This window comes from Castanea sativa, chromosome 1 (genome assembly GCF_040712315.1).
Source record: "Castanea sativa cultivar Marrone di Chiusa Pesio chromosome 1, ASM4071231v1".
Taxonomy (NCBI): Eukaryota; Viridiplantae; Streptophyta; class Magnoliopsida; order Fagales; family Fagaceae; genus Castanea; species Castanea sativa.
The window spans coordinates 89,078,800-89,150,888 of record NC_134013.1 but is presented as its reverse complement, the minus strand read 5'-3'; the positions used below and the strand labels follow the sequence as shown (position 1 = coordinate 89,150,888).

The 72,089-nt window shown below is 33.0% G+C and overlaps 4 protein-coding genes and 3 pseudogenes across 4 annotated transcripts; 3 read left to right on the top strand and 4 right to left on the bottom strand.

Moving 5' to 3' along the window:
• Window positions 1–382, bottom strand: part of LOC142622760 (receptor-like protein 7) — a 3,136-nt pseudogene extending 2,754 nt beyond the window's left edge.
• Window positions 383–5,995: 5,613 nt separating this feature from the next.
• LOC142613753 (uncharacterized) lies at window positions 5,996–8,683 on the bottom strand (annotated as a pseudogene).
• A 9,730-nt stretch (window positions 8,684–18,413) lies between these two features.
• LOC142641029 (uncharacterized) lies at window positions 18,414–21,953 on the top strand. The gene is made up of 8 exons (XM_075815385.1): window positions 18,414–19,360; window positions 19,500–19,551; window positions 20,154–20,225; window positions 20,333–20,570; window positions 20,656–20,862; window positions 20,990–21,080; window positions 21,157–21,259; window positions 21,377–21,953. Exons 4-6 carry the CDS (start codon window positions 20,550–20,552, stop codon window positions 21,074–21,076), a joined length of 315 nt encoding a protein of 104 aa, XP_075671500.1. The 5' UTR covers window positions 18,414–19,360; window positions 19,500–19,551; window positions 20,154–20,225; window positions 20,333–20,549; the 3' UTR covers window positions 21,077–21,080; window positions 21,157–21,259; window positions 21,377–21,953.
• A 3,096-nt stretch (window positions 21,954–25,049) lies between these two features.
• LOC142636760 (uncharacterized) lies at window positions 25,050–31,633 on the top strand. Its single transcript, XM_075811056.1, has 8 exons — window positions 25,050–25,166; window positions 25,291–25,340; window positions 26,243–28,816; window positions 28,997–29,428; window positions 29,504–29,932; window positions 30,095–30,136; window positions 30,680–30,887; window positions 31,189–31,633. The coding sequence occupies exons 3-5, from the start codon at window positions 26,253–26,255 to the stop codon at window positions 29,913–29,915; spliced, it is 3,408 nt and encodes a 1,135-aa protein (XP_075667171.1). The 5' UTR covers window positions 25,050–25,166; window positions 25,291–25,340; window positions 26,243–26,252; the 3' UTR covers window positions 29,916–29,932; window positions 30,095–30,136; window positions 30,680–30,887; window positions 31,189–31,633.
• Window positions 31,634–33,797: 2,164 nt separating this feature from the next.
• Window positions 33,798–39,488, top strand: LOC142636754 (zinc finger BED domain-containing protein RICESLEEPER 2-like; annotated as a pseudogene).
• A 466-nt stretch (window positions 39,489–39,954) lies between these two features.
• On the bottom strand, window positions 39,955–41,907 carry LOC142636744 (UPF0481 protein At3g47200-like). Its single transcript, XM_075811033.1, has one exon. The coding sequence runs from the start codon at window positions 41,209–41,211 to the stop codon at window positions 39,955–39,957; it is 1,257 nt and encodes a 418-aa protein (XP_075667148.1). The 5' UTR covers window positions 41,212–41,907.
• A 22,729-nt stretch (window positions 41,908–64,636) lies between these two features.
• Window positions 64,637–67,536, bottom strand: LOC142624020 (uncharacterized). Its single transcript, XM_075797550.1, has 3 exons — window positions 66,311–67,536; window positions 65,776–65,863; window positions 64,637–65,715 (listed from the first exon to the last, which is right to left on the bottom strand). Exons 1-3 carry the CDS (start codon window positions 67,124–67,126, stop codon window positions 64,670–64,672), a joined length of 1,950 nt encoding a protein of 649 aa, XP_075653665.1. The 5' UTR covers window positions 67,127–67,536; the 3' UTR covers window positions 64,637–64,669.
• Between the last annotated feature and the right edge of the window lie 4,553 nt (window positions 67,537–72,089).

Genomic DNA, 72,089 nt, shown 5'->3' with positions numbered 1-72,089 from the left:
TTAAAATGATTGTCAGCAAGATTAAGCCTTTGGAGATGAACAAGATTGAAAAGGCTGTTGCTAGAGTTAATAGAACCGTAGAGAGCTGCTATTGAGGTCAAGACCAATGACATGGCCCGTGAACTCATCACACTCTACCCCATCCCATGAGCAGCAGTCACTGTTGTTTCCTTCTGATGTCCAGGAAGCAACCTTGGGATAAGCTGATGGATCGAAGGAAATAGATTTCTTGTTGATGATGACAAAGGTTTCCTTAAATTGCAACAAGTAAGACCTTTCGTGACCGTGGCAAAGAGGCTGCATGGAGGAAAATGAGTGAGTGGCTATGTGATGAAACATTGAGAGGAAAGAAAGAAAGTACACAAATTTCAAACGATACAAAGAGGACGCCATGGCTTTTGTCTAAATTAACCATGTTTTTTCGCCCTTATATAAGCAAGGAATGCAAAAAAGTATAAAACCCATTAATCGTAAAAAAAAAAAAAAAAAAAAAAAGTACCAAACCCGTTATCTCAATAAAAAAAAAGGAAAAAAAGGAAAAAAAGAGAGAAACTTTAATACAATCCGTTTGGTTGCCTTCCCACTTCTTTAACTTAGTGGGCGTAATATTTTTTGATTTTTTATTGATAGAAATCGTGGATATACTAATTGCATTGTCAATTTCTGTGTTCGTCGGTAAGTTTCCATTGCTTCTTCTTGTTCCCCGGTTTTATACTTTAAAGTTTAAACCACGTTTTTCAATGCTATACCCCATGGTCAATGTGCGTTAGGAAGCAAGCACAACCGGAAATTCTAGGTTTATGGAGTTGCCAACGTGTCCATTTGAGAACAACTTATTTAACTTTTTGTTAATATCATTTTGTTAAAAGTGTGTTAAAGTATATTTATATCTTGAAAAAAGTAGAGAAAAACAGAAAAAAAGTGAGAAACAAATACAGAAAAAAGTGAGAAAAAAATGAAGTTTAAGAAAACTGTACATAAACTATTGTTTGGTCAATTTTTTGCCAAAACCTTTATAGTACAAATGTCATATGTGGGTTCTAATTAACTCAACTAATAAAATTTTTTGTCCAATTGATATCTTGGTTGGATAGTAAAGTTAAAAAAAATAAAAAGTCGCTTATCATAGAGATAAGTTAGTACATTTGTTTTTGACATGTTTTTTTATCTTTTGGATTCATAAGTATCATTACTGGGAATCAATTCAACGTTTCAACATTCAAACTAAGGATGTCAAATTTCAAGGTAAGATTTTATTTTACAATTTTTTACTTTAATTGTTTTTCTCAGATAATTTTTTGTTTGGTTCCCAAGAAAAAAAATTATGTAATAAATAGAAGCAGGCAGGTATTGGTATGGTAGCCATTCTTGGCTTGTGGGCCTGTGGCTTCTATCTTAAGCCCTTAAAATTTAAAAGTATTTCCGAAACTATATTGGGAGTGTAATTAAGTTTCTCCGAATATGAGTTTGAATTAACAAAATGAAACTTGGAGCACCTGCCATTGTTTCCTTCGATTTATTACATTTTATTTTCTAAAGCACTACAGAAACTAATAGTTTTCTGTTACCTGTGTAATGATAACAACAGACTTTGAAAGATTATCCTGATACAGATTAATCATTATAGTATTAGTTGCAACTTACATCTGCCTAGGAAGATTATCAACCAGTTAGTTGACAGTCTTCAATTCTGTTGTTTGATCGATCCAATATTATTGTTCTTAATCATTAATGAATTATGTAAAAAAAAAAAAAAAATGCGACCCATGCGAATTCACACCTCGGCCCCCCCTGAAAATTTCAGAATTTGGCTCAAATTGTTAAAGCAATCCAAGAAAATCCAAGTAATTTAATCGGTACAAAAAATCTTTTTTTTTTTTTAATGAAAGACCAAAAAAACAAACACAAAAAAAACTATGAGATGGCCCATTCCCCAGCCCTCCAAAGAAAAAATCCAAATTAGGTGTGTGAAGTAAAATTATTTGAATCATTAGTTTGTGTGTGAGTGTATTCATTTTTTGAGATTACTACATTTGTTAATCACAACAAAATCTAGGTGTGTGAAGTAAAATTATTTCACTCACAAATGCGTAACACTAATCACGCCCTGAGGTATTTTTGTGATTGAAAAATGTAGTAATTTTAAATTATAATAAATGCAAATCATTAGCTTTTATCCAAATAAATAGAAGAGTCTTTGAGCATATGTAAGCTCGTGCTCAAAGGCTAGTTTTTTTTAACAAAATATCACAACACCAAATATCACAAATAACTAAAAACTAAGACCAGTTTTTATCAGTTTTTCAAAAAAACCACTACACCATAAATAAATAAATAAATAAAAACCACTACAAAGTGGTTAAGCCATCCTCCATATTAAATTCATTTTGGATTTTCACGATTGTGGAAAGGACTATCAAAGTGTGAAGACTGAAGAGGGGTATTGGCGTAATGCTCAAGACATGATGTATGCATTTTTCAATGAATTTAAGTAATAATTAAATTTTACATAAATATTTACATGTGATGTGTACTCTCTTTGTCATAATTTCTATTTTTCTTGATCAAGGTTGCTTTTGATTTTTTTTTAAAAAGCATTCTCTTTGTCAAATCCCATTCGATCAGAAACATATATGAAGTCTCTTAGCTTTACCAGTGGCCCATGTGCAACACCAAACTGCAGTCTCATCGTCATGGTGTTCCAAGTAGGATTAGGATTAGATTAGAAGAAGGGAGTGACCAATGGCACTACGGTTGGTGGACCTTGTGGTGGCGCAGTGTGGTTGTATCTTGGAAGCGATACAAAAATATTTTACTGTCGTGGATGTCAATGGTGACACGGCAGTTTGAGTAGCAATAGCGACATCGAGACTAAAGAAATCTTGAAGTGCCAGCCAGTGAGTACTAGCGAGTGGCTTGAGGGTGCAAGTTTCGCCACAGATTCGTGCACCATTACTCAGCAAAAACAAAAATATTTGTGTACCATTCAATTTCATATTTTGTAATGCTATATTAGTATTATATATTTGATACTTTATTTTTCTTTTTTCCCTTATGTTTGGTTGAGGTTGTTCATAGTTCTTGCTTTTCAAATACTTATCATTTTTGGTGTTTTTTTTTGGAGGGGGGGGGGGGGGGGGATAAACTATTATCTTTGTAAATACTTATTTCCTTTTGGTATAAGTTGTTTTTTATGCGTGGTTTGAAATTATGTTTAGTTAAAGTTGTTTTTTTTTGCATGTTCGTGCTGTTCTGGGGTGATTGATGAAATCTTGGGGAAATTGTTGTCATTTGAAATTTTGACGACTAGACGAGACATTGGTTCAGTGGATTTCAAAGAGCAGGGTTAATTTCAGTGGGCAGACGTTGTAGCATCTCTTTTCACCATGGGATGCACTACTAAGGCTGGAAATGCAATTGAATGGTCTTTGTAGGATTCTTTTGCCCATATCCCATAGATGTTACCGATGTAATCAAAACTTGAGAAACTGCATTTTCTTGCTAAAAAACTTTAAGGGTAAACTTTCTAAAGTTTTTTTTTAATGATTTATCATTCAAGTTAGATAATACTAGTCTTTGAGTACGTGCTCATGTGCATGCTTAGAGGCTCTTACGCTTTTTTGGGTAAATATTAATAATTTGCATCCATAATAATTAAGGATTACTATATTTTTCAATCATCAAAAACTTAGAGGTGTGATGAGTCTGATGTGTTTGTGGGTGAAATAATTTTTTTATCACACTTTATGATTGGAAAATATAGTAATTTCAAATTATAATAGATGCAAGTTATTAATATATACCAAAAGAAAAAAAAGAGCCATTGAGCATGCTCAGAGGTTAGTACTATATAAAATGGTTTTGTTTATTGTATATTAATGTATTTATATTTGGTTTAGAGCTTGCTTAATTGTTTGCTATTATCTCACTGAGTTTACACCATTAGCTAAAGTGTCACAATTTATGCATATCTTAAAAGAAAAAAATATGCAAGATTCAGAAATTGTAATTCAATCTTTTATCTCAAATGCTGAAATTATAAAATGTTAAACCGCATAAAAGGGTTAAAAAATGTGAATTTAAGCAAATAGATATTATTTCCTTAAAAAATATCCTAAAATTTGACAATTTGGACAATTTTGTCCGATTGTTTAACTAAGAATATATATATATATATATATATATTTTACTTAAAATTTTTATTATATTTATCTTGGCCCCCAGGAATAATTCCTGATTCCTCCATTGAAAAGAATACTTGGTTGTGGAAGATGAAGGAGAAGAATCAATAGATGATAGCCATTAACGAGAATTTAACTTAGCTTTTACTTATTAGAAAGAACAATTGCGAGAAATTGACTACAAAGCTTTGATACCATAAATATTCTTAATGAACCATTGAAAAAGAGGCTATATTTTCTAAAGGAAAATGATTGATTTACACTCCTACATGTACAGTACTTGACACAATGTTCACTCAAAATGTCCATATTTTTAGAAAAGGTGGACACTTTAGAGCATTCTCATTAGCTTTTCTATAAAAAAAAAAAAAAAAAAAAGCCATTTTGACACACCAAAAATATACTTTATCATTTTAACACACCAGTTTACAATACCCCATTAATCAAATATTCTATTTTTTCCTTCAACACATTAAAATAATCTAAATTTTTTTTTACAAATATATACACACACACACACACACACACAAAATCCTCTACCACCCACACCCACACCCACACCCTCAGATCAACTGCCACAGTGCACAACCACCGACCACCACCACAATATCAACCACCAACCACCAATATCAGCCACTGCTACCAAAAAAAAAAAAAAAAAAAACTCAAACAAACATTAACCCACCAGCTTCAACCCCTACACCAAAAAAAAAAAAAAAAAAAAAAAAACACCACAACATCAACCACCACAACCCGATTTGAGACCATCCCAAATCTCACACCCACAACCTGATCAACCCACCACCTTCAACCAAAATCAGCAAACCACCATTAGAAACACTGTCACAACCACCGAGAGAGAGAGAGAGAGAGAGAGAGAGAGAGAGAGAGAGAGAGAGAGAGAGAGAGAGAGAGAGAGAGAGAGAGAGAGAGAGAGAGAGAGATCAGAGATCGGCGACGTGTGGACAGAGGAGAGATCGGCAGCTCTAGGCAAGATCGGTGGGTGGCGGCTCCTGGCGAGATCGGCGGCACGATAACGGCTTGAAGTCGGTGGAGTAGAGTGAGGATGAGAGAGGACGAGAGTGAGAGAAAAAAAATGAAAGTGACAAAGAATTAGGGAGCAACGGGAGAGATGGAGACCAGAGAGGAGAGAGAAAGTTGTTTGGTCCAAAGAGAAAAGCAAATAAAATAAGCAAAAGTAATTTTGGCATTGTTGTCCATACCGTTTCATATTTAAGGCGGTACTGTAGCGGTGTGCCAAAATATTTGGGATTTGAAATACCTGATGAGGATTGATTTTTGGTGTTTGGTGTGTCAGATGCCAATTATTTGGCATTTGGCACACCCGATGATAGTGCTCTTACACATTGTGAAAGAGTGTGAAACTGTGAATACTGTTAAATGCAAAGTAATCAAGGTCAGTTCATATTTAGTACTTATTTGATACATTTGTGTGGCATACGTAAAAGTATCTATAATCTTATAAACTACACAACATAAACTTCTAATGAAGCCTTGCTAATCCATATCCACTAGCTCATCTTTAGTTAAGTACATTACACATTCGCGGTGGGCAAAGATCCAACTATTCATTGACCTTTAGTTAGCTGCATTATTCCATAGAAAATCTTTTTTTTTTGTGGAGAAACTATTGCATAGAAAATCTATTGAACACAATTTGTCTTACAAATTCTATGACAATTTTGGAGTGGTTAATTGTGAGCTATGGAGAAAAAATTGTGGTCATTGAAGAACTCTATCCCATACATAAATAACTAAAATCAGTTTGAAAAAGAAAATTCAATAAAGTCATCATTACTTTTTACATACAATACATTAATGCTAGGCTGCTAGCCAGTCCAACGTACATCAAAACAAGAAAGAAAAACATGCAGTAGTAGCACTCTACGTTACATAACAAGGAAAAAAAGTTCAAAAAAGCATAGAGTAAAAATGTATGTACATATGTATATCCTTGGAAGACATCTATCCAGCTAATTAAATAAATCACCTCACCAGTTTTCTCATTCCGAAAGTCTTCATTATCCAATCATGATTCCTTGCACTCACAACCTGTCCAATAATCACTCCAACAACCATTCCAAATCCATACCCAATCAAAACAATTTTCCAACCAAATTGAAATGAAAAACCCAAATCTTTACTCTCTTCAGGAGTTGTAGGTGACGGTAGTGAAACCTCAGAACTCTCACATTTCTTTGTTAATGGGCTTCCGCACAACCCTGGATTTCCTTCAAATGAATTGCTTGGAAAAGTATTAAATTGTTTTCCTTGAGGTATAGGTCCCACAAGATGATTATGAGAAACATTGAAGGATTCCAAAAAAGTAAGTTCCGTTAGCTGTTGTGGGATTTCCCCAAAGAGCTTGTTTTGAGAAAGGTCTAGCGATTCCAGATTTACAAGATTTCTCAAACTTTGTGGGATGTGACCAATGAGAATGTTATTGGAAAGATTGAGCAAACAAAGGCCTTTTAAATTTAAATTCCCAATGGATTCTAGAATATTTCCATCAAATCTATTACTTGAGAAATCAAGAGCTATGAAAAATTCTTGGACCTTCATGTAATCCGTGACCACTCCTTTGTTTGTCATTATCATTGGATAACTATACTGAAGATCCCATAAGTAATTTTGAAAACTGTTTTGCACAACGAAGGATGAAGTAACTTCAATATATGTTAGGTTTGCACTATCAAATCTGGAAGAATTGGAAAATTGAAAGAATTTTAATGGCAAACTTCCTGTAAAACTATTGTACGAGAGGTCAAAGATTTGCAAGCTGGGAAACTTATATTTTGCTTTATGAGTACTTACTGGGCCATAGAGTTTGTTGGACCGCAAAATGAGAAGCTTTAAATTTGGAAGGTTTCCTAACCATGAGGGAAAGGTATCATTGAATTGGTTATTACTAAAATCAAGGGCCTTCAGCATTGTACACTTGGCCAAAGATCTTGGTAACAACCCTTGAAACTTGTTTTGGCTGAAGTTAATCATCATTAATTTGCTTCCATTTGTCCAAGTTTGTGGAATACTTCCTTCGAATGTGTTCCTCCGTAAATCCAATATGAGTAGAGAATCACCAAAGTTGTGCAAGCATTGAGGAAGTGAACCACTTAAGTTGTTAATGGACAAATCGAGGACTTGAAGAGAACTCATGTTACAAATCAACTCTGAAATTTTTCCAGTGAATGAATTGTTTGATACATGATATTCCAAGGTGGAGAAGGATGGAATTGGAAGTGATCCTTGGAGCCTGTTAGAAGTGATGTCTAAAATGGCTAGACGGGTCCAAGGAAGAGGAACTTGATATTGACCGAGGCTAGTAAGAAAGTTTTCAGAAAGGTCGATAACCTCTAAATTTTCTTTACTCACGTTCCAAAACCATTCCGGTACTTGTCCCTGAATGTTGTTGGTCCCGAGGTGTAGCCATTTTAGTTCATCTTGGTTTGCTAGGTGGTTTGGAAACTTGCTCAAGTTGCACGAACCGAGTCCTAAATTTTGGAACTTTTGAAGAGTTGTATTGCCACTAGTTTCATTAATAATTAATGACACTCCACAATCAGATAGATGCAAGGAAGTTAGTTTTCTGAGCTTAACAAACTTGTCAAACTCCACTTTGCCAACAAAGTTGTTCGCGGAAAGATCAAGAACCTCAAGATTTTCAAGGTTAAAGATTGAGCTTGGAATTGGGCCTGTAAAGTAATTTCCCGCAAGGCCCAAGGAAGATAATTTGTGAAGTTCATAAGCCCAAAAGAGATTTGACCCCAAAGATGATTATAATATAGAAAAAGGTGAGTCAGTTGTGTCAAGTTTGCAAGCTCAAAAGGAATTGAACCATTCAGTTCATTTTCGGCAAGATGCAGAAAAGAAAGTTTGATGAGGTTTCCAAAGGAAGATGGAATCTGGCCCTCGAAAGTGTTAAGTGAAAGATCAAGATAATTTAGATTTGTGAGGTTACCAAGAGAAGATGGAATTAACCCAGAAAAGTTGCACCTCCTCATATCAATTTTGGTCAAAGAGCCAAGGTTTCCTACTGATGCAGGTAGCTTGCCTGAGAAACTTGTGTTTGCGAGGATCATTTCCTCTAGGGGACTCTTCCATTGAAAGTCAGGCAGACAACCGGTGAGACCTTTATTTTTCCGCACATTAAGAACTCGTAAATTTGGAAGTTTAAAGATGCCTACTGGAAATTCCCCGTGCAATTTGCAGTCATGGAGATGAAGGGAAGTTAAAGAAGACAAATTTGCCAAGATATTAGGCACAATGGATATTATGCTCACCGTGCTCAAATCAAGATTTTCTAGGGAGGTTAAATTTTCAACTAGATGTCCTAGACTTGGATTCTTGATTTCCAAATGGTTGTAAGAAAGATCGAGGAATGACATTTGGGACAATTGTGAAAATTCTAATGGGATTTGACCAGAAAAAGTAGAATTAGAAAGATTGAGATATGTTAGTTTGGATAGATTGGAAACTGTGGATGGAATTTGAGAGTGGTTAAAATGATTGTCAGCAAGATTAAGCCTTTGGAGATGAACAAGATTGAAAAGGCTGCTGCTAGAGTTAATTGAACCGTAGAGATAGCTGCTATTGAGGTCAAGACCAATGACATGGCCATTGCTCTTATGACACTCTACCCCATCCCATGAGCAGCAGTCACTATTGTTTCCTTCTAATGTCCAGGAAGCAACCTTTGGATAAGCTAATGGATCAAAGGAAATAGACTTGTTGTTGTTGATGATGGCAAAGCTTTCCTTAAATTGCAACAAGTAAGACCTTTCGTGACCATGGCAAAGAGGTTGCACAGTGGAAAATGAGGGAACGACAACGAGATGAATCGTTGAGAGGAAAGAAAGCAAGTACACAAATTTTAAACAATACAAAGAAGACGCCATAACTTAAGTCTAAATTAACCATGTATTTTCGCTCTTATATAAGCAAGGAATGCAAAAGAAGTATTTTATTAGTTCGAATCTTCCCTTCTGTTGGAATGATTGTTAGACATTTCATATTCTCCTCAACAAATGTCCCAAACCCATTATCTTTAAAAAACTGAGAAACTTTAAAACAATCCATTAACTTTAAAAAACTGATAGCTTTAATTCACTTTTGGAAAAGTTGCCTTCCCTAAGATTTCAAAAGGTCACTTCTGATTCTTTTGTTCTTATTATATGTTCTTATAGGGAGGAAAAAAAAAAAAAAAAAAAGTTGCCTTCCCACTTCTTTAACTTAGTGGGTGTAACATTTTATGTTTTTTTTTATTTTTATTTTTTATTAATAGTAATTGTGGGCGTAACACTTACAAGAAAAATTATTATATACTCCGGAATATACTCTGTCCCGGTTTAATACTTTAATCCACGTTTTTCAATGCTATGGCCGTGGCCAAGGACTGGTGCGTTAGGTGCACTAGCGGATTCTTGGCTTATGAAGTTGACAACCGTGAATAACGTTTCCTGCTTAATCAGACTCTCATCAACTATTGTTTATGCAAGATATCATTTTTGGCCAAGGACTGGTGCGTAAGGAAGCAAGCACTAGCGGAGTTTATGATTATGAAGCAAGCACTAGCGGAGTTTCATGGTTTATGATTATGAAGCAAGCACTAGCGGAATTTCTAAATTTGTGAAGTGGACGACATGCATTTGTGGATAACGTTTCTTGCTAAATCAGTATCTTATCAACTACTGTTTGGGCAAAATATTATTTTTGATCCTTTCTTCCTAAATCCAGCGGTATCAATTTAGTCAATTTCTTGCCAAATGCTTTATAATTCAACTGTTATTTATGAGTTCCAGTTAACATGACTAGTAAAATTTATTGCCGTTAAATAAAAAATCTATGATTCTAACTCTATCCCAAACCAATAAGTTGAAACTCATAAAAAAAAAACCCGTCACCTCAATTGATTGCTATTACTTGATATTTCAAACAAATGCATTCAGAATTTAAATCTCCCAACCCCAGCTAAATGTATCAAAGAAATAAGTTAGTACATTTCTTTTTTGGACATGGTTTTTATCTTTTGGATTTAATTATAGCTGTGAGTTCTGGGAATCAATTCAACATTCAAACCACGGAACTCAAAATCCAAGGTAAGATTTTATTTTACAATTAATTTATTTAATTATTTTTTCAGACTATTTTCTGTTTGGTTCCCTGAAAAAAAAATAATAATAAATAGTGAACTTGAAGTGTAAATAGAAGCAGGCAGGGCTTAGTATGGTAGTTATTCCTGGCTTGTACGTGGCTCCTAATTAACTAAAGCACTACAAACACTTAATAGTTTTTTGATAACTGAGTAATGATAACAGACAGACTTTGAAGGATTATCCTGATACGAATTAATCTTAGTATTAGTTACAACTTACATCTGACTAGGAAGATCATAAACAGGTTAATTGACAATCTTCAATTCTGTTGTTTGATGGATCCAATATTAGTTTTCTTCATCATTAATGAATGACGTACAAAAAACGAATGTGAGACCCATGCGAAATTTAGATGTTTATTAAACAGATTAACATGCACATTTATGTATAAAGAGAAAATTAGGTGCTTTCTCCATGTAATAAGTTTCTGGCCATTGTACAATCGCCCAGAAATTTATTTAGCAAATTAATTGGCACTTTTGAATGTCAATGTTTGATCAAATCCCTAATATTCTTTATTGCTTTTGGATGGTAATAAGGGTTTCACTACAAGAATTTTAGTCTTTTGCGACCAATGTTTTAGTGACGACCAAAAAGTTGTCACTATTAGGCATACATTAGCGACGATAATAAATGTTCATTGCAAATAAGTGTATTTTAGCGACAACACTAAGGTAGTCGCTAATAAGTTGTCGCTAACGTCATGGAGGGAATTTTATTTACTTTTGGAAAATGGAGGGAAACTTTTAGCGACGATAATAAATTTTGTTGCAACGACATTTACGTCGCTAAAATAAGGTTTATTTTAACGACGATATCTATCGTCGCTAATAATCATCTTTAGTGACGACTTTATGTTTCATCACAGATATGCGGCCAAAAATATATAATAAGTAAATTATATATATGCTTTATTTATCGGCGATGACACATTAGTGGTCGCTATTAGAAGCCTATTTGCGAGGACACAACATGTCATCGCAAATATATCTACCTAAATATTATGGAGGGTAAAATTTTCACTCTCAAAAAGTGGTGGGAATTATTGGAGGGAAGCAGATTATATATTAGCAACGAATTAGGTTGTCACTATAAGGGATCTTTTAATGAAGACAAATATTGTCGTCACTAATATGTTTCTAAAACAATTTTGATATAATATGATTTTTTTTTATATCAAATCCTCCAAATGCCTCTTAAAATATTTAAAATGACATAAATTCCTTTAAAATAATTGAAATGATAAAAATACCATTAACCTCATCAAAATGACCAAAATACCCCCAAACTCATATAATGACCAAAATACACTTAAAACCTCTAAAGTAACTTAAAACTTTCAAATCCGTTTAAAAAAAAAAGAAGAAGAAAAAAATATGACAACGGAGGGCTTGCTGCTTCAAAATACTCTCAAATCATAATGTTACCCATTTGAAACTTGAAATCGATAAAATAATAAAAATTGAAAAAGTTCCGATTCCACTCAAAATACTAACTAATTCTCATAGTTATCAAAATGTGAATCGTATCGTGAATCAATTTTTGATTTTTCTGTATCATGTGTCATAAGAAAGGTATTAGTCAATATTTACTAAACTAATAAGTTCATTATAAATATATGAAAGGTATATTCATTATAAATTCATAATATATTCAACCAATAACCAATTCAATAATCAATTATGTAATAATATTTACCAAAAGAAAGTAAATAAATCAAATTAAAATATATTTATAACATACTTATTCAAATTAATTAAAATCAAAAGTTGTAATACATGATATATGAGCAAAAATTATAAATTTTTTCATCATTTTGCCTAATCAACTTTATCTAAGTTAATATTAACATGATGTTCATCATCTTTCAAAATTATTTCTTCATTAACATTTTCTAACAACTACTCCAATACCCAACAATCCAATGAAAACCTTCCCACTGAACCTAATTTCACAAAGTCTAGTGGTCTTGAGACCATCTATTAAGTTTGATCGGGTTTGACCAACTTTAACTAAACTTTGACTTTGCATTTCTCTAAATCCAGCCGTTTGATTGTGACCATAATTTGCTAGAATTATTTTTTCATTACACTTTTTAAATCCAACGGTTAGATTTCAAATATAAGGATGACGTGTGATGGACATACGTTATATACCTTTATGACTATGTTCTTTCAATCTAATCATCCAATTGTTTTCAAATTTCACCAACATCAATATGTCACCAGAATCTTCAATCCCAATGATCAAGATTCGAATATGAATTTCACTAAATCTAGTGGTCTTGGAACCATTTATTAAGTTTGACCGGATTTGACTAACTTTAACTAAACTTTGACCGTGCCGTTCTCTAAATCCAGCCATTTGATTGTAACCATAATTTACTAGTATTATCCTTTCATTACACACTTCAAATCCAACAGTTAGATTTCAAATCTAAAGATGTCACATGATGGTCATATGTTATGTACCTTTATGGCTATGTTCTCTCAATCTGACCATCCAATTGTTTTCAAATTTCACCAACACCAATATGTGACCATACTCTTCAATCCCAATGATCAAGATTCAAATATGAATTTCACAAAATCTAGTGGTCTCGAGACCATATATTAAGTTTGACCAAGTTTGACCAACTTTAACTATACTTTGACCGCGCCTTTCTCTAAATTTTAGCCATTTAATTATGACCATAATTTACTAGTATTGTCCTTTCATTACACTCTTCGAATCCAACGGTTAGATTTCAAATCTAAGGATGACACGTGATGGTCATATGTTATGTCCCTTTATGACTATGTTCTCCCAATTTGATCATCCAATTGTTCTCAAATTTTACCGACACCAATATGTCACAATACTCTTTAATCCCAATGATCAAGATTCGAATATGAATTTCACAAAATCTAGTGGTCTCGAGACCATCTATTAAGTTTGACTGGGTTTGACCAACTTTAACTTAACTTTGACCGCTCATTTCTCTAAATCCAGCCGTTTGATTATGACCATAATTTATAAGAATTATCCTTTTATTACACTCTTCGAATCCAACGGTTAGATTTTAAATCTAAGGGTGACGCATGATGGTCGTATGTTATGTACTTTTATGACTATATTATCTCAATTTGACCATCCAATTGTTCTCAAATTTCACCAATACCAATATGTCACCATACTCTTTAATCGCAATGATCAAGATTTGAATATGAATTTTACAAAGTCTAGTGGTCTTGGGACCATCTTTTAAGTTTGACCGGGTTTGACCAACTTTAACTAAACTTTAACCTTGCCTTTCTCTAAATCCAACCATTTGATTGTGACCATTATTTACTAGAATTAACCTTTCATTATGATCTTTGAATCCAACCGTTAGATTTCAAATCTAAGGATGGCGCGTGATGGACATGTGTTATGTACCTTTATGGTTATGTTCTCTCAATCTGATTATCCAATTGTTCTAAAATTTCATCAACATTTTTATAACAAATTCTAAGTGGTAGGTTATTACTAGTTGTGTACCTTTATGTTTAACTTCTCTCAATCTGATTATCCAATTGTTTTAAAATTTCACCAACATTTTTACATCAAATTCTAAGTGGTAGGTTATTACTAATTGTTATTGTTGGGGTAAAAAAGTAACGTTAGTGTTAGGATCAAATTTGAACTAATAACAACTAACCACTTATGATCTGTTGTGAAAATATTGTGAATGTAAAACTTTTCATTAAAAAAATGTGTGTTTTTTTTTTTTTATTGTCTTTGAAAACTTGAAATACAAACTAGGATTAGAATAAATTAATTTAGTTTCTATACGTAGCACTTCTCATAAAAAAAATGTGTGTTTTTGTTGTCTTTGATCTGTTTCAAAATTACTGCTATTTTTAAATTAAAAAATTATATAATTATAATATTAATGAAACTCATAGTGCGTGTGTGTATATATATATATATATTATTTGAATTTTTATAAATTTAATTTTTTGTAAAAATCTATATAAAATGTTATGCATCTTTATAAATGCTAATAGTAACTAATTAGTTTATATTCAGCAAAAAAGTAACTACATAGTTTATATCTAATCCAATAAACTTATAAGTTATATATGTAATTAAAAAAAAAAAAGTGAAAGAAAAGACCTTGAGAAAAGACAAGACCACATTAAAAAAGAAATGGTACAAAATGATTTAAAAATTAAAAATTTGTGGATGGAAATCTTTTATAAGTTATAAAAATAAAAAAATAAAGTAAAAAATTTATTATTGTATTTTACTAGGTAGTGGGAGGATGGGACTGGTGGTGTCTTCTTCTTTATTATTATTATTTTATTATTTTTATTTTTAGGAACTGGTGGTGTCTTCTTTATTATTATTATTATTATTTTTAGGAACTGGTGTCTTCTATTGATTTAACTTCTCTGACCCATCACGTGAGGACCAAAAGCAGTTTAGAACTTTACAATACTTACACTTTCTTATATACAATAGTTTATAACTTTATATTAATATTAATATTATTTAAAAAAATTATTATTAAAAAAATATTATATCAGTAACATTTTTACAATACTTACATAATAAATTGTAAATAATAAGTTGATATAAGTTGTTATTGGTAAACTAAAATGTAATTTTAATTCTAGATTTAAATTAAAACTAATAACAACTAGACACTTATAATTTATTGTGAAAATATTGTGAATATATCACTTCTTTTATTATTATAGTTTTAAGATTCATATACTATTGATATAGTTTTAACAACTTTTGTGCTTTTGACTTTGACGTTTCTTTTTTTTCTATTATTATTTTTTATATTTTTTAGGAACTGGTGGTGTCTTCTTCTTTATTGTTATTATTTTATTATTTTTATTTTTATTTTTTTAGGAACAGGTGGTGTCTTCTTCTTTATTATTATTATTATTTTATTTTATTTTATTTTTTTTAGGAACTGGTGTATTCTATTGATTTAACTTCTCTGACCCATCACGTGAGGACCAAAAGCAATTTAGAACTTTACAATACTTACACTTCCTTATATACAATAGTTTATAACTTTATATTAATATTAATATTTTTTTTTAAAAATTATTATTAAAAAAATGTTATATCAATAACATTTTCACAATACTTACACAATAAATTGTAAATAATAAGTTGATATAAGCTGTTATTGGTAATCTAAAATGTAATTTTAATTCTAGATTTAAATTAAAACTAATAACAGCTAAACACTTATAATTTGTTGTGAAAATATTGTGAATATATCACTTCTTTTATTATTATAGTTTTAAGATTCATATACTATTCATATAATTTTAACAACTTTTGTGCTTTGACTTTCACGTTTCTTTTTTTTTCTTTTTATTTTATTATTTTTATTTTTATTTTTTTTAGGAGCTGGTGGTGTCTTCTTCTTTATTATTATTATTATTATTTTTAGGAACTGGTGTCTTCTATTGATTTAACTTCTCTGACCCATCACGTGAGGACCAAAAGCAGTTTAGAACTTTACAATACTTACACTTTCTTATATACAATAGTTTATAACTTTATATTAATATTAATATTATTTAAAAAAATTATTATTAAAAAAATATTATATCAGTAACATTTTTACAATACTTACATAATAAATTGTAAATAATAAGTTGATATAAGTTGTTATTGGTAAACTAAAATGTAATTTTAATTCTAGATTTAAATTAAAACTAATAACAACTAGACACTTATAATTTATTGTGAAAATATTGTGAATATATCACTTCTTTTATTATTATAGTTTTAAGATTCATATACTATTGATATAGTTTTAACAACTTTTGTGCTTTTGACTTTGACGTTTCTTTTTTTTCTATTATTATTTTTTATATTTTTTAGGAACTGGTGGTGTCTTCTTCTTTATTGTTATTATTTTATTATTTTTATTTTTATTTTTTTAGGAACAGGTGGTGTCTTCTTCTTTATTATTATTATTATTTTATTTTATTTTATTTTTTTTAGGAACTGGTGTCTTCTATTGATTTAACTTCTCTGACCCATCACGTGAGGACCAAAAGCAATTTAGAACTTTACAATACTTACACTTCCTTATATACAATAGTTTATAACTTTATATTAATATTAATATTTTTTTTTAAAAATTATTATTAAAAAAATGTTATATCAATAACATTTTCACAATACTTACACAATAAATTGTAAATAATAAGTTGATATAAGCTGTTATTGGTAATCTAAAATGTAATTTTAATTCTAGATTTAAATTAAAACTAATAACAGCTAAACACTTATAATTTGTTGTGAAAATATTGTGAATATATCACTTCTTTTATTATTATAGTTTTAAGATTCATATACTATTCATATAATTTTAACAACTTTTGTGCTTTGACTTTCACGTTTCTTTTTTTTTCTTTTTATTTTATTATTTTTATTTTTATTTTTTTTAGGAGCTGGTGGTGTCTTCTTCTTTATTATTATTATTATTATTTTTAGGAACTGGTGTCTTCTATTGATTTAACTTCTCTGACCCATCACGTGAGGACCAAAAGCAGTTTAGAACTTTACAATACTTACACTCCCTTATATACAATAGTTTATAACTTTATATTAATATTAGTATTTTAAAAAAAAAATTATTATTAAAAAAATGTTATATCAGTAACATTTTTACAATACTTACACAATAAATTGTAAGTAATAAGTTGATATAAGCTTTTATTGGTAAACTAAAATGTAATTTTAATTCTAGATTTAAATTAAAACTAATAACAACTAAATACTTATAATTTGTTGTGAAAATATTGTGAATATATCACTTCTTTTATTATTATAGTTTTAAGATTCATATACTATTGATATTGTTTTAACAACTTTTGTGCTTTTGACTTTCACGTTTCTTTTTTTATTTTTTTTTCTTTTTTTTAGGAACTGGTGGTGTCTTCTTCTTTATTGTTATTATTTTATTATTTTTATTTTTATTTTTTTAGGAACAGGTGGTGTCTTCTTCTTTATTATTATTATTATTTTTATTTTTTTTAGGAACTGGTGTCTTCTATTGATTTAACTTCTCTGACCCATCACGTGAGGACCAAAAGCAGTTTAGAACTTTACAATACTTACACTTCTTTAGAGCATCTACAACATTGGAGCTAAAAATTTAGCAATTTAGCTCCACCAAAAGTTACTTTATCTATTTTACCTACACACATGCTGCAGCAGTGGATCTATTTTAGCTTTCAACACAATAAAATAATATAAATATCACAATAAAATAATATATCTACCACAATAAAATAATACATCTCACTACAATAAAAACAACACAATAAAAAGGTAATGTGAACACAAAATAAAAAATTAATTTTTTTTTAGCTCTCATGAACAGTGCACATTTATAGATAGATGTGCACTGTAGCAATGAGCTAAAAAAATATAGATTTAGCTCCACTGCTGCATGTTTCTTTTTGGTGTTTTGGTAGAGCTAAAATAATTATATAGCTATTTAGCTCCACTGCTGCAAGTGCTCTTATATACAATAGTTTATAACTTTATATTAATATTAATATTTTTTTAAAAAAATTATTATTAAAAAATGTTATATCCGTAATATTTTCACAATACTTACACAATAAATTGTAGATAATAAGTTGATATAAGCTGTTATTGGTAAACTAAAATGTAATTTTAATTCTAGATTTAAATTAAAACTAATAACAACTAAACACTTATAATTTGTTGAGAAAATATTGTAAATATATTACTTCTTTTATTATTATAGTTTTAAGATTCATATACTATTTATATGGTTTTAACAAAATTTGTGCTTTGACTTTCACGTTTTTTTTTTTTTTTTTTTCCTCTTTTTTTCTCCTCCACACCTTTCCCTTATCTCTTCTTTACTTTTCTTTTTTCTTTTGTTGTCTGAACTTTGTTTCACTTTACTTTATTTCTTTTCATCTCTCCGTTTGCTCCTCTGAAGCTCTCTTCAGTCTTCACCTTCCTTTTTTCTTTTTCCTTTTTTCTTTTTTTCTTTTCATCTCTTCGTCTCCTCTGAAGCTATCTTCAGCTTCCTTTTTTCTTTTTTCTTTTCTTCTCTTCGTCTACTCCTCCACTGAAGCTCTCTTAATTTTTTTTTTTTCATTTTTTCTCTTCGTCTACTCCACTGAAGCTTCTTCACTTTCCTTTTTTCTTTTTTCTTTTCTTCTCTTTGTCTACTCCAGAGCATTGAAGAAGCTCTCTCTTTCTTTCTCTCTCTCACACAAACAAATTCTCTCTCATACATGCATAAGATCACAGGCAGAGAAGTTGAGATCAGCATTCTACATTTTTTTTTTGTTCTGGTTTGATTAGTTTTATTTTATTGTTCAGATTTCATTAGACTTATGAGAATGATTGTTTTTGTGCTTCAAATATTTCGATTGGGTTTTGTGTTTTGGTTTTGATTGTGGTATGTTTCAGTTTAATCCTTTCCAGTTTTTCAAATATTCAGATGTAGCTTACTTTTGTGATAATTATTTGGATTATAGGCAGTGATAATTATCTGGATTATTTGGATTAGAGTCTGCCGCATGAAGGATGGGTTCTATTACTTTTATTATTATTATTATTATTATTATTATTTATTTATTTATTTATTGCTTTTGACTGCAATTTAGAAATATTTGAGAGAAAGGATTGTTTGTATTTGGAGGGAAAATGCGTATCAAAATTCTTTTTTGTATGTGCTTATCTTTTTCTTTTTTTTTATTTATTTATTTATTGCAGTTTAGGGATGTTTGAGAGAAATGATTGTTTGCATTTGGAGGGAAAATGGGTCAGGATTGTTTGTATTTGGAGGGAAAATGGGAAAAAAAAAAAACCAAACATAACGGAATTTGAAGTCCCATGATAAGCATGATCCCATGTCTTTCTCAGTCATTACCGCCAATTATATATATCACCCATCATCTCTCTCATTCTTTCTCACATACCCACTAAACCTGTAGATCCACTGCCGTTGTTCAGGTATTTTCTTTTTTCTTTACTTCTGGTTTTGTTCTTAGTGTTTGTCATTAAATTAATAAATAATGGATTAATATGTCTTTGATAACTGAGAAATTTTCATTTTAAGAGAAAAAATGGTAATCTAAAATCTTCCTTGCAGTCGGCTTTGGACCTTTGAACCCCTTCTTTGCAGTCGGCATTTTAACCTCCAGGTTTGGCATTTTAATTTCAAAATCTCTGTTTCTTTATCCCTGACAATAGCTTTTTAATTGACATCACTTGATCAACAATATAATATAATATCCAAATTCTAAATATTACTTTTTATTCTTACCAAAAATGATAATACCGAAAATGTTAATCGTGTGAACTTTTATTTAGTTGGCTCAATGATTAAAGAAAAATTTTGTCTAGTTCCTTTTCATGGGGATGGAAAAGTTCACTGGTAAAAGTTCTTTGGTCACTAAAAACAGTTCTAAACTTGTTTTGAAATTTCAAGATTTAGGGCCAAAGTCTTTTAGTGTATTGTTCCAAACTTTCATAGAAATAATGAATTGATTAGAATGTCTCTGTTTTTTTTCCCCATTTTTTCTTCTTTTTGTTTATTTAATTAACAATCTGTTTGTGTATCCATTTAACTTCTTTTGCTTTAAGTTCACTATGAATGACTTGCTTTTAGATAAGTGATATTTCGTTTAAGTTAATGGTTGTCATTTGCTTTAAATTCTTTTACTTTATCTTCTTTACAATGATTATTTTTCTTTGTCAATTATATTATTTGTTGTCTTCCTCTCTCTCTATCAATATATATTAGTTTTTGGCCCCCTTAAGAGAATGTCTCCACCTGATGGACCACCGCATGAGATGGTAGTCCTTACTGCATCTGGTGAGTGAAAATCTAATCTTTCATGTAGTTATCTTTGTTATTGTTTAGACTTTGAAAAAGTTGCTTTGCCAAAATGATATTGACAACTATCTTATTTTTCCTAATAGCACCTATGCCCAACAAACGGAAAAGAGGTAGAAATCTATGCACCAAGTTTAAAAACTGAGGGAAAATGGACTTGTTCCAATAACCATCCCTCCTGGGGCCCAAGGACCTGTGGGCGAAAATGCTAGTGTGTTTACAAGAAGGGTGGGCTTCATCGTTCGTGAACATGCGAACCTTAGCTATCAATCTTGGTCTAAGGCCCCACAAGAACACCGACAAATGTTGAAGAATCGTTTGGTGGTAAGTTGTTACTACAAAGGCTATGGTATTTAAAATTTGTGTAAAAAAATGAATGATAACTGTTTTTTTAATTATTATGTTTTAGGCTGATTTCACGTTGGACCCAAATCGTGTTGAGGATAAGAAATGTATGGAGATTTCATTGTCTACTACCTATAATAATGTTCGGAGTAACTTTTACAAGGAGTTCTTGAAATTTAGTAAGGAGGAAGTGAGGGCCAATGTTCCACCAGATTTGACACAGGACAAATGGGATGCTTTATGTGATCTATATGAAACACCCACCTGGAAGGTAAATCTTGTTCATTCTAAAATGTTAATAATTTTCAATACAAGTATATTTTGATATTTTTTTTATTATGATTGTTAATTCTCTTCGTTTTAATTAACTTTTTTCTTTTTTATCTAATACTTGTTAGAAAAAGTCAGACAAGAATAAGCACAACGAGAGGAAAGAACAATACTGGTCACACTTGTGGATCCAAATCATTTGTTGCTTACTATGAAGAGGTTGCAACAATTTAATTCTTTATTATTTATAATAATGCTAGTGTATACATGTTAATTTTATCTTTATTATGTGCAGAAGAAACAAGGTGGTAAAGAGATTGGAAAAGTGGATTTTTATAAGATGACCCGCACAAAGAAAGATGGTTCTTTTGTGACTACTACCAAGTGAAGAAAATTACGTAATTAATATTCCAATTTGTATTCATATTTATGAAAGTTTCATTTTGATAATTTATAGAGTAAATCTTGAATTAATTGCATAAATTATTTAGTAAAATTTTATGTCACCTGTGCAGAATCTAATGAGAGAAAAAGTAGCTAATGAAGAGAACCAAAGCACTGAGGAGGAAATTTTTACAGAAGTGCTAGGGACAAGGCGAGGCTTTGTAAGAGGGATGGGAAAATTTGTGATTCCGACCCCAACCCCTTCTTCTCATTTGCGGTATGAGTCAAGCTTGAATATGGAGTTGGAAACCTGCAAGCAAGATTTGTCCAATACGATGCTGAAACTGTCTGATGCGGAGCAAAAACAGGGTGAGTCGGATCAAAAACTTGCTGAAACACAGAACCAAATGGCACAATTACAAAGTCAGGTAGAGGAACAACGTCAACAACTAGCTGCACTGATGGCAAGGTTTGGTAGCTAGTCTATAAGGTGATTAGTTTATTAGTATTTGAGACTTTGTTATTACTTTATGAAGACTTTGTTATTACTTTATTAGTATTTGAGACAATGGATTGGAATTTATTATTATTTGCAAGTTTGAGGCTTTATAGTCATACTCAGTGCACAAACCTTTCACTTTTGTGCCTTAGTTTACAAGGTAAAAGTATTTTGTAGATATGAGAAGTGGAGTTGAGAGGTTTTTGAAAGGGATTTTTGCATGCCTGCAGTTCACAATCATTTTAATGCCATCCCTAAGTTATAGGGAGTATTAATGTTCAACGGTGCATCATGCTTAAACTAGAAAACCTATCTACTTCCGATTACTGAATTTTATATTTTTGCTTAGATCTTCATGAGTATTTGTATATCCTGAATTGAAATTGAAACTAGTTGGTCAACAGCAAAATAGAAAGAAGTATTGAGATAGGTGGAGAAATTAATTGGAATGACACGTTCTACTTTGCTACTAGTTAAGATTTATTTTTTTAGAAAAATCAATATATTGATAGATTGCCACGTCATGTGGCCATGCAACCATTTTTTTACGGTCAAATATATGCACAAAACAGTGAAACACTATCTAATAGATGGTCACTTAATTAATATTTGCAGATTTCTTAAAAGGAAATATGTATAGTAAATATATAATTATGAGTTCTTGAAATTACTAAATAACTATTATAATGCCATCGAAGCAGGAATCACTCTTTTTATTTTTTTCAATTTTTTGTTAGACCAATCTAATTATTAAATCCATTGATAGAAGTATTGAAATTTGAAAGACTTAAAGGGAAAATAAGGAGGTATTTTTTAAAACTTTTGATTAGATTTTCTAATTATGATTAGCTTTGTTACTGATTACTAGGTTTCTTGTTGGGTACCAAATACAATATGATCGAGTATAGAGATGAATTATATTGCAGTAACTACAACTTTATGATTAGCTTTGGAAGCAATATTTATTTGTTTTATTTTGCTTCAAATTAAGAAAAGCTGAAAAGGCATATATTTGCTTTCCAGTGAACAAACTTAATAGCATTGTAATTTTCAGCCTTTGACGATAGTTGTTGAAGTTCGTATTTATATTTAGAACAACTTATTTACTTCTATTACAATTTCTGAACATTTAGATCAAGTGGATTGTGGTTCATTAGTATTGTTGGATGAAAATATTTTTATTTCTTCCAATGAAAATAAAAAAGGGTCTATTGTACTTGAAATAAATTAAAAATTGTCCAATGTGCTCTGTTCCATTAATATCTTATTATTGACAGGTAATGTCATTATGCCGAGCCACTTATTTGGGCAATCCCCTTTTCTTAATTTCTGTCATTAGTTTTAAGTTATAGGCTGAATCAAATTGAAACCGTCCGCTGTTTGATTAGAATATAGCAAGTGTGACAGAAATATACTACTTTTCAATTCCAAAAGCATAAACATTGCTAACTATGATTTTAGTATTTCATATTCCGTGTTAGAGTTGCCAAAAATTTTGTAGTTCAGCTGGCACTTTAAGATACTTGTAATAAAAATATCCTAGATTCAAATTCTCATGTTCTATATTCAATTACTGAATTATCAAAAAGAAAAACTAAGTTTCAAATTAAATTTTGGTCATAAACTACCACTTTAGTCTTGAAAATTTTGAAAATGATTTAAAAAGTACTCTTCTCATTAATGTTTTCCTTCTAGAATCAAGTGATTTAATTTGTAATTGATCTTTAATCCTCATACTTAATACAAGATCATCAAAAAGTTTGAAATTATGATGCAAATGTTGATACTTAAATAAGTAACTATTTAAATATGAATCTAATTCGAAAAGGGTAAGAACCCTGAAAATCATAGTTACTATGATGAAATGGCCGACTTAATTGTCCTTCGTTGTCTAATTTGTACATTTCTAACCTTTTTGTAAGACCCTGTTAGGGCTAAAAAGGACCTTTTTGTGATATTTCAAAAAGAAAGAGCCTTTCTAGTCATTTTGTCCTTGAAACTTGCCCAAAAGTTGTTAGCTGGAGGACCCCGATATTTTTTTTTTCTCATTAGAAAACAGGTGGAACATATATTTCGTCTTAAAAATAAAGTCAAAAACAATTACTGTTCGACCTCCTTAAGAATAATAATATTCAATCTAACTTAATGATAAAGCCTGAATATTGTAAAGTTAGCATTGACACAGGACAAGCAAGCCAAACTTTCATATATATATAAATATATATTCTCAATCAAAAAACCCGCTAATCAAAAAGATACAGCTATGCTTCTAAGCTATATGATAGGGTGGCCACTAGCTATATATATATATTCTCTAGAAGACTATGGTCTCAATCAAAAAACCCGCTAATCAAAAAGATACAGCTATACTTCTTAAGCTATATGATAGGGTAGCTCAACTAGTGGCCAAATTAGAATTTGATTTTTTAGACAAAATTAAGAACGGACCCACAGTCAAACACCTAACCCATAATCACACCCACTCTTTTTCTTCCTTCTCATTCTCACCAATGGCACCAAACCAACACACGGTCCCATCAAAAAAATATAAACCATCACACGATGTTTTTTTTTTTCTTTTTTCCTTTTTCCCTAATTTCTTTTAAAAATTTGACTACCACACTACTGTTTGTGCAGAGTTGAATTCAATTTTCTAGACTTCAAAGTCTAGAAGTGCTTTTAACCTGTGCACTCTGTCTCTCGCTTAGCGTGCACACAACTTGTACGGCTTCGGAGCTCGGATCTTGAAGCTCGCTCCAAATGGCAACACCGATTCAAGCAACAGTGAGATTTTCGTGATTTTTGTTCTTTTGTACTATCGTTTCTCTGATTTTTAGGTATGGATCGGTCTCTCGTAGCTCTTCTAAATTTTCGATTCTTGTTAGCTTTCGTAAAAATCGTATCAGTTCTTGCTATGTGAATCAAATTTGGCTTTGAATTCGTAGATGATGAAGTTTTTGAGTAAGAAATGAAGTGTTAGTTCTATTATCTAAAGCCTGTGATTGATCTATGTTCTTTTTAGTATAACTATTTTTGCTGTGTGTGTATATATATATATATATTATTTACTTTTTATTTTTGGTTTTGATCTGCTGAAAGTGTATGTTTTTTTTTTCTTCCCCTCTTCTTGTCGTTTTGTTTTTTTGTTTTTGTTTGAGAAACCTCTTCTTGTCGTTTTGGGTTTCTCTTCTTATATCAAATTAAATCTACGTCGTTTTGGGTTTCTCTTGTTATATATCAAAACTACATCGTTCAAATTAAACCTACATCATTATGGGTTTCTGTTGTTATTTATCAAAACTACGTCGTCCTCTTTTCTTTCTTTCATTCGCTTCAACTGTTGTTGTTCTCCCAAGACAGACTCCTCTCTCTCTCTCTGTGACACGGACGCCGCTGCTTCTCCACCTCTCTCTTTATTTTGGGTATGTTCTCTTTTTTACTTAATTATGAGTTATTTCCCTCAGCTTCTTTGCCTTCAACCCTTGAATTCGTAATTGGGAAACATAATTGAGCATTGAGAGTGTTTTTTTCTGTTGTACTTTGCAGGTTAGTGATTTGGGAAACATAATTGGGTTGCCGCTACAACGCGTGTAAAGGTTAGATATTCGTATTGTTTTTATCTCTGTAGTTATTTTGTGGTTGAAGGGAGTTCAATTACACTAGTTGGACTATCTTATATTTATTATTGCTTTTGATTTTGTTCCTGAAATATTGTCAAATATTTTTATATTTGTTTGTTTCTAATCCTAAAATTAACATAAAGTAGACCTAAAAGAGTTAATTGTGTTCCTAGTTTTTGAAGAACTACCTGTACTGTGTCCATATCTTTATCATACTTGTGTTCCATGTTTTGAGTTGGTGCTTTCTAGATGGAATGACTAAATGCATTTCATTAAACTGATCAAATACATGGGAAAAAGGCTTTGTTGAGGAAAATCTCATGCTCTCTGTTTGTTTCTAAATTGTTTAGTTGGTAGTCTCAGCTTAAAGTTTTGATGCATAAATGAGGCAGTTACTAAGAATTGGGTATGAGTTTTGGCTGTCACATTGTTTTGAAACCATTCTGAACAGAGAACCAGATACAGTGATTTCTGGTTTTGTGGTCGGATTAGAGTTTGATCAATGGTTGTATCATCTCATAAATAAATAAATAAATCTAATTAGATATGTGTTTCTCAATTTATTATCTTGTGAGCCCAAATATTTTTAGAGATTCTTTTCCATTTTGATCTGAGGAGAGGGATTTATAAAGACTTTTTAGTCATTGTTATGTAAATTACCAGTGTGGGACTTTTACACCTTAAGAATGAAAGGTAAAAGAGAAGAGGGCTTATTTTTTTAATTGATTTTATTTCTGAAGAAAATTGGGTTATGCTTGGTAAGTAGTTCACTTCTTTTATATTTACAAATTATGATAGAGACATCATAATAGAGAACTTGTTTAACTCATCAACCCACTGCATCTCAAGTAAGAATGTGTTTATTGAAATTATGATAGGGACATCAAGATGGATAAAGGTTGGATGCATGAAACTGATAGAACTAGTACACGATATAGTGAAGGTGTGAAGCAGTTCATTAACATGGCACGTGGTCATGCGGATCGAGTTGGTAGGATTAAGTGTCCATGTCGTAAATGCACAAATCGGTATTATCACCATATAGACGCGGTAGAGACTCATTTGATTGTGAATAGATTTGATTTGAATTACACCGAATGGATATTTCATGGGGAAGAAGATCCATTTTTTAAACATGTGCAAGCTGAGCATAATGATGATAATTCACAAGCAGAGGACATTGATGACGTTGGGGAAATGTTAGATGACATTTATAGGGGGACATTTCCAGATGCAAATATAGGTGAATCCTCCACTTCTCCAGGTTCATCAAACAATGATTACAAAGCAAGACCCTTTGATCAGTTGTGGGAAGATGCCCAACGTGAGCTTTATCCAGGTTGCAAGAAGTTTTCTAAACTCTCTTTTTGTATGAAGCTGCTTCATATAAAGACACTTTGCAATTGGAGTGATAAGTCGTTTGATTTGATGATTGACTTGATAAAGCAAGCGCTCCCAGATGGGGAGTCATTACCAAAATCGTATTATGAAGCAAAGCAGTTTAGGCGAGACTTGGGTTTTAGCTATGAGTTGATACATGTATGCAAAAAAGGCTGTACACTTTTTTGGAAGGAACATGCTGATAAAGAAGAATGCCCAAAATGTCATACTTCAAGATGGAAAAATGACAACGGTAAAGGTAAAAAAATTCCTTGGAAGGTCTTAAGGTATTTCCCAATTAAACCAAGGTTGCAACGATTATTTATGTCGAAAGATATAGCTAAAGACATGAGGTGGCACAAAGATGAGCGACTTGAAGATGGAGATTACCTTAGACATCCTGCCGATTCAATAGTGTGGAAAGAGTTTGATAAAAAACATGCTTGGTTTGCTGCAGATTCTCGCAATGTGCGACTTGGTTTAGCAAGCGATGGGTTCAATCCATTTGGTAACATGAGTACATCATATAGCATGTGGCCAGTAGTACTTATGCCGTATAATTTACCTCCATGGAGGTGTATGAAGGATCCGTATATGATTTTGTCCTTACTTATTCCTGGACGTAAGGCACCTGGAAACAAAATTGATGTGTATTTGCGGCCGTTGGTAGATGATTTAAAAGAATTATGGAATGAAGGCATCAAGACGTATGACGCATCAATGCAACATTCATTTAAGTTGCATGCATCATTATTATGGACTATTAATGATTTTCCTGCATATGCAAACTTATCTGGGTGGTCTACTAAGGGAAAGTTAGCATGTCCCATATGTAACGAGAATACAGAGTCGAGTTATTTGAAGTCTAGTCACAAATTGTGTTACATGGGTCATCGTCGATTCTTACCTCAGGAGCATAATTGGCGCAAAAAAAAAGAATTTTTTGATGGAACTGAAGAGCATAGGATAGCCCCTAATGAATTATCAGGAGATCAACTGTTACAACAACTAATGAATGTTCCAGAAGTGCAATTTGGAAATGATGAAGCTACAAGAAAAAGAAAGCGCACGAAGATCGAGTTGAATTGGACAAAGAAAAGTATTTTTTTTGAGTTACCTTACTGGTCAACATTGAAACTGAGACATAACTTAGATGTCATGCATATTGAGAAGAATATATGTGACAGTGTCTTAGGTACACTGATGAATGATCGTGGGAAAGGGAAAAATAAAGACACTTCTAATGCACGAAAGGATTTAGAAGATATGGGCATACGTAAAGATTTGCACTTACAGAAAATTGGTACATCTACGAAAATGCCACAAGCAAAGTATACATTGACAAAAGCTGAGAATACAAGATTCTGTGATTGTCTGAAAAATGTTAAGTTTCCTGATGGGTATGCATCTAACATTAGTAGATGCGTGAACACCAATGAGGGTACAATTTCAGGATTGAAAAGCCATGATCTTCATGTACTCTTACAACGATTACTTCCTGTTGCAGTTCGTGGATATTTCAATGATAATATACGTACAACATTGATTGAATTGTGTTTATTTTTTAAGGACTTGTGTTCACGAACAATAAAGTTAAATGTCTTAAATCAAATGAAGGAAGACATTGTTGTGATTTTATGCAAAATGGAAATGATATTTCCACCTGCTTTTTTTGATATAATGGTACATCTAGCTCTTCATTTACCTCGAGAGGTAGAGCTTGCAGGTCCTGTTCAATTTCGTTGGATGTATCCAATTGAAAGGTTTCTTGGTAAATTAAAGCGGTTTGTGCGAAATAGAGCACGCCCAGAAGGATCAATTGCTGAGGGATATTTATCTATTGAATGTTTGACATTCTGTTCTATGTATCTTCATGAGATTGAGACAGTATGGAGTTGTGAGGAGCGGAACAGCGACTGGTGCCAGGGGGAAAGGGATGTAGGCTTGTCTGTTTTTTCACAACCAGTACGTCCTTTAGGAGCACCAAAATATGTAAGACTTGATGATACGCGTCTCACACGGGCTCGATGGTATGTGCTTAGCAATTGTTCAGAAATTGATTCGTACAAAACGTAAGTGTTTCATTGATTTTTTTTTTCTTTCAATTTACATGTTACTTAGTAATAAAATGAAGTGCTTATATGTTTTTATTATGTAGTAAGCGTTATCTGAAGATCCAGTGATTTTTTTTAAAGAAAATTTTCATGTTACTCAAAAAAAAAATGAAGTGTTTTTATGTATTTATAATGTAGTGAGCATTATTTGGAGATCCAGGGAGAAGGCATCATTGACATTGATCATAAGCATGAAGTTGAATTCGAAAATTGGTTCCACAATCGTGTATGTGGGAGTAATGCAACAAATGTGTCAAAAGAATTATATAGTCTTGCATGCGGATCTGATGCTCTAGTTGCCATTTACCAAGGTTGCATTGTGAATGGTGTTAGGTTCCACACAAAAGACCGTGAACATACTCGTCGTACTCAAAATAGCGGAGTCTTTGTTTCGGGTGAAGATGGTGGAACAAAAACTGACTACTATGGTGAGTTGAAGAATGTTTTGGAGCTAACCTACTTGGGCAATAATCATGTATATTTATTTGAGTGTGATTGGTGGGATACTAGGGATGGAACAGGAATGCAAAGGGATGAGCATTTTACAAGTGTAAATACATCTCGTACATGGTATCATTCTGACCCATTTATCCTAGCATGCCAAGCTTCACAAGTTTTTTACTTGAATGATACTAAATTGGGTAGTAGTTGGCGCGTGGTGCAACATATGACGCAAAGAAACATGTATGATATTCCCATAGGCACAGAGAATGTGCATGAAGAAAATGAAGAAGATAATGGTGATGCGGTATACCAAGAAAGTGAATGTATTGGGGTTAATGCAACAGTTCAACAAGAAAATGATGAAGACTCAACTTTGTTACATAGAGATGATGTGCCAGCAATAGATTTGGGGGACTTAATTCCTGTTGATAATGTATATGTGCAACTTGATGAAAGTATGTTCATCAATGATGACTTGTCTAATGAGGAATGGGATACAGATTCTAACAATGAAGAAGAAACATATAGTGATGACGATGTTTCAAGCTCAGATCAGGAAAAAGATTTATCTAGCGATGATGAATCTAGTGGAGATCTTGGGGATGAAGATTAAGTTGAGTTTTGAAGCAGGTTAAGTTTTGTTAAGTACATAAAGCTTTCATATCTTCTTAGCTATGGTTTTTTTGAAAAATAAAAATGTTAAAATTTTACTTGGATGTTAAAACTATTTTGTTCACAATTTTGTCATTTACTTTAGTTCACCTTTACATTGGTTTATTCTTTTTATTTCAGGTTAAAATGTCACATGCCTTGGGCTATTGATGATGTTGAGAGGTGATACTTTTCATTGCAAACTTGGTTGAATATCTTCTTGAGGAATTTGTCATTATTTTATTATTATTTGAGAGGGTAGATTTGAATTTAAATTATGTATATGATATAGAACTTGAGTATTGTTTTTCCTTATTAGTAGCTATTGATTGAGTAGTTGTTATGCTTATACGAGTATTTGTCATTGGAAATTTGTGATGTGTGGAATTGTGGTTTATTAAAGTCGGATTATTATGGTAGTGACTTGATTGTTCTTATCATGAGTTCCTCTTTTTTGCCCCAATTTAAAACTCCTATTTATAACGTGCAAATAACACTTTGTCTTCTACATCATGGCAATCCATTTAGCATTCACAAATGGCTAGCATGTGATCCTTGTAGAAGATCCAGCTGCTTGACCCACTCATGCTGTGAAACTTCCTAATTCATCTGCAAAATATACTACACAATTTTCTGGTATTAAAGCACATTGTTTATGTGTCATTGTACATTTTGACAAGTGCCTGAACTTTTGGAACTCATTGTTGTGTTTGTTTGTTTGGATAGGGGATTAAGAATGAGAAACTTAAGTTGGAACATGTTTAGCTTTCAGAGGAGAATAGTGGGTTATGTGTGTAGAATCAAAAATTGGTTGAAGAGGTTTTCTAAGCAAGACAACTAGCTTCTGCTGCTATTGTGGAGTTGAACAATTTGGTTGGTGAAGTGTCAAAGCCCTCCAACATTTCGGTTTCGAGTCTCCTGGTCTTCAAAGGCTGTGAGTAGTCTCCCTTTCTTTTCCCTCCTTTTGTGTTTACTTCTATAATTCAATGTTATTGTAAATTATTTCGTATAAATCTAAAATTTTAAAGGTGTCATTGGATGCCATTTCCTTGTAAAACTATGAAGAATCCTGACATATTCTTGTTTATTAGGATGCTTACCATTTACTTCTATGTTGCCCCTAATTTTCTTACACTTACAAATTAAACATCGCATCCAAATTTCTATTTCTCATTTTTTATTTGCCTCCAAGTCATTTGCTGAAGAGTTAATCTCTGTTGGGTCTTGTTTTGAAGGTTATGTTGAAAGTACCAGTGGTGGCTCATCTTGAAGGCATAAACGTGATCAATAAAAAGCACAATCTCACTCTTTTGTTCAACTTGTAAGTCCAAGGGGTTTACCAAACACTGCGAAAGAAACAATGTTTTTATTTTTATTTTTTATTGAAGAAGAAACTAAACTCAAAGTCTGACACTGAAACTTTGGGGAGTGTCAAAGTTCACATCTTTCCTGGTTGTGTTAAATTGAGGTACTTTTGGTAATCTCTCTTTATTATACCTTCTGACTATTCCTTAATTTTGGTAAACAAGTTGTGAGTTTCATGGGTTTTGAATGATTTTGGAGTTTTTGTGTGGTTTGGGTGTAACTAATTGGTGAATTGTAAAAGGGGTCTTAATTTAATTTGAGTTATGGAGTACTTTTTAAAAGGAGACTAGTTTGGAAATACTGAGAAATTGGATAGGGAATTTTGTCTTGTTCATTGTTGGCTCTTGTTTTGTGATTTGTTCATTGCAACAAGCTTCAGCTTGGTTGCATATCTTCATGAGGAATTCGTTATCATTTGATTAGTATTTGAGTGAATAGATTGGAGCTTTTATTATGTATATGATATTGAACTTGGGTATTATTTTCCTTTATTAGTAGTTATTGATTGAGCAGGTGTTATGCTTATATGAGTATTTGTGATTGAAATTTTTTTATGTGCATAGGATTGTGCTTTGTTATTTCCCAACGGTACCCATGTAAAATTCAGAATGTAAATTTTAAAGAAAAATAAAAAAAATGTAAAATATTATTAGCGACGACAGTGTCATCGCTAATATTTTATCATATCATTAGTGACAACAAACAATATCATCGCTAATATGCAATTTTTAGTGATGACATGTTTGTGGTCACTTATATATCATTATCTGTGACGACAGCAAGTGTCCTCGCTAGTAATGACATATTAGCAACAACAAGAATTTCGTCGTTAATAATAATCTAATGGCGACGACAAAAAAATTCATCACTACTAATTAAACTAGTAGCGATGACATTTCGTCTTGAGATCTCGAGTTATTTATGACGACAATTGCTACTATTAGCAACGACTTTGTCGTCATTAATAGTATTGTATTTGTGACGAGATTAATATCGTCACAAAAAATCTTTTTTGTTACCACTTTTGTTTAACGAAAATTAGCGACGACATTTTTTGTCGCTAATATAATTAGCGACGATATTTAATGCATTAGCGACGACTATATGCCGTCGCTAAAGACCAAATTTCTTGTAGTGTTTATATTGTCCGTTGGATCTGATTTTAGGGTTTTGAATGAATGTGTGCTGGGCTCAGTTAAATCCTGGACTGGACCTACCTGCCCAACAATTGTTGATTAATTAAATCAACCTATACATCAAAAATGTAAAAAAGTTAAAAGTTTAATTTTTATTTAATATAAGCACTGAAATTAAAAGTGAATTTTCTAACTTTTCTATCTTAGCCATTGACTTATAATTAGTTATTACTACACGGTTACACTAAATGTGTATCCTACTTATAAATGTTTCATTTCGTTTTGTTTATTTTTTTATAAAGAGAAAAGATTAGAAAGACATTCATATTATGGACAAAATTTAGTTACAAAATTGTTTGTAATTTAAGATTACAACCTTACTCAATATCTTTTTATTGAAGGTGAATTTTGACAAATCCAACATTGGATCATATCTTCTTCTTCTTTTAGAAAATTAAATATCAATAACTATATCGTAAATAAATTGTTTAAATTGTAAGTTTTTGTAATTTAAAATTATGCTTAAAATATAAGCTTATAGATCATATAGTAAATAATATTCGATTGACACAAAATTTAATATGTGTATTAAGAGAGTAAAGAATATGCAATTAAATGGTTAGATTTTCAAAATATATTGTAATTTTTATTTTATTAAATAAGATTATAACTTAAAGTTACAACTAATTTTGTAATCAAACTTTGTCATTTACATTTTTTATTTTTATTTTAATTCGTTGGTGGTTCTTTAAAGTTAAAAAAACCAGAATTAAAGTCAACAAATACTAAGTTTGTTTTCTCAAAAAAAAAAAAAAAAAAAAACTATTAAGTTTGTGTCTATGTCAAGTGTCACATTTACAAGTCCCTACAATGCTCAAGGTTTTATATTTTCCATTAAAAAAAAAAAAAAAAAAACCTATAGTTATGGTTGGTTTTAAATTAAATCTCACTCTCTAAGAAGTCTCAAATCGAAATGGTATATTTTCATAAACAATTCAATTTAAACCAAACACCCATCTGTGGTGATGCCATTAACAACCAATGCTTAAAAGAAAAAGATGACATGTGATTATTTCAACATATGCATTACCTATATTGAAATCTGGATATTGTTGGAGAGTGGGAAATGGCTCCTCAATCAGAGTTCAGGAGGATAGATGGATCCCCATCAATCATCCAACAAATAAAATCCTCTTTCCGGCCAATGAGGATATTGGTGATTTGTTGGTTTCATATCTTATTGGCACAGAGTTACATGGGTGGAGAAGTGAGCTTATTTTATTAGATTTGTTCCAAAGAGAGGATGCTGAAGCTATTTGTGGAATCCCATTTAAGTCGGAGATATGTACCTGATTTGTGGAATCCCATTGTCTGGCTTCACAACCAAAAAGGGCTATTCATCAGCTGCTCCGATCCACGGGCTGAACTGGGTGAAGATTAGCTGCACTAAGAGAAGCAGGAACCAAGTTGCACACTATGCCCGACATGTTTCAGAGGATATGTATTGGATGGAGGAAGTTCCTACATCAGCAATGGCTGCATTGTATAAGGATTCTGTACTTTGAATGAATGAATGAATGATCCGTTGTAAAAAAAAAACATATGCATTTATTATCTCTCTAAAAATAAAATGCATTTATTAAATATGGACTTTATTTTATACCAAGCTATAAACATTTTAAAATTTATCTAGGTCAGCCAGTTTCTCAAAAAAAAAAAAAAAAAAAAAGGGTCAGCCATGGTAGTGTATTGACGTTCCCTAGTGCACTTGTTGATTTGTGCCATTGTTTCAAAACTTGTCTCATATGAGAATACAGTTTGTGCCTCTTGAACATTCCAAAGATGGATGCTACTTGCTACACACGCAAAACCAAGCAATAAATCGGATTTATGTATTGTTGAATGTTGAAGAAAGCAATTTATTGGTGGCTAGCTTTCAAACTTCCAACTTTTTTTTTTTTTGTTTTGAGAATCAACTTCCAACCTTTTTGTTTAAGGATCTCTTCTGAAATAATTCATTTACATAAGATTTAAAAGAAAGAGAAGAGATAAATCAACATAGTGAATTTATGTGATTTGGCAATGTGCTTATGTTTACAAAAGCGAGTAGCTAGTAATCGAATATATAAGAAAATGGGGTTACAAGTTACAACAGGGTTTATATAATAACACTTTACCCTGTATAGATTTCCAAAATATCCCTATAGCTCACCTAGTAACAAATAAGAGCCAACTTGAACATGATCAATTCACAATATAATTTATTGGCTAAAGATAGAACTAGTCTAATGGACATGAAAACACAATAATTGTGTATTTTACAGTGACAACTTCAATTGCATTATCAAAAATAACAAAAAAATAAAAATAAAATTGATCAAGTTGCAATAAAAAAAGCGACCCTATGCTACTTGGATGATTGAGGATACAGTTTGTATTAGAGTAAGCACTAGAAGGATGGCAGTAGAGATGGCAATTTAAATTCGACCCGCGGATACCCGGTCTAGCCCGACCCTAATGGGCCGGGTTTTACCCGGTCTGATAAAGAATAGGGTTGGGTATGGATTTAAAAAAAAAAAACCTGAAGCGGGTCCGGGTCGGGTCTGGGTTTTATCAAAAAATCCAAACCCGACCCGAAACCCGACCCGGATAAATACCCGATATATTAAATTACTAAAATACCCCTTATATATATATTTTCTGATTTTGAATTGGAACCCTAAGTCTCTACTCTCTACTCACTGCACACACACAGCCAGCCTCCTCTCTTACACTCAGCCCTGTCCTCTCGCCAGCCGCCCTCTTGCCTCAGCACATAGCCCTCTCGCCTCAGCCCGCAGCTCTCGCCTCGCCTCGCCTCGCAGCCTCGCCTCGCCGTCTCGCCTCGCCTCGCAGCCTCGCCTCGCCGTCTCGCCTCGCAGCCTCGCCTCGCCGTCTCGCCTCGCCTCGCTGTCTCGCCTCGCGGCCTCACCTCGCGGTCAAAAGGTACCATTTAAATCCTCAATGTTGAAAGCATATCAATTGAGTAAAAGAAGGTCTCGGCGAAAAAAAAAAAAAAAAGAGTTAAAAGGGATTTGAATCTGGACTGTTGGCAATATAGGATAGTAGGACTTGATTAATTAAATACAGCATAATGTTAGATTGGAAAACTAGATGTGGAATGTCTGGTTTTCGCAGTATTTGTGGGTGTTTTTTTAATTAATGTTTGTTTGATTAGCTGAGCTAAACGAGGTTTTGCTTCTCAAAACAATTTTGTGGAAACACATGACATTATTGGTTCATTTGTCAATGGATTTGCCTATTTCGATTTGTACCTTTTTTTTTTTTTTTTTTTTTAATCCATGTAACTTGGGTTTTTTAATGTTAGTTACTTGTGAATGATTTTGATTAGTCTGTTGAGCTTCATAGCCGAAACTGTAGTTTTGGGACTAAAATTTTGTTGTTGTTGTATGTAGTATGTCAAATGCGGCTTTGCTGGAGAGAATTTCCCTACCAAAATAAATCAGTCCCAAAACTCATTTATTTTTATTTTTCCAGCTTCAAATTTAAAACCCAAAATTCTAATCAATTGATAACAAGTAAAAACCATTATCAATAATGATAAGATTAGTCAACAGACAGAACAAGAAATCACATATTATTACAAAAACAGAAAGAACTCAAGTGGACTATTAAAACCTTTCAACAAAGCACCATGATGGTTTTGCTTAATATCTATATTAAGAGAAGCATGACCAAATTTAGAAGTAACTTTCAACTCTTTATGTATATTTCCGTTAAATTTCAGCAACATAAGACCTAATAAACAGAGACTTGTTATCCATTTTCTTCTTATCAATTGCTTCATAGCTTCGTTTTGAGCAGTTATTGATTTGTTTGCATGGTTTTTTAAATTGCATATCTCTTCAATGTATACACGATCGTGTTGAATTTTTATATGATAAGTCTATATGTGGGCTCATTGTATGAAATTTTATTTTGTAATAGATGTTTAGTGAAAGGGGATGTTAAATTTGTTTGCACAGTTTGTGAAATTGAAACTCTCTTCAATGTATAAGCAACTGTGTTGGATTTTTATATGTTAGTTCTATATGTGGGCTCATTGTATGAATTTTTATTGTGTAAATTGTAATAGTGAATACTTTTGGGTTTGGAATTTTCATGTTGGGTTTTGGTAATTTTGAATTTTGTGGTTAAACAGTTTGTTGAATTTGAAATATGGGGTATGTGGGTTTTGGGTAATTCATGTCACATGATTTTGTGTTTGTTGTGAATGCAGAGCCTAAAACGGAGATGGAAAACACAAACAAATCTAGTTCTTCCTCGCTGAGCGGCTCTCCCTTGAGAAACAAATCTAGTTCTTCCTCGCCAAGCGGCTCTCCCTTGAGAATCGAACGTTTTCCCTTGCCAGCTATGCGACCTTCTTCACCATTTTCACGTTCACCCTCACCATTGTCGCCTGGCAGCTCACCCTCAGGATCACCATCACCTTTATGCCCATTAAACAACGAGTAAGCGTTTGGAATTTGTAGTTAATCATGTTTAATTATGTTTGGGTTGATAGAATTTGTGAATCAGTGTATTTATGAATTTGTGCGTATTAATCAATGAGTATGTCACATAATAAATTTAAGTATATTTGTTGTGATTCTAATTCCTAAACTTTTGAACCAATTAAGAGTCCAAAATCCCCAACGATGGACTTAGGAGAAGACTTAGAGTTAGAGGAACAAGAAGGGGGAGAGGGAGAGGAAGAGGGAGAGCGAGAGCGAGAGCCTACAAATGAGGACTTGGAGTTGGATACAACTAGAAAAAGAAAGACTACCTCAGATGTTTGGGATCATTTTACAAGGAAGAAAGTTGATGGAAAAATTAAAGCCCAATGTCATCATTGTAGCAAACTTTACTTGGGTGATTCTAGCCAAGGTACAACCTATTTACGTAATCATTTAGCAAGATGTCCACGGTTGAAGTTTAAAGATATAAGGGATATGCAACAACAAGTGTTAATTAAACAACAAAATAAGGTGGATGGAACTATGAGTTTAAATGCTTATCAATTTGATCAAGGCAAAGTGAGGAATAATCTTGCTCGTATGGTCATCCTACATGAATACCCCCTTTCAATAGTTGACCACATTAGGTTTAGAGAATTTGTGATTTCTCTTCAACCGTTGTTTAAACTTGTCACAAGAAATACTTTGAAGAGTGACATTCTTAAAATCTATGATAATGAGAGGGAGAAAGCTTTGAAGATGACGGACAAGAATGGAAGTAGGATGGCAATTACAACTGATATGTGGACTTCAAGTAACAAAAAGAGAGGGTTTATGGTCATTACCGCTCATTTTATTGATCATACTTGGACGTTGTAAAGCCGGGTTTTAAGGTAATTTTTTTATCTATAAATTGAATGTTAAAGACTTTACATTTAGAATGTTTATTGAGTTATGTTATAATTATTCCTATTATTTTTTTAGGTTTGTTTATGTTCCTTCTCCACACACAAAAATGTCCTTGCTGATGTCCTTGTTAATTACTTTTTAGAGTGGAATATTGATAGGAAGTTGTCCACAATAACCGTTGATAATTGTAGTACTAATGATGCTATGATAAGACTTCTCTTGAATAAGCTTGATACTAGTTCTCTCATGTTGGGTGGGTCTATGTTGCATATGAGATGTGCTGCACATATTTTGAATTTAATTGTTCAAGATGGGTTGTCTCTTATTGGTGATGGTATTGAAAGGATTCGTGATAGTGTGATTTATTGGACTGGATCACCAAAAAGGAGGCAAAAATTTGAAGAAAATGCACGTCAATTGCGTGTTCAATGCACCAAAGAGTTAGTCTTAGATTGTAAAACTCGTTGGAATTCAACTTACTTAATGCTTTCTACTGCATCGATTTATAGAGATGTTTTTCCTCGTTTGGCTAAACGTGAAACATCTTATTCTTCTTTGCCATATGATCATGATTGGGAGTTAGCCAAAGATATTTGTGGGAAGTTGGAGTTGTTTCATAGTGTGACTGAGTTTTTTTCAGGTCGTAAGTACCCCACAACTAATATGTATTTTACTTTGGTGTGTGAGTTGGAAATTGCATTGAATGAATGGAGTGAGTCTTCAAATGAGATGATAGCTACAATGGCAGAAAGCATGCTTGCTAAATTTAATTCTTATTGGGCTAATGTTAGTGTTGTTATTGCTGTTGCTGCTATCTTAGATCCAAGATATAAGATGAAGTTATTGGAGTTTTATTATCCTAACATTTATGGCGATAATTCAAATTTGGAGATTGAAAAAATAAAGAATCTTTGTTATGATTTGCTTGATGAGTATGGAGATCTAGATGAGTCCCCTGCAAATAATGAAGGAAGTTCTCATATTCCTGCAAGTAGTGCTTCAAGCCCTGCGGCTCAAATGAAGTTTAGGTTGAGTGGGTCAATGTCATATTTTGATTTGTTTGTGAACAATAGTTCAATGAAACATGGGAGTGCTAGAATGGAATTTGATTATTTCATTGATGAGGGAGTGTTGAAGAGAAGTGAAGATTTTGATATTTTGGGATGGTGGAAAAGTAATGGTCTCAAGTATCCTACTTTACAAAGGATTGCAAGAGATATTTTAGCCATTCATGTCACAACTGTTGCTTCAAAATCTGCCTTTAGCACTAGTGGGAGGCTTTTAAGTCCACACCGTAGTAGACTACATCCCAAGACTATAAAGGCAATGATGTGTGCTCAGAATTGGTTATGGAGTGAAATCAACGGTTAGTAATTGTCTAATTTTTATTTATAAAATCAAAATTGTATTTTTATATTTGCTTGTTACAAATTGATGAAGTTTATTCCATTTTTTAATTCATTGTTGTTGTATGTTCTTCAACTATGTCTGGTGATTGTGATCTTCAAACAATTCTTGATGATGGGGAGCCTAATGAAGAGAATGGGAGTTGTGTCACAGTTGTGGACGATTAAACATTTTGTAATAATTTAGTAGCCCTTTTAATTTCTTAGACTTGTTAGATTAATTTGTTGGTTTGTAATTATTCTAAACTATTTGTAATTTCTTAGTCTTTTTAATTTGTTGATTTGTGGAGGATAAGACATTTTGTAATTTCTTGGACTTGTGAGATTTATTTTGTAGCTTTTTAAGTAATTTATTGCCATATAAGATGATTTTGGGTGCCATATAATGATATAAATGGAGGTAAATGATTTGGCTACCATATAACAGGGCAAATTTTGGCATTTAGGCCATGTTAAATGACTTGAATGGGCTTGAATTTAGGGAAAAAAATTTAATGGGCTTCAATTTTTTTTATTTTTGGTTGGCCCAAATTTGGGCCCAATAAGTTAAACGAGGCCCGCGGGGCGGGTCTAGGCCCCGAGAAAAAAAACCCGATTATTATTCGGGTCGGGTCTGGGTTTCGGGTCTTGCCCCGCGGGTCGGGTCCGAGTATGCAAAAACCCGGCCCGAAACCGACCCGTTGCCATTCCTAGATGGCAGCAGCAACAGTCGAAGCAGTTCTCCAAGGAGCGCTAAAATAATCTCGCATTAACATTGCCTTCCATCTATGCCAATGGTCCTTGTAGAAGACATTCAAATTTTCACAGAGATGACAGTAATCAGAGTTCAAACCTACCCATATGATATTTGTGTGAAGATTGTGTACAATAGAAGTCATTGCATTGTTGTCACCTTGGTAATTAACCACGATTTCCTTGTCGCAAAGTAAATCCATATCTTTGGTAGTATTGATAAGGAAATGAAACATGTAATAATAATGTGTAATATATGCAATACTTTCCCCATAATGATATAGCTCAAATGCTATAATGTTTCGAGTCAAAGCTTCTGTGGTATCGTATATAAGTAACTGTGGGATTTCCAAAACTCCATTTGTGAACTTTAAGTCAAGTAAGCATTTGCTTGGACTCGCCTTTAACTTTAGTCCTGCCTCATTCAGCTGGGTTGCAGAGTACAAAAGTTTAACCTTGTAATTGCCTGCTTCTGGTAGCCTGTCAGATGGATGTAGCATAAAGGTTTTAAAAAGATCTATGAAGCGTTTTATTTTCACATTGGAAAGAGGGCTTTTGTTCTGAACTTTTAGATCCCTAAAGAAATGAAAAGTAAGGTCAATTAAATAAGAGCCTGACGTAAAGGGAAATGCAACTTGGAATAATTTCTCAATAACAAACAATGGAAGTTGATTTTCAAGTAATACCAAGCCACGCCAAACCGTTGAAAGCAGCCATCCTTCAACTAACATAGGATCGTCACTTTCCCAATATTTTCTCTCAAATTCTCTGAAAAAGAGCTCAAGAATGAAGCCTTCATCCACCAAAATCATTTTTACAAAATCATTGCAACTAAGCTGGATAGTCTCTGAATAGCAACGACGAATGCTTCCTTCCATCAACTTTATACTGCTCACTAAAGTCTTCAAGTGTATCTCAGGCTTAGCTCGGTGCATGAGACTCTTGAAGTATCTTACCTTATGATTTTTCTTTGGTTGCAATCTTGTGCTATTGTAGTGAAAAGGGCCAATTGAAATTACCTGAGGAGTGTAGGCCTCTTCATTTACTTTGCGAATATGATACGGAACCCTGTATATACAACACTCTGATGATAATGAAGGCTTCAACCTTTCAAACATTGCTATGATTTCATTCACCAACCCTTCATGTTGATTTTCATTTTCACTTGAATGGCCTGCTTCTCCTTGAATTCCCTCACTCTCAAATTGCTCCATTGATCAAGTTTCCTACACATTTTCTGATAACAATCACAAGAGACACTAGCATTAGAAACTTTGATCCAAGTGATGACTCGCATGATGCACGAGCACACTATAATTTCTCTACAAACTAATTTACGAATTTTTTATTTATTCATTTATTTATTTATGTAATCTATGTCACTATGTGTAATGTTGATTCTATGGTCTATGATGAAACTAGTTAGCCGTGGAGCTAAGAATTTATCTTTGGGTGGCCAAATCAAAAGAGTGCTCAAAGAAATAATTTGGGAGCCATTAGTTGTAAATACTAAAACTTCTTTATAGATGCCAAAAATCTTGTAACTCAATAACATTATCTAATTTTGTCTAGAATATGGGTTCAAATCCCCTCACCCCCAATAGCTGTAACAAAAACACTTTATGCATACCTCTTTATATATAAAATTTCAACTTTGAGCTTGAGGGCCACTGCCCCTGTTGCTCCCTTAATGGCTCCACCATTGTCATTGGTATTTAAGGGATTATTTTCAGTTATATTTGTACACTAGTCAATAATCTATGCAATGTATGAAAAAACTTAACTTAATATAATTTTTTGTTCAAATATGCAATTTGATCATTATGGTAGTTATTAATAGGCATTTGTTATGTTGTGTTTGTATATGAAACTAAATATTCTACCATTTCAAGAAAATATGATGCGCTAATATTCTAATAAAGGTTTTAAATATCAAATAGAATTTATAACTTCAGCTAAAAAAACATATGTTGACATTGCACTGAAAAGTTTAAAATATTATGATTTTTTTCTCTCTTTATTCTTATTATTATTTTTAATTGAAATATGAAATTTGATAAATATGGTATTTATTAATAGCTAGTTATATATAATTTAATTTTTTTATGCGATTATATATTATGTTCATATATGGAACTATTCTACTATTTAAATAAAAATAAGATGTATCAATATTATGATGGAGGGTTTAAATATTGAATAGAATTTAGATTTGATGGGAAAATATATATATATATATATATATATATATATATGAAAATAATGATGTATAAAATTGTGATGTTTTATAAGTTTGTGTGTCACAATATTATGAAGTTAATCAAAAGTCAAATTACTTCAATTTTTTTTTACTAGTTTCTATGGGAAGAGAAAAAAATAGATACTTAAAATGAGGGTTTCAATTATTTAAGCATAATAACTTTTTTATTTTTTAAAAAATATTTTTTAAGAGATCTTCATGCTTAATTCTCGATCCTACCCAAATAAGGAACAAGTTCACCTATTTGCAGAAGCAAATGTACAAAATCTAGAAATAATGAAAAGAAAATTGTTGAAACCATATCAAATTTAGGGTCAAAGCTAGAGACTCGTTTAAACCAATAACATGTGATTTTAAGTGATAATATAGGAAAATTCTTAGTTTATATCGTAATAGCAATATAAGATTTTACATTGTAGATTAAATAAATGTGTATAATGATGTACACATTTGCAAAAAGTGTACAATAGTAAATGTGCACAATATTGTACACAGTTATTTAATTTATAATGTAAGATTTACATTATAGTACAATGTGAACCTATAATTATCCATATAATTTGAACTCTAACAAGTTAAATCACTGTACACAAAAGAAAAAGGTTTAATCCACAAAGGGAGGAGAGAGACCTGCTTTTATAATACAACCTTGTTATGCCACTAGAAGATGGTAGAAAGAACGCAAGGAATTTTGCTAATTTGATAGATGAAATACAAAATAGTTGTCTTGGCCTCTTGGGTTACAAAGAAACTTGTTACCCTTTGGGAGATGAAAATAAGTCTGCTATGGCTCCAAACTGACACTGTCTATGCTCATAGCACGATTAATTTATAACTAAATTAGCTTGGTTATTGTTTAGAATCCCAATCTACTATTATAAAGATTAGGCTCTTTTGTAGTTATACTCTGGTTATATAATGTACTATAAATTCGGTTTAAATCACTAATATTACTATTTTCGTGTGTGTTCTAATAAGTATTACCATTTCCTCAAAAAAAAAAAAAAAAACCTTGGTTATTCTTGGAATGGCCACTATATATTTTATGTATAACTAAATTAGCCAAAGGTATCTTTTCAAAATGAATTTATGAAGAAAAGAAAAGTATATATTCCTTTCTTAATTATATTTTATATTTGCTTTGATATCAAACTTCTAAGCATTTGGCCTAAGGATCTGTTGTGGAATAATTTGTTTACGTAAGATTATAGAAGTGAGAAATCAACATAGAGAAAGGTATAATCCACAGAGGAAGAAGAGAGAGAGAGAGGTAAGTATCACCTAATAGGTTGATACCAATGTTATTAAATCCGTTTTGTTTCGGCCGAAATGACTGGAATATTTTGTATCGAGATGCAATTTGGAACGGTAATACCACCCATTTCAGCTCGGGTCCAATTCCGGCCAGTTTCGGGTCATTCCGGCCATTCTGGTCAATTTTGGATGAAATGTAAATTTAGGCCGGTAGCAGTTTTTAGCGGAAAAAAAAAAAAAAAAAAAAAAAAAAAAAAAAAAAAAAAAAAAAAAAAAAAAAAAAAAACTTAAACTAACAAACCCATCAGCACAGCATGTTTCCACCTAGCATTGATTGCGTGAAGAAGTTCAAATCATATTTGCTACGAAGCTACCAAATGATTTGGAAAAAAAAAAAAAAAAAGGAAGAAGAAAAGAATAGAAATTTAAAGCAGTTGTGGAGAAAGCTCAAATTTATCCTGCATTTGAAACTTTCTTCTTCAGTCTTGCACGTAAACTTCTAGTTTGGGTCTCTGGACTTTCCAAGAAGCAATTCTATAAGTAACTAATGGGAATATGAAATGAAGAAGAAAGAGTGGAGAAGAATGTACAAGACATTGCACGTGGGTGATGGAGTGGGGTTAGGTGAAAAGGTGGCTTCCTAGAAGGTTCCTAGTTTGTAAATATCCATGTCTGTTTATTTACAAAAATACCCAAATTTGAATTTTAAAATAATCAATCTAATCACTTTATTATTATAGTAGTATTTATTTTAAAACACTATATTACATTCATTAAATGATGATATTACATTTTCCTCAAAAAAAAAATGATGATATTACATTTATAAAATTTGGCTTAAGAATAGCAATGAGTAATAACATTTTTTTTAATTAATTATACGGGTGTGTGTGTGTGTGTGTGTGTGTGTGTAAAGTGGTAATTCTGAAACGATCTAAAACAGTACGTCGAAATAGGCCGGTACCGAAATATTTCGTTCCAATAGACAAACCGAAATGGGCACCGAAACGATATTCATAATATTGCTTGTTATGCCACTGAAAGATGGAAGAAAGGCACCAAAGGCCTTTTGATACTTTGATAGATGTAATACATATTAGTTGTGTCTTGGGTTACAAAGAATATGATGCAATTTTCATATATAATAATATATAATAGGGTCACAACACAACATTTTTAAGAAAACATATATTCATATATAATTTTCCAAAACGTGTTTGACCCAAAAACAACGTTTATGCAACATAGTTATTTTCCAAAAATCCCATTAAAAGCTACTTACCTCACAACCCGCAAAAAGCCTAATTATCTAAGCTCCAAAGGAGATTAGCTAAAATCTAAACAATATCAAGCAAACCTATCATAATAAGCATAAAGCTTGAAAATTGTATCTAGCTACAAATTAGGAATTGTCAAATAAGCACTTAATTAGGCAAGTCTAACACTTAACCTCATCAATAATGTATTCCACTTCCAAAGTTTCTCAACAATTTAATTGACAAGGCATAGACTCCAATTTATAAAATTAACCCGCTCAATATCATCTCCAACAATATGACTAGCTTCCATAAAATTTATATAATATCATCAAGAGACCCGTGGAAGCAAAATCACAATATCCTCCAATACAAACAATTTAGAATTTCAACTAACTCCAAATTCATAAATCACATGGATATCATTATCAAAATTTAGATAAAAATATAACCTCAAGCAAAATATAAAACTCACCAAAAGGATTAGAAATTTCACCCCAAATAAAAGATGCGAAGGTGTTTAGAGGGTTTTAAGGATTTTTTGGTGATTTTGCCAAAAAAATGATGGTGGAGATGGTGGGGAAGGGGGTACACTGGTGGGAGAGGATGACAAAGTGTGAGATGAGTGTTTGTATTTGTGAGAATAAGAAAAAGAAAAAGAAAACAAGCATAGAAGACCCTTGTTGACCGGCCAAGAGATTAGGTGACAGTGTGGAAGAGTGGTGGGGGGTTGGTGTGTTAGGTGGGGCACATGTGGTCCCAAAAATATCTGACCATTACCCTTTTTTTTTTCTTTTTCTTTTGAGATAATTACAATAAACCCACCTGTAGTTAGATCCGTTTTCACTTACCTACCTATGGTTCAATCATTTACACTTTGCCTACTTCGGATTTGCTCTGTTAAGGATCCGTTACCCACCTTTGTTAAAATCGAGGGTAAGTATGTATTTTTGCATTTCTTTTGTCTCTCTCCTCCCAAAAAAAAAAAAAAAATCATACAAAATCAAAAGAAAACAAGATCAAAAAAATGTCATTATGTAAAAATGGTAAAAAGTTTCTTAAGAACTTCAAAAATGCAGAAACTTTTAAGCACTGTTTAGCAAGAGGCAATGTAATCATAGGCACGCCATAACAAACTCCCTCCAACATATGAAGGTTTTTCCAACAACCTAAACGAATGAACAATTGGAAGCCTCAATAGCATGAACAATCTCAAAACTGGGTTTGCTTCTGGGTTTGCTTCTAAACACCTAAAATTGGGTTTGCCATGTCCAGATTTCTCTCTCTCTCTCTCTCTCCCGACCACTAACAGTCACCATAACCACTTTTGAAACCCATAACCAATCGCAAACCACAACACACAACCACCGCTGAAATCAAATTAACCACCTCTACCACAACAAAATCAGACCAACCCACAACCTAAAAAAACCACAAAAAAGACCCATGAAGTAGAGCGATGTCATCGCGGTGGCTACTCCACCTTTGAAACCCATAACCAAGCGCAAACCACAACACACAACCATTGCCAAAATCAAATCAACCACCTCTACCACAACAAAATCATATCAACCCACAACCTAACCATAGATCAACATAGCTTCGGCGAAGGGCAAGCTTGGCAACACAGATCGACAACCACAAAGATTAGTGGAGATCGAAGTCAGAGATCTAAAAACTTAAATCGTTGATTACTTTTTTGCTTTTGGGTATGTTAATTTAATAAGAAGAAAGCATGAACCTAAGAGAGAGGGTCGGTGAGATTTATTGTGGGAGCTTGAAGGGTCGGCCATGGAGGTCCGATGGAAGAGCTTGCCGCTGAGGAGGAGGAACTCGCTGCTGAGGTAGCGTCGATGATTAAGGGAAATGACACCAAACCCATGGCTGATCTACCATGATCCAAACCCACGGTTGATCTACCATGATCCAAACCCATGGCTGGATTTTTCTATACCTTACACTTCAGTTGTTGGCTTATCTCTATCTCACTCTCTCTTTATTGATAACGTTGTTGGTTATTTTAAGATGTTGGTCTTCTGGTAAAATTTGGTTCAAAATTTTGAGTTGTTGTGAAATTGTTGATATTGTTATAGATTAACAATAATTTCATTGAGCCATTTGATTGGTATGTTGTTCCTCCACTTAGTTCTCATTGAAGTTTATGAGCAATGAAAAACTCTAGCTTTTTTATTCTTGCTATATTTGTTTTTGCCTAAAAATGTGTTTTTCTAACGGCAAACGAAGAGGTGGGTTACGAAAGGCTAACGGAACTAACCTCAGGTGGGCAAAGTGTAAATGATTGAACCATGGGTAGGCAAAGTGAAAACGGGCCTAACCACAGATGAGTTTACTGCAATTATCCCTTTTCTTTTCTTTTTTTCTTCAAAAAGCTGGGATGTAAGGACATTACATGTTATGCCACTAAAAGATCAAAGAAAGGCACCAAAGGCCTTTTGATACATTGATAGATGTAATACATATTAGTTGTGTTGTGTCTTGGGTTACAAAGAAACTTGTTACCCTTTGAGAGATGAAAACAAATCTGCTTACTGCTAGGCATCCAAACTGTCACAGTAAATTGAATTTATGAGCAAGAAATTTGCTTGATTATTCTTGGAAAGGCCACCATATATTTTATGTAAAACTAAATTAACCAAAGCTATCTTTTCAAAATGAATTTAATTGGTTATGAAGGAAAGAAAAGTGTATATTTCTTCCTTAATTAACTTTTTACTTAGATACCAACCAACCGACATTTGAACATGCTATGCGCATTTAAATTAATTTAACCAATATAAATATATATATATATATATATATATATATATATATATATATATATATATATATATAAGGCTAAAATGCAAAACTGAGCCTCTAATATTATTTAGATTTCATTTCAGTCCTCTAACTTTGTTTTCGTTCATTTCAATCTTTTAAGTTTCAGATTTATTCAATTAAGACATTTCCATTAACTTTTGTTAAAAATTTTTGAAAAAAAAAATTCTGAAAAATATTTTTCAATCATTAATTGAATTTTTTTAATTAAAAAATTTTGAAGAAAAATGTATAAAATTGAAAAATTAACCACAACATATAACAAAAGTTGATAGAAAAGTCTTAATTGAATAAACTTGAAAGTTAGAGAACCGAAATGAACAAAAGCAAAGTTAGAGGACTGAAATGAAATCTGAAGAAACTTAGAGGGTCAATTTTGCATTTTACCCTATATATAACTAAGGAGTACTGTTGGCCTCTTTATTCACTTCACGAATATGATACAGACTCTTGTATATACAACACTAAGATGATAATGAAGGCTCCAACCTTTCAAGCTTTGTTTTTTTTTTTTTGAAAGGGAAATATATTGGCATTAAACCAAGAAACAATACAGACAAAGGATCCCATCAGCACACAATCAGCTTACCTTCATATCAGATTGTAGAAAAGAAGATACAAAGTGGGGCGCTACTCCTTTCTAGAGGTGTTGGAGACCAGATCTTCGAGCATATTGAGCAAGCTCGTGAGCCACCGTGTTGAAACATCTATTAATGTGCTTGAAGAGGTAGGACTCAAAAGAATCACTCACCTGGAGAATTCCATGAATGAGATGCCCCAAACTACTCCCCAAGGCCCCATCTTTGATTGCTTGGATGGCATTAAGGGAGTTAGATTCAATAATGACCTGAGACAACTGAAGCTTTTGAGCTAAAAGAATACCATACTCCAAAGAAAAGACCTCCGTTAGTTTCCCATTTCTCACTCTCCACCGAGTTCCCTTCTTTATTACATCTAGGCTACAGTGGATGCTTCTCCAAGAGTATGACGGGGAACTTCCCAGATTAGCATTCAGAATATCTCCAGTAGGAAAGTATTGAGCTTTGAGAACCCTTGCCACTAGAGAGTTTGGATTTTGGAGGATTCACCATAATTGCTTTGCAAGCATTTCTTTGTTGAAAGCTTGCAAATTCCTGAAACCCATGCCTCCTTGAGTTTTCGGCTTACACATTGTTTTCCAACTGACCTAACACATTTTAGCTTCTTGCTCCCTTTGGCCCCACCAGAAGTTCCTCACCATGCTTTCTATTTCATCACATAAGCATTGGGGAAGAAGGAAGCAACTCATAGTGTAAGTGGGTATAGCTTGTGCTGTCGCTTTTATGAGGATTTCTTTCCCCCCCATAGAGAGAAGTTTGCCCTTCTAGCCAACAAGCTTTTGCCCAATCCTCTCTTTTAGAATAGAAAACACTTGCTTCTTCGATCTTCCAATGAAAGATGGAAGGCCCAGGTATTTTGAGTGTCTAGAGTCCTGCATAGGGCCTAGGGTAGCAAAGATCTCCTCCTTGGTTTCTTGAGTAATATTGGGATTGAAGAAAACTGAGGACTTGTCAGTATTAATTTTCTGGCTCGAGGCATTCTCATATTTTTGAAGGATACACTTTAACTCCCTACATTCCCTCGCACTGGCTTTGCAGAAAAGGATGCTGTCATCTGTAAAGAGAAGGTGGGTAACTCTTGGGTAGCCCTTACAAATAGAAATGCCTGCCAAAAACCGGTTCTGGGCTGCCTCATAGATAAGAGTAGAAAGCCCCTCTGTACATATGAGGAAAAGAGTCGGGGAGAGGGGGTCCCCCTGCCTAAGCCCTATAGTAGGCATGATGTTTCCACAAACAGCCCCATTTATAATAACTGAATATGAGACTAAAGTGATGCACCTCATTACAAGGTTTACCCACTTAGAGCTGAATCCCAATTTCTCCATGACCCCCTGTATAAAGCACCATTCAACTCTATCAAAAGCCTTACTCATATCAAGTTTGGCAGCCATATAGTCATCCTTTCCTGCATTTTTGTGATTTAGAAAGTGCATTAACTTAAAAGCCACAAGTACATTGTTAGTGATTAATCTGTCAAGAGTGAAAACACTTTGGTTCTCTGAGATGACATGAGGGAGAAGAGCCTTAAATCTATTTACAATAGTTTTAGATATGAGCTTATATACTACATTACACAGGCTTATGGGGTGGATATCAGACATCCTTTTTGGGTTATTTACTTTAGGGATGAGGGCAGTGTTGGTTTTATTAAGACAAGCCAAAGACATATTATTATTGAAAACATTTAGAACCATATTAGTAATGCTACATCCCACAATGCTCCAATATTTTTGGTAAAAAATGACAGACATACCATCAGGGCCGGCCGCTTTAGTAGGGTGGAGCTGTTTGAGAGCAGTGGCTTCCTCCTTACTAGTGAAATTCCTATGCAGGCTTTCATTCATATCTTCAGTCACCCATGTAGGAATAGCAGCAAGTACTTCATCTATCCGTGATGGGGAAGCCGTTGTGTAAATGTTGTCGAAATAGTCAATGGTAGCTTGAGTTATACTATCCTTTCCATCACACCATCTGCCTTGGCTGTCCTAAATTCCCAAAATAGTGTTCTGCTTGCACTGCTCAAAAGCTTGGGCATGGAAGAACCTGGTGTTTTTATCGCATTCCTTAAGCCAATGAGCTTTGGCTCTTTGTCCCCAGTAAATCTCCTCATCATCAAGGAGGTCATTGATTTCCCTTCTTAAGCAATTAATCTCAGTGCTTAGCGTTCCATCCTTGTCTTGTAAGGTCAGAGAGTTTAGTGCTTTTTTTTTTTTTTTGGTATGGATCTTCTTTTGAATTTGCCCAAATACTTTAGAACTCCAATTCTTCAGGTCTGTAGCACAGGTACTAAGATTATCCATCACTCCCTCCGGAGTGCTGAGATCAATGTCAAATACTAGTTCTAAAATGTTGTGGAATGTAAGAATTTCATTGTTGTAAATAGATAAATATATTATAAAATAGTCTTATTAAAGGAAATGGATGATAGGGCCAATATGAAAATAAAATAAAACATGAAAGGCCAAAATACTACTTCCTTGACTCGTTTGCATTGAGCTCTTCCTTCCTTTCACTCCAGCTCAGATTGCCTTCTTTCTCTAGCTTCTTTGCACCAACCGAAGCCTCCTAGCCTTCCTTATCTCAGATTCAGCATGAGTTTGTGTATAGTTGGGCTGCTATGGGTGAATACTACGTGAAGAATCAGATCTACAATTATAATTATCAATTGATCGGGGATGATTCATGCTATTGAAGAAATCGAACTGTTTTATGTCACCAATTTATTTATTTTCGCTTCCAACATGTGCAATGGTTAGTACATTTCACACGTGTCACGTTTGAATTTGGGAATCCGCCTCTCCAAACAAAATTGATGGTAAAGCTGCTTACTAATCATCTCTCTTAGGCACAGTAAAAGTAAACATTTTGTGCACTAAATACAAATTTTTCTCCATACCTTACACTAATTCATTCTATAGAAAAAACTGAACTATTTTTCCAGTCCCTCATGGCTTCGAAAACAGCGGACCATTGGGCCTATAGAGTTGGACCAGTGGACCACTAGGTCTAGAATTCAAGATCCTCAAAGAAGTTTATCTATGACCTGGGCATCATTCTGTAAAGTGTAGGCCCAAATACACCTCTTATTATCAAAACAAAGCTTAGTAATAATTTGGGTTATGAATCAGAATATTTAATTTAAAAGAATTTTTTTTTTAATCGAAAATACTTATTCGTACTTTGATAATGGTGTAGTTAAAATTGAAGGCTAGGCTCAATGCCTCAGTGTACATTTTCCACCTCCATTAGATGTGCTTTCAATCTATCGGTCACACACAAGTGTAATCTATATAATAATATTTTCGAAATAGAATAATAAAATAGTTAAAATAAATAAAGCAAAAAAATTAAAAAAAAAATCAATTGAATTATATAATGGAAGCTAATATTTGAAACTAATCCACTTTTTTAATCAAACTTATCAATAACTTAATTATAAACTTCAACGAAAAAATTGCCACGCTACAACACCTTTTTAGTATACTCAGGATTTAAATTTAATAATTTATTACAAAAAAATGTATTGACTATTTAGTATGTTTGAGCAACTTCGCAATTTGCATATTATAAATGAAATATTGGATGGGTTTTTCAGAATTGACAAAAATTAAGAAAAGAACATTAATATCGTTAAACTTAGACATGAACATTTAATTTTAGTCATTCTTAAATATGCTAGTATGCGTGTAAGAGCATTACAAATTAATTTTCCTTAATTTTTTTTTAAAAAAATAATTCAATAGTTGAGAAAAGGAATTTAAATCCTGAATGTCTTTATTGAAAATACCAAGAAATGTCAATTGAAATACAAAGTTCTTGACAATAAAGTATTTTTAGCATGGCTAGATTTGAATTTGAATATGGGTCAATACAATTATATAACACCACAAAAATTTACTAAATATATAGATTTATGGTTTTTGTCTTTAGCTCAATGAGAAAGTTTAGGAACAACAAATTCTCATGACATTTTCACAAGAAGTTTGTTTTGAATTGCGAATTCAAATATTATTTTTTCTTATTCTTTTATTTTGGTTTATGGCAAACTAGCTCCTCAACTTGTTAACTTGTCAGTGAAAATGTGACAAGATTTTTGTTAAGAAAGTAGAAGAATTTGATCACAAATGTGTAAAAGCTTAGCAAAAGAATGAAAGATATAAAAGTTGAAAAGATATAAATGGAAAGAAGGAAACGATTTGTCTAGCCAAATCTACTACCTACCAGCCATTGCTCTTATACCAAACACTCCAACAGGAATAATGAACTGAAAAAGCTTTTGGGCTGACGTGTGTTCGAGTATTAGCCCATCAGAAAGTGGATCACATCTTAAATCCATGATACGAATTATCCTTTCCATTTTCTTTGACTAATATTGATAATATATATATATTCCCCTTTATTAAGCTATTTCCTTCGGTTGAAACTTGAAAGTAACCTATAATTGCAAATAGAATTTTCAATTTATTGGGCCAGAGTGGTAACATAGGTGATACTAAGCATTTGGTTGTCATGAACCAGCCCAAAACTTGTGATGGTTGTTTTTGATAAATTCATAGGTGGGGTTGGGGATATTTGAATCTTGGACATGTTCTTTAAAAGAACTAGAATCTCTTGGACATCTTCTTCTCTTTTTTACTCCTTTTATAGTATGGTGGTCTATAAATATATAAAATTATTAATATAGTTCACTTTAAATGACAATTAATTTTATATAAGTCCAAAAACACTACTTCGATTAAAATGTTCATTAAACGTGTCTAGAACTTTAATTTAAGTTCATTATTCATTTCAAAATTTTATAATTACTACAATTTTTTGTTTTAATAAGTCCAATAATACTTTATATGGAACAATCACTGACATCACTTTTATTATACATCAATTACAATATGCCACCTCAAAGGTTGTGAAAAAAACTCATGGTACTTTGCTTAAGTTTGAAGAGTTTCTCCTTTAAAAGTTGATTAGGCACCCCCAAACTAGATGTGTTTTTTTTTGGTGCACTGCAGATCATGCAACAATGAGGCCCCCCTTAGCCCACACGAGCAATGACTCAATGACTACATAAATAGTGAAAGCTATGAGCTTATGACCATGGATATTATGATCAAACTGAAGATGGTGAACAAATTGTATCATTTTTTTTCAAAGGTAAAAGGTTAACAGATTCAAATGATGAATGTCTCGAGTTTAATGCATTAACTAGTCGCAGACTTGTGCAATGAGTGGGAAAATTTGATATGAATATGTTTTATTAGATAATTATTGAATTAATATATTAGATTGTATATTTTTAAAAGTCAATATGTGTTATTTGAAATTTTGTTTTATATTAGAAGTGTTTTTTTTTTAGTGGTATAACAACTAACAAATTAAATATATTTTGTAGTTGGGTATTATATATAGTGAGATATGTATGAAAATACAATGCAATAATTTTTTTATTAAAAAAAATTACAATGTGAGAACTGTTAGCCCAAGTTCTAAATCTATATACTTTGTTTATTACTATACAGATGTATGCGATTCAACGCTTATATGTAATCAGACCAAGACATCAATCAGTTTTTTGTGTAAACAAAGATTGAACCCCAGATCTCTCATATAACCATAAGAAATTTTACTAGTTTGGGAGTGATTGGATTTACACTCAGAAGTTTAAGAATTCGGATTTTACTCCTTAAAGTTTGGGGTGTTTGGATTTTACACTCTGACATTTTAGAACTTGGATTTTATCTACTAAAGTTTAGAATTGTTTGGATTTTACACCCCCCAAATTCTGAAACTTCAGGATGTAAAATCCTAATACCCCAAAACTTTAGGAAGTAAAATCCAAACTCTTTTAAAACAAAGAGGGTAAAATCCGAATTCTGAAACGTTGGGGTGTAATATCCAAACGTCACCAAACTTCAGGGGGTAAAATCCAAATTCTAAAACTTCAGGGTGTAAAATCCAGTCACCTCCAAACTTTAGGAGTGTAATTTACAATTTATCCAAACAATTAAATTTGATAAAAGAGTAGCGGCGATAATGTTTAAGACAACATCATATATTGTAATCCTTGTCTACTTTGATAAAAGAATGGTAGTCCTACCAGAGAGAGACAAAGATAAAAACTCTTATAATCTTGAATATTGTTCAACCTGGATTTAAAGGGTAATTTGCAATTTTTAAAAAATAATTAATTAGAGTAGATAAAAAAAAAAACTTAAAATACAAAATTCAATCGCATCAACCAAAAGTAGAGTTCTAAAGAATACAAAAATTTATCAATCTTAAGCACAGATGCAAGAAAAAAAAAATCAACCAAAAAAATTGAGAGAGAGAGAGAGAGAAATAACATTTTTTGTGAGGGAAAACTATACAAAGAATAGAAGAAAGAATGACAAATTTATAGTAAAATGGTGTGAATTAAAAAAGACAAAATAAGAGAAGACGAAGGGAGAGATGAAGAGTGATATCAAAGTAGAAGGTGGTGGGGAGATGAAAAGGTAAGGTGGGGAGAAAGTGTAAAATATTGTTAAAAAAATTATATAAAAATTAAAAAGAAATAGGATAATGACGTGGACACTGACGTGGCTCACTCGCAATTTGTGGAATTTCTTTAAAGAGCTTGATTTTATTTTACAATTTTTTTCTTTTATTAATTTTTTCAGACTATTTTCTGTTTGGTACCCTTGAAAAAATTATGTAATAAATAGTGAACTTGAAGTATGAATAGAAGCACTGAAGCAGGCAAGGCTTGGTATGGAAGCCATTCCTGGCATGTGGCTCCTAACTAAGCCATTAAAGGTATTTCCGAAACTATATTGGGAGCGTGAATTTCTCCGAATATGAGTCTGAAATTTGAAGTAACGAAATAAAACTTGAAGCTCCTGCCATTGGTTCCTACAATTTTTTACTTTTTATTTTCTAAAGCATTATAGAAACTTATAGTTTTCTGTTATCTTAATCTGAGTAAAGATAACAGTCAGACTCTGAAAGATTATCCTGGTACGATTCTTTCAAGAATTCAAATTAGAAAGTGCGTATATGGCAAAAATGCTGAGAGAATATGCGGTGAGGAAAATAATTGTTTCACACTCGTACATGTACACTACTTCACAGTTCACACAAAATGTCTACAATTTTTTTAAAATGTGCACACTTGACACATACTGTAAAAGAGTATTGAGTATTGTAAAATGTAAAATAATCAAGGTTCATTCATATTTAGTACTTATTGATACGTTTGTGTGGCGTATATAAAAGTATCTATAATATTATAAACTACACGACATAAACTTCCAATGAAGCATGGGTAATTCATATCTTACACACTCGCGGTGGGCAAAATCCAACTATTCATTAACCTTAAGTCTTTTTTTTTTAAGAGAGAGTTTCAACTTACGGCGTTCACTCCTGATGATAGTTCTTTATTATCAGAACAAGACACCAGTTAGTTTTTGGTGTAGGCGGGGATTGAATCCCACTAGAACTCTTATTCAACCATCAGAAACTTTAGTTAGTTGCATTATTCCATAGAGAAAATCTATTGACACAATTTTTCTTACAAATTTTATGACAGTTCTAGAGGGTTAACACTTAATTGTGAATGATAAAGAAAAAAATTAGGGTCATTGAACAACTCTATTACATGCATAAATAACTATGAAAGTTCAAATAGCGTATAAAACACCAATAAATGTTTAGACCCCTAATTTCAACATTACCAACACAAACTTATACACAAACAATATATGTGCGGAATAATGAGTATAAGCAAAAACCAAACAAATAAACAATTCTACACCATAATTAAGCATAACACAATAGCAATTAAAGATAAAGAGTAAGGGTTAGAGACACGCAAATAAAAGGATAACACCGGCACGTGTTATCGAAAAGAAAACTGAAGAAGTCGGTGAAAAACCTCTCCATTGCCCTCCAAGCGGTGAAATAATCCACTAGATAATAAAGTTGAAGTACATGAATAACAAAAGACCCTCCAAGCCTCCAAGCTCTTGCTACCAACGAGTTACACCTAACCTTGTCTTCTCTAATTTTTCGGATCTCGCAATAAGCCCATTGCATCAACCAAACGAATTGATACTCTCTGAACTGCTTCCTAAGCACCAAAATACATCTTCACTGATATGGGTATGGTTAAATAAGGATTTGGCTAATAAACCTCTCAAGGGTATGTCAATGGAGAGGTTGAGAGTAGAGAAATTTGGAGAATAAAAAAGCAAAGATTGTGGATGAGTCAATCTTGGTTTTCTTTAGAGTTTCTCTCTCAAAATTCTCTTTAGAAGCTCTCTACATTTCGTGGATATAAGGGTATTTATAGTAGGGTACGTGAGGAATGTGAAAAGTCAATTTTCATCAAAACAGGGCATTCTGGCGACTTGGCCTCATGACTGGAATGAGTCGCGAGATAACTGTCAGGCCAAACTGTACTTTTTGTATTGTAGTGCTCCAGCTGTCGTGACCCTTCAGCTCCTTGCATGCTTCACACATGTGCCACTCTGGCGACTTGCCAATCGCGAGATGCAGTCGCGAGACTCCTTTGAATTGCATATATCTTGAGTTTTCTTCACACTCTCTCACACATAACCCTTACATAATTCCCACCTAAATACAGGGTACCTAATTGCTAAAATACAAGCAAATTTGGCACAGAATAAAGCTAACACATGATTGAATAAATTCAACCTTACAATCTACCCCTTTGGCTATTCCGTGACAAAACCTTAAAACAGACTCTAGACTTAAAATGTGAGTTAGGAACAGTTGCCAAAATTCACTTACACCTAACTCTAGATTCTGTGAAACTCTTGAACCATACGAGCAAGATACCTAAAAATAATAACATAACAAGATCATTGTAAGTAGAAACCTTGAGCTGCATGTGGAGCTAGCACAATGCGTTCAAGCAATAAAAGGTGTAACAATAAAGTATAGCTTGACCAAAACAAGAACAATCACTATAAATAGTGATCAAAATGATCATTCACACAAGGAATGAACATCTGGACATGCAAGCTAATAAGCTCAATGCAAAGTATCATTTGCAAGTCCAACACTCAACCGATACAAAATACTAAAGTATTTGCATCAAGGATACAAGATCCAACAAGAGCACAAAAGTAAAGTACTAAAGAGAATGCATACATAATCTGAAAGTATTAAAAAACTACAAAGCAAAGGTACACAATAAAGCAAAGTTTAAATAGACAAAATAACCATGAACTATGAACAAAAACATAGATAATATAAAGCAAAATATTAAACATAGGCTTTTTCTTTCTCTTGCTCTTCAACTTCAATGCTCTCCCTTTGATCAAGCTCTTTCTCCCCTTATCATGAACCATCTCCCCCTTTTTGTCATGGAATAACTAGTCTTCATCTTCTTCTAGCTTATTTTGGATTTGGTCCAATTGAGTTTGGAGAGATGTGAACTTTGTATCACAATGGATGTGGTGTGAGTGCATGATAGTTGCAAGTCCGGACATCTTGGTGCTAAGGTCTTGGACGGATGCCATAATGTTGTCTAACTTCTCATCATAGGAATGTGAGCTAAAGTGTGAACCACGATGAGGAGCATGACCCTCTTGCTTGACTCCCCTTTAGCTGTGACCGATGCTAGCATTGAGAGTACGAATGTTGATTGGACTTGGCTTAGGGTAGGGGTACTCATCTTCCAATGGATGAACGCCTTTAAGCTTCAAATTTTTTGAAATGAGGCGACAAAAAGGAATGCAGTTTCTCGAGGCAGTTCTTTCAATAGTTTCGCTCAAAGTATGGAAGATATGAGAGCAAATGTTGATTTCTTCATCATTAATCAGATTATGAAGGAACAAAGCTCTACCGAGATTCATGTATTTGGTGCTTGAGAGAAGATAGAGGTTGTGGAACATGATCGTTGTAAGCAGCCTCAATTCGAGAGATAGTGAAGAAACACTAATTGACTTCCCATTGGGAGAGAACTCCAAATTACCTCCGAGAGTTTCCCAAAGTAAATCCTCCTCCGGATTCAAGTCATCATACACAGGTGGCTATGGAAACATTTATCGGTTGATTCACAAAATGTCAGCAAGATATGAAGGAGTCACTGTGAATTTCTTTCCTCTAACCCAACATTTCAGCTCAACCCTTTCAAAAATTGCATTAGCATAGAATTCCTTCACCATTTGTTCATAGGTTTCATCAAAGCTGGTTAGAAGGTAGTTCCAATCCTTGGAGGCAAACCATTTTGGAATATTTGTCTCAAGGAGAGACACTTGCTCAACCACCCTTTCCACCAACAGAGGGGCATCTTTGAAGTAATTCTCATAGGCTTGAGATGCGGTATATGATCTGAATTTTCCAGCATCATGGAACCCTGTCGATGAGCGAGTCTTCTTTGATTTCAGAGTGAAGTTATCAAGATCGATCACTAGTTCCTTGCCCTTGCTACTACTTCCTTTCACAGCTGATTTCTTGAAAAGAGACATCTTCAAGCACAATCATATAATATCAAAGAGCAAGAAGAAACACAAAAAAGTAACAAACTTGTTTAGCAACAAGTTAGTCCCAAAATAGACATTGAATTTAAAAACCTAAAAATAGAAAATTAAAGAGTAATTCAAACAAAATCAACATTTGAAGACATAAATCAACAATACATGATAGAATCATGGCATTAAGCACTCAAACATGTCAAAGTGTGTGTGTGTGTGTGTGTGTGTGCATCAAATGCAAAAGTGTGTAAACTAGGGCAAAGTGTAAAAACACATAATCATATGATGTTTCAAGATCAAAGAAACATGACTATTCCAACAACCTTTGTATTCCATGGAATCCAAAGAAACACACAAAAACGTCTAAGGGATATTTTATCATGAACATGGTATGCACAACACAACAAAAACATGGTACAATGCACAAAAATGAAGAACAAACATGTAAAATAGGCATTATACTAACAAAATCAACAAAACCCATAAACCAATCTCAACAAAACATCATCAAAACCATATTCAAACATCATATTTTCAAATCTCAACATAAACACAAAATCCAAGAAATCTAGGGCTAGAAACATGAAATATTGTGGAGATAAGAGAAAACCCATACCTTTTCTTGAAGATTGATGAAGTAAATGGAGGTTTTATGAGTGAGTATGGAGGTTCTGGAAGAGGGAGAGGCGGACAAGACAAAGTGTGTTCACGTGATGTGAGGGAAAACTTAAAAGTTTTTGAAAACTGTCTTAGATTTAAACTTATTTGTGCAAAACATGCAATTTTCATGACTAGAATGAGTCGCGAGCAAGTCGCCAAAATCCCATGACAAATTTTGAAAAATTTGTCTGTGTTTTTCGCGACTGGGAAGTCCACTTGCAAGCGAGTCATGAGGGGACCCCTAAATCCTTCTGAGTAAGCTCATGACTGGAGCTCCACTCGCGAACAAGTTGCCAATATGAGTTGCAAAAATCTCAAAAACCCAGAATTGTTGAAAAATTTTCTAAGTCTTTTTCGCTACTGGGTCTCACGACTGGGTTGACTCGTGAAAGTGTGTCTCCAAAAAACAGAGTTGCACAAATTTTTGAATTTTTTGAATTTTTCAACAAAAAAAAAAACCTTTCCAAAAACAAATAAAAATACTCAAAAATCTTTTTGTGTTTGATCAACATATGATTAAGCATATGTAACTCATTTAATCAAGTACAATCACACAAATAAATAAGGCGTTCATTGAATGTAAACAAGTGTGATGTGTGTGGATATCAAATATGAGATAGTCTTTAGTCTAATGTGAAGCTTCAATGATCAATTCAACCAAGGCATACACAATTAGCACTAGGAAGAGTGACCAATCTCAATTATAGAAATATGCATATATGACCTCCCACAAAGCTTGATTACATACCTTTGAAGCTTTTCATTTGGCTTCTTACATTCCATAACTTTTGATCCTTTACGAACAAAGACATCTTATTTTGAGATTGATGTCTGACATTTTTTATATTTCGATTTGATGAATAAGCCTTTGGCTTTTGGGCACCATACATTTTTATTACAAGTCGCTTTCCCTTTTCCAAATCAAATATTAGTATGTGCGACGACTTTTGCAGGTCATTATCTCTTTTTGAGATTTAACATTGGTTGAGCTATATTGAGCAAAAACATAAATGAATGGGAAGATATATAGGCACAAGTCTATGCATGTCTCAAGATCAACAAAACCATTGACTAATCATTCATGAAAAGTTAGAAGATCTATTTACAACAATCACATAAATGTCAAGATTTCTCCCACAATGATATGAGTTCATAGAGAACAAGCTATGCTCATAAATGCTCAAAGCCATTTGTACGAAGATACAAGGCGAAACATGCATGTGACAAAACACAAAGAAAATGTGCGACGGCTTTTGCAGGTCATTATCTCTTTTTGAGATTTAACATTGGTTGAGCTATATTGAGCAAAAACATAAATGAATGGGAAGATATATAGGAACAAGTTTATGCATGTCTTAAAATCAACAAAACCATTGACTAATCATTTATGAAAAGTTAGAAGATCTATTTACAACAATCACTTAAATGTCAAGATTTCTCCCACAATGATATGAGTTCATAGAGAACAAGCTACGCTCATAAATGCTCAAAGCCATTTGTACGAAGATACAAGGCAAAACATGCATGTGACAAAACACAAAGAAAATGTGCGACGGTTTTTGCAGGTGATTATCTCTTTTTGAGATTTAACATTGGTTGAGCTATATTGAGCAAAAACATAAATGAATGGGAAGATATATAGGCACACGTCTATGCATGTCTCGAGATCAACAAAACCATTGACTAATCATTCATGAAAAGTTAGAAGATCTATTTACAACAATCACATAAATGTCAAGATTTCTCCCACAATGATATGAGTTTATAGAGAACAAGCTACGCTCATAAATGCTCAAAGCCATTTGTACGAAGATACAAGGCAAAACATGCATGTGACAAAACACACAGAAAATGTCGATCAAACTTTTTAGATTTTCTACTTTTTATGTGTTTTTGGAATTTTTTTGACACAAAACAACAAAAGATTGATAAAAAAGAAACAAACACTCAAAGAATTTAAAAACAACAAACACAACAGTAAAAGAACATGCTAGAATGCAAAACATAAGCACACAACTAAACAATGTCACATCAAATAGGAAGTATTAATGCATGGACATGTTCTAATGCTTATGCATGTATACCCTTTGTCACCCACACAACATGTGCGTTTGGGGTGATATCCCTAGAGGATTGGGTACGAGAATTGTGACTCTCAAACCTTTGGGTGAAGCTTGCCAAACACAAAGTGGTATCAATCATCTTCATCACATCCCTTAACCCGGGATCACCTCCTTGCCCTCATTATTGCTTGGCATTCCCTTTCCTTTTTCCTTGTTCCCTTAGCTTTTGAGAATCCACCTTCTTCAAAGCATGAAGTTTGTAGCAATTGGGTCTTGTGTGTCCTTAGGCTCCAAAATGGTGGCAAAAGTGTTGAACTTGAGGACCTCTTTTGGACTTTGGAAGAGACTTCCCTTTAGCCTTGGGTTTGGCCACCAATGGAGGTTAAGGTCTTGTCAAAACCTTTAGAGTAGATCCATTTGGCCTTTTCTCCTCCTTCACCTTCTCAACACTTGAAGTTGCTGCCATTGGTTCCTTAGCTTTCACGAACTTCATCTCCTTTGACCCATTGGCACTTGAACTACTCTCCCCGGTATAACCTAAGCCGCTTTTATAAAAAAAAAAGGATTTTGATGTGCAAGCACTTCATTAAGCTTCTTGGAGGCAACTTGCTCCAATTTAGCATTGGCTTGAATCACTTCAAGTTCAAGGAACTTGATCTTGGAATATGCCTCAGTGAGTTCTTCATTTAACGCCTCAACTTCACACTTTGTTTCTTTGTACCTTGTGAGTATTCTTTTATAGTCTTGTTCAGCCTTCTTCATTTTTCTAATCGACAAGAGAATTGTAGGACTCTTGTAATCCCTTGGTTCCTTCCTCTTCATCATCAGAATCTTCTCCAATTCCCATAGATTCTTCCTCAGTGTGCTCACCGAGTTCTTCCACTAAAAGGCTCAAATCCTCCAATGAGTCCACGAGTGCTATGGCCATAAATGTAGAGTAGTTTCCATCTCCGCCACAGCTCTCCTCCGATTCTGAATTTGACCCATCCAAGTCACGAAGGGTAGTGGCAAACACTTTACCCTTTGCTTTCAAGTACGTGGGGCATTCTTTCTTTACATGCCCATATCCTTTGCACTCAAAGCATGTAACTCCTTGAGCTAGAGAAGAATCCTTAGAGTCCTTCTTCTTAAAGTCTTTTGTGTCTTTCTTGAAGTTTGAAAATTTTCCCTTCTCAAAAGATTTTTCATCTCTCTTGAACTTTAAGAACTTACAGAAGTACTTAGCTAGGTATGCCACCTCTTTTTCGACCTCATCCTCATCCGAGGACTCTTGAGCTTCCAATCTTTCATTGATTGTCTTGAGTGCAAGGGATTCCTTTGTGTTGGGAGAGATAGCTCATAGGTTTCAGGAGAGTCAATGAGTTCTTGGATTTTAATCTCATCAAGATCCTTGCTCTCCTCGATGGCAGTATCCTTTGCACGGAAACTCTTCGGCAATGAGCGGAGAATCTTCCTTACAATCTTGGAATCCTCCGTCTTATCACCCAAGTCGAACTTCCCGATCACCACTTCATTTAGCTTCCCATAAAATGAGTCGAATGACTCGTCTTCACTCATTTTCAACTCCTTGAAGTGTGTGGTAAGCATTTGCAACTTGGTGTCCTTCACCTTTTTGGTTCCCTCATACGTTGTCTCCAAGATTTGCCATGCCTCCTTGGCAATTGTAACATGAGAGATCCTAAGAAATTCGTCAGGAGAAACACCACAAAAAATAGCATTTAGTGCATTGTTATTAGCATTAGCTGCCGCAAGGGCTACCTATTCCATGTGGATTTGGCGGCCTTTGGCCTAGTCCATCCTATCTCAATAGCGTCCCAAACACTATCATCAATAGAACAAAGGAATTCCCTCATACAGACTTTCCAAAATGTATAATTACCATCATAATAGGGAGGTGCATTGAGAGATTGAGATCATTCCATCTCAGCCGGGGTTTAGGATCACACTTAGGTAATGAAACCACAACAAGTGCACCCGCTCTGATACTAATTGAAAGTTTAATTTGCGTATAAAACACCAACAAACGTTTAGACCCCCAATTTCAAAATTACCAACTCAAGCTTATACACAAACAATATATGTGCAGAATAATGAATATAAGAAAAATCCCAAACAGATAAACAACTCTACACCATAATTAAACACAACACAACAACAATTAAAGGTAGAGAGTAAGGACTAAAAAGATGCAAACACAAGGATAACACCGGCACGTGTTATTGAAGAGGAAACTGAAGAACTCGGCGAAAAATCCCTCTGCTGCCATCTAAGCAGTGAAATGATCTACTAGAGAATAAAGTTGGAGTACATGAATAACAAAAGACCCTCCAAGCCTAGTCTACCCAATGTACTTGAGCCCTCCAAGCTCCTGCTACCAACAGGTTACGCCTAACCTTGTCTTCTCTAGCTTTCTGGATCCCGTAATAAGCTCATTGCATCAACCAAATGAATTGGTCCTCTCTGAACTGCTTCCCAAGCACCAAAATACCTCTTCACTAATATGGGTATGGCGAGATAAGGATTTGGCTAATGAACCTCTCAAGGGTATGTCAATGGAGAGGGTGAGAGTAGAGGAATTTGGAGAATCAAAAGCGAAGATTGTGGATGAGTCAATCTTGGTTTTCTTTAGGGTTTCTCTCTAGAAGCTCTCTACATTTCGTGGGTATAAGGGTATTTATAGTAGGATACGTGAGGAATGTGAAAAGTCAATTTTCATTAAAACAGGGCATTTTGGCAACTTGGCCTTGTAACTGGAACGAGTCACGAGTTTGAGTCGAGAGATAACTGTCAGGCCAGATTGCACTTTTTGTCCTGTAGTGTTCCAGTTGTCATGACCTTTCAGCTCCCTACATGCTTCACACGTGTGCCACTTTGGCGACTTGCCAATTGTGAGCTAGTCACGAGACTTTTTTGAATTGCACAATCTTGAGTTTTCTTCACACTCTCTCACGCATAACCCTTACATAATTCCAATCAAAATACAGGGTATCTAATTGCTAAAATACAAGCAAATTTGGCTCGGAATAAAGTTAACACATGAGATTGAATAAATTCAACCTTACAAACTAAAGTCTATCTGAAAAAGAAAAATCAATAAAGTCATTGTTCCTTTAATATACAATACATTAATGCTAGCCAGTCCAACGTACATCAATATAAGAAAGAAAAACGGTAGAAGCACACTACGTTACACACCCACCAGGGAAAAAAAGGTTGAAAATGGTACATATGAATAACCTTGGAAGACATCTATCCAGCTAATTAAATCAATCCCCTCAGCAGTTTCCTCATTCCGAAGGTCTTCATGAACAAATCCTGATTCCTTGCAATCATAACCTGCCCTATAGTCACTCCAACAACTAGTCCAAATCCATACCCAATCAAAACAATTTTCCAACCAAATTGAAATGGAGATCCCAAATCTTGACTCTCTTCAGGAGTTGAAGGTGAAGGCAGTGAAACCTCAGAGTTCTTACATTTCTTTGTCAATGAGATTCCACACAATCCTGGATTTCCTTCAAATGAATTGCTTGGGAAAGTGTTAAATTGTTTTCCTTGTGGTATAGGTCCCACGAGATGATTATTAGAAACATTGAAGGATGCCAGGAAAGTAAGTTGTGTTAGCTGTTGTGGGATTTCTCCAAAGAGCTTGTTTTGAGAAAGGTCTAGTGATTCCAGATTTACAAGGTTTTTTAAGCCTTGTGGGATTTGACCAGTGAGAATGTTATTGGAAAGATTGAGCAAACGAAGGCCTTTCAAATTTAAATTTCCAATGAATTCTGGAATAGCTCCGGTAAATCTATTGCTTGAGAAATCAAGGGCTGTAAACAATTCTTGGACCTTCTTGTAATCTGTGACCACTCCTTTGTTTATCATTATCATTGCATAATTATACTGAAATTTCCATGAGAAATTTATAACACTGTTTTGCACATCGATGGATGAAGTAACTTGAATGTATGTTAACTTGTTTGCACTCTCAAGTCTGGAAGATCTGGAATATTGAAAGAATTTTAATGGCAAACTTCCTGTAAAACTATTGTACGAGAGGTCAAAGATTTGCAAGCTGGGAAACTTATATTTTGCTTTATGAGTCCATATTGGGCCATAGAATTCGTTGGACCGCAAAATGAGAAGCTTTAAATTTGGAAGGTTTCCTAACCATGTGGGAAAAGTGTCATTGAATTGGTTATTACTGAAATCAAGGGCCTTCAACATTATACACTGGGCCAAAGATCTCGGTAACAATCCTTGAAACTTGTTTTGGCTGAAGTTGATCATCATTAATTTGCTTCCACTTGTCCAAGCTTGTGGGATTTTTCCTTCGAATGCATTCCTTCGTAAATCCAATATGAGCAGAGAATCACCAAAGTTGTGCAAGCATTGAGGAAGTGAACCACTTAAGTTGTTAATTGACAAATCAAGGACCTGAAGAGAACTCATGTTACAAATCAACTCTGGAATTTTTCCGGTGAATGAATTGTTTGATACAAGATATTGCAAGGTGGAGAAGGATGGAATTGGAAGTGTCCCTTGGAGTTTGTTAGACTCGAGGTCTAAAATAGCTAGATGGGTCCAAGGAAGAAGAATTGGATGTTGACCAAGGCTTGTAAGAAAGTTGTAAGAAAGGTCAATAAGCTCCAAATTTTCTTTACTCACGTTCCAAAACCATTCCGGTACTTGACCATGAATGTTGTTGTCACCTAGATCTAGCCATGTTAGTTCATCTTGGTTTGCTAGGAAGTTTGGAAACTTGCTCAAGTTGCACCTAAACAATCCTAAATTTTGGAACTTTTGAAGTGTTGTATTGTCACTAGTTTCACTAATACTTAATGACACCCCACAATTAGATAGATGCAAGGAAGTCAATTTTTTGAGCTTAACAAACTTGTCAAACTCCACTTTGGCAGTAAAGTTGTTCATGGAAAGATCAAGTAATTCAAGATTCTCAAGGTTAAAGATTGAGCTTGGAATCTGACCCGTAAGGTCGTTGACCGCCAATTCCAAGATAGATAATTTTGTGAGGTTCATAAGCCCAGAAGGAATCTGACCACTAATAAAATTATTATATAGAAAAAGGTATGTTAGTTGTGTCAGGTTTGCAAATTCAAAAGGGATTGGACTTGTCAATTCATTATCCATGAGGCTTAGAAAAGAAAGTTGGATGAGGTTTCCAAAGGAAGATGGGATGTGGCCCTTGAAAGTGTTAAATGAAAGATCCAGAAAATTTAGATTCGTGAGGTTACCAAGTGAAGATGGAATGAACCCAGAGAAGTTGCAACTTTTCATATCAATTTTAGTCAAAGAACCAAGGTTTCCTATTGAACTTGGTAGCTTACCTGATAAATTTGTGTTTGCGAGGATTATTTCCTCAAGGGGACTACTCCATTGAAAGTCAGGTAGATAACCTGTGAGACCTTCATTGAATTGCACATCAAGGACTCGTAAATTTGGAAGCTTAAAGATGCCTATCGGAAATTCCCCGTTCAATTGGCAGTCACTGAGACGAAGGGAAGTTAAAGAAGACAAATTTCCCAAGATATTGGGCACAATGGAGATTATGCTCACCCAACTCAAATCAAGATTTTCTAGGCGGGTTAAATTTTCAACTAGATGTCCTAGACTTGGCTTCTTGATTTCCAAATGGTTCAAAGACAGATCAAGGGATGACATTTGGGACAATTGTGAAAATTCTAGTGGGATTTGACTAGAAAACATAGAACCGGAGAGATTGAGATGTGTTAGTTTGGATAGATTGGAAACTGTGGATGGAATTTGAGAGTAGTTAAAATGATTGTCAGCAAGATTAAGACTTCGGAGATGAACAAGACTGAAAAGGCTGCTGCTAGAGTTAATAGAACCGTAGAGATAGCTGCTATGGAGGTCAAGACCAATGACATGGCCATTGAACTCATCACACTCTACCCTATCCCATGAGCAGCAGTCACTGTTGTTTCCTTCTAATGTCCAGGATGCAACCTTGGGATAAGCCGATGGATCAATGGAAGCAGTTTTGTTGATGACAAAGCTTTGCTTAAATTGCAGCAAGTAAGACCTTTCGTGACCATGGCAAAGAGGCTGTACAAAGGAAAACGAGCGAGTGGCTATGAGATGAAATGTTGAGAGGAAAGAAAGCCAGTACACAAATTTTAAACGATACAAAGAGGATGCCATACTTTAAGTCTAAATTAACCACGGAGTTTTTGCTCTTATATAGGCAAGGAATGCAAAAGAAGGGCTTTTAATCTTCCCTTCTATTGGACTGATTGTTAGATATTTCATATTCCTCCAATGTATTATCTCCTCCACAAATGTAATATCTCCTCAACAAAGGTACCAAACCCATCAATCAATATCAATCATCAATATATATATAAAAGCAGAGACCTCATGTGAGAGAGCACAAAGTTTTGCCAAGTGGCACTCTCTTTGAAAAGATAATTGATTTTTTTTTTGAAATAAAATACATTATTTTTAATTTATTATACTTATTAGATGCCACATCAGTTATTTAATAACTCAACAGATTTTAATTAGTAATAAATAAGACTAATGGATAAGATAGAGGGGTGTTAATCATCAAAAACTCTTTGTTTTCCTAATTCCTCCATCCTAAGGTTTTCTTATGTTTATGTTTACTCCTCTTACCTTATAACTAAATGCCTACTCTTCCTAAACCACTACATGCTTTCTCCTACGCCTATGTTGCCAAATTACCGATTCTATATTCTATAATTTGCACAAACTAAAAAAACATTTAGATTATTTAAAAACACATGAAATCATATAAAAATCACCAAATTAGAGTTTAAAATTATAACTAAACTTTTAAAAGAAATTTAAGCACATTTGCACAAAAATTCCATGTAACTAAGTCACACTTAGGAATATTGGACAATTTTTCCTTTGTATAAATAGAAGGGTCCCAATGGGATGAGGGGGCTAACAATTTTCTCTCCAAAACATTTGTTGTAGGAATACAGAAATTTTCCATTGTAAACTTTTCACGGTTAAAGAACATGAATTGCCAACTAATCAAACTAGAGTTTTTAGTACCTACAACAATTTCACAACATCAAGAACAAATCCCAATGTATACAATGTCAAATTTCATAGTCTCTTGTTACATCAAATGAGTGTTTAATTTTTCTCGCAAAGTATTGAATAGTAAAGCTTCTGGGCTTTAGTCTCAATTACAACTCTCAATCATGTTGGACTTGGATGATACCTATCAACAACGTATCATTATGAGATGCAGAAAAAATTTGGAGTGTACACAATGTTTAGTGTGAATGGAAAGAAATTTCATCCAATTCCAGTTGGTTAGGTTAGTAAGGGACCTATTCCAATTTAATGTTTCTGGAATTTTGTATACAAGTAATAATCAAGGAAACTTCCACCTAAAATAAGTCGGACTTTTGGCAAGAGAGAAAATTGATGTCTAGACAAATCAAGCTAAGGCCGACCAAAATGGACCATATTCTTAATTTCTTATCTCTATTTGTTCCATGTACAAGACTTATAATCAATGCTTGGCGTATAAAAGTTGAACATCATATCTAAAGTTCAGCCTCTGAAAGCTTGAGAAAAAATTCATTTAAACTAACACGATATATAAATTATAAAGGAATTAAAGAAAAATTGTAAAAAATTATGAAAATTTAATCTACGCTTAAATTCTTGTAAGGATGAACACAATTGCAATATCCTTTTTTTTTTTTAATAAAGATTAAAAAAAAAATCTATACTTATTTTGTACGTATGATAAAGTCCTATCACAAAGTTTTTTAAGATTCACGTTGATTAGTGATTAGAAATTATAAAGGAATAATCATGAATATATATATATATATATATATATATATATATATATATATATATATATATATATATATATATAAAAGTAGAGATCTCATGTGGGGGTGCGTGAGGTCTTGCCAAGTAACTCTCTAATTTTGCATTTAGCATTTTGTTTTTACCTCTTTCATTAATTGTTTTTTACTATTACCCAAAAGTTTACATTAACTTATTTTACCGTTATTTCATTAGTCCCTTATTAATTGCCTAAGCTTACATCATACATTTCTCTCTTTCTCATGTCTTTTAGCATCCCCACCGTTTTAATATTTTTTTTAAAAAGTAAAAAAATAATAGTTAATGACTAATAGTAATAACTTACCAGATAAGGCCTTGGAGAGAGATAGAGAGACAAAAAAATGTTGTGGATTGTTAAATAAAACGCATTGTTTCACTATAAAATTAAAACACATTGTTTCACTATAAAAGACCTGAGACTGACAAAACATTTAAAAGAGAGAGAAAGAGAAATCTGAGGGGACGTCACCTCCGTCATATTGGCCTCCCACAACCATCAAGACCTTAAACCTGTACGGGTATTTTTTTTTCTTTTTAAATTAGGAGATTAAATATGATTTAGGTTTGGGTAATTTGGTTGGATAGTTTTTGTTTTGGGTATATAAGTAGAGAGAATATTTGGTACACAATGTACAGCTATATTCTACTATGGTTTGAAATTATCTATAAGACAAGTGCATACACACTTGCCCACACCATATTTTAATGTTTTACTATCAATGAGTGGAAGACAGTGAGAGAGTTGGACATACTTTTATTTCATAGTATTAAATATGTGAACACAACACAAATTATTTGATTTTCACGGTCCTGTTACTCTTTTGCATTTATTTTTTGTTTCACGATTTTAAAAAAAACTTAATCTTACCTTTTTTTTAGGGTGAAAAATTATTTTTACCTTGAGAAGGCTATAAATATGCATTGAAACAACAGTTATAAATTGAACACACATAACCATTATAATTATTCAGTTCAAGGAATGAGTAAATATAAATATATAAATATATATATATATATATATATATATATATATATATATATATATATAAAAGCAGAGACTTCACGTGAGAGAGCACGAAATTTTGCCAAGTGGCACTCTATTTGGAAAGATTATTGATTTTTTTATAAATAAAATACTTCATTTTTAATTTATTACACTTAGTAGATGCCACATCAGTTATTTACTAACTCAACAAATTTTAATTAGTAATAAATAAGACTAATGGATAAGATAAAGGGATGTTAATCATCAAAGACTCTTTATTTTCCTTATTCCTCCATCCTAAGGTTTTCTTATGTTTATGCCTACTCCTCTTCCCTTATAACTAAATGCCTACTCTTCCTAAACCACTACATGCCTTCTCCTATGCCTATGTTGCTAAATTACCGATTCTATGTTGTATAATTTGCACAAATTGAAATAACATTTAGATTATTTATAAACATATGAAATCATATAAAAATTGCCAAATTAGTGTTTAAAATTATAACTAAATTTTTAAAAGAAATCTAGACATATTTGCACAAAAATTCCATGTAACTAAGTCACACTTAGGAATATTTGACAATTTTTCCTTTGTATAAATAGAAGGGTCCCAATGGGATGAGGGGGCTAACAATTTTCTCTCCAAAACATTTGTTGTAGGAACACAAAAGTTTTCTATTGTAGACTTTTCACGATTAAAGAACATGAATTGCCAACTAATCAAATTAAAGTTTTTAGTACCTACAACAATTTCACAACATCAAGAATAAACCCCAGCGTATACAATGTCAAATTCCATAGTCTCCTGTTACATCAAATGAGTGTTTAATTTTTCTCGCAAAATATTGAATAGTAAAGTTTTTGGGCCATAGTCTCAATTATAACTCTCAATCATGTTGGACTTAGATGATACCTGTCAACAACATATCATTATGAGATGCAGAAAAAATTTGGAGTGTACACAACGTTTAGTATGAATGAGAAGAAATTTCATCCAATTCCAATTGGAATAGGTTATTGGTTAGGTTAGTAAGGGACCTATTCCAATTTAATATTTCTGGAATTTTGTATACAAGTAATAATCAAGGAAAAATGATGTCTAGACAAATCATGCGAAGGCCAACCAAAATGGACCATATTCTTAATTTCTTATCTCTATTTGTTCCATGTATAAGACTTATAATCAATACTTGGCATATAAAAGTTGAGCATCTTATCTAAAGTCCATTCTCTGAAAGTTTGAGAAAAAATTCATTAAAACTAACACAATATATAAATTATAAAGAAATCAAAGAAAAATTGTCAAAAATAATGAAAATTCAATCTATGCTTAAATTCTTATAAGGATGAGCACAATAGCAATATCATTTTTTTTTTAAAAATAAAGATAAAAAAAATCTATTCTTATTTTGTAGGAAAGATAAAATCCTATCACAAAGTTTTTTGAGACTCATGTTGATTAGTGATTAGAAATTATAAAGGAATAATCATGAATATATATATACATAAGTAGAGATCTCATGTTTAAGTGCGTGAGTTCTTGCCAAGTAACACTCTAATTTTGAATTTAGCATTTTTTTTTACCTCTTTCATTAAGTTTTTTTTTACTATTATCCAAAAGTTTACATTAACTTATTTTACTGTTATCTCATTAGTCTCTCATTAATTGCCTAAGCTTACATCACATATTTCTCTCTTTCTCATGTCTTTTAGCATCCCCACCATTTTAATATTTTAAAAAAAAGTAAAAAAATAACAATAATTAAGGACTAATAGTAATAACTAACCAGATAAGGCCTTAGATAGAGAGACATAAAAATG

What these genes read in the sequence shown, in the direction of transcription:
- LOC142641029 (XM_075815385.1), top strand. Translation starts at nt 20,550, where the DNA reads ATGTTGAAGAATCGTTTGGTG. An exon ending in TGTTGAAGAATCGTTTGGTG is followed by an intron (nt 20,571 to 20,655) that starts GTAAGTTGTTAC and finishes ATTATGTTTTAG; the next exon opens with GCTGATTTCACGTTGGACCC. An exon ending in ATGAAACACCCACCTGGAAG is followed by an intron (nt 20,863 to 20,989) that starts GTAAATCTTGTT and finishes AATACTTGTTAG; the next exon opens with AAAAAGTCAGACAAGAATAA.
- LOC142636760 (XM_075811056.1), top strand. Translation starts at nt 26,253, where the DNA reads ATGGATAAAGGTTGGATGCATGAAACTGATAGAACTAGTACACGATAT. An exon ending in GAAATTGATTCGTACAAAAC is followed by an intron (nt 28,817 to 28,996) that starts GTAAGTGTTTCA and finishes TTTATAATGTAG; the next exon opens with TGAGCATTATTTGGAGATCC. An exon ending in GTAAATACATCTCGTACATG is followed by an intron (nt 29,429 to 29,503) that starts GTATCATTCTGA and finishes TAAATTGGGTAG; the next exon opens with TAGTTGGCGCGTGGTGCAAC.
- LOC142636744 (XM_075811033.1), bottom strand. Translation starts at nt 41,211, where the DNA reads ATGGAGCAATTTGAGAGTGAGGGAATTCAAGGAGAAGCAGGCCATTCA.
- LOC142624020 (XM_075797550.1), bottom strand. Translation starts at nt 67,126, where the DNA reads ATGTTTTCTAGTCAAATCCCACTAGAATTTTCACAATTGTCCCAAATG. An exon ending in TGAACAACTTTACTGCCAAA is followed by an intron (nt 65,864 to 66,310) that starts GTGGAGTTTGAC and finishes AAAATTCCAGAG; the next exon opens with TTGATTTGTAACATGAGTTC. An exon ending in TCAATGCTTGCACAACTTTG is followed by an intron (nt 65,716 to 65,775) that starts GTGATTCTCTGC and finishes AAATCCCACAAG; the next exon opens with CTTGGACAAGTGGAAGCAAA.